The 72,089-nt window shown below is 36.4% G+C and overlaps 1 protein-coding gene across 1 annotated transcript; it reads left to right on the top strand.

Annotated features, from left to right (window-relative positions):
* Positions 1–39,977: 39,977 nt before the first annotated feature.
* Positions 39,978–40,610, top strand: LOC131876666 (uncharacterized). Its single transcript, XM_059222109.1, has 2 exons — positions 39,978–40,226; positions 40,383–40,610. Exons 1-2 carry the CDS (start codon positions 39,978–39,980, stop codon positions 40,608–40,610), a joined length of 477 nt encoding a protein of 158 aa, XP_059078092.1.
* The last annotated feature ends 31,479 nt before the right edge of the window (positions 40,611–72,089 follow it).

Here is a 72,089-nt window from a genome sequence, read left to right as displayed (position 1 = left end):
TCTGTGGGCCATACTTAGGACAGACAGTCCAACTTTGTACTCCGATATTGTTTGGATATATGATATGATATGCAGCTATATGGTGGGATGCAATGTGTTATGGCTTATGTTTACTTTCCATGTATGGATGGCTTATGCACTGTTTATGTACCCTTGTGGGACATGTATGAATGTATTTTTATGTGTTTTTGATGCATTTATAAGATGAAATGGATAAAATGCTTGATATAATGCAAATGTACTAATCAATGAATGCAGGATGCAACTTATGTTTTTGGAGATCAGAGAACTAGGCCTAATTGACTGCCCAAACTGATGAAAGAAATGTTAGTAAGAATTTAGATAGAGGACAGTTAGAGATGAAGAAAAACTTGCTTTCACCAATGCACAGAAGTAGGTGAGAACCTTTATTTGATATGGCAAAATGGATGCGGCGCAACATGGCAATGAAGGCCAGAGTGATAATGCAATCCCTTTGCGTAAGACAAACACATCACACACAAGGAATGAGTGAATCATCCTAGGGTGCATACATCAAGGGTCGAGGTATGTGCGGCGTTCACAGAGTGAATGTACTTATCACAGACACCCAATGATATAGTTGCCCCAGTTTGTGACAAACATTCCACAAACAGCAAACACAACAAAAAACAAAAGGGACCATGAACCATCCCAGTCACTCTAAATCACTCAGTGACATCATCAAGCAACATAGGAACATGATCGAAGATAAATCAATAAATGATAAGACTCGCTAATTCCAACAAGTCAAACAAACATCTTGATCTTCATTGTCAAAAGTTGAAAGTGTTGATAGGACGATCATGCTGTCTGGTTTCAGGGAATGCGGTACCCCGTCTAAGATAGGACACAGTCTGGTGTCGAGCATACCACACCCTATATAAGACCCATGATAGTAGTGACAAGGACAAATGATATTGATGTTGATTGATTGATATGACAATTGTGATCAGTTTGAATGTCTGGTGTGATTGAAAAGTTCATCTGTTAACGCATGATTTCAGTTAAAGCACAATGTTGTAACATGTTATCTGTTTGTTGTCTACACAAATGTTTGATCGATTTGTAGTTGGATGTATGCTCAGCGATCTGTCTATGCACAGAGGGGATATTTTTGTTTTGTTTTTTTTGATTTTTTTTTTTCGAGTTTTTACAATTTTTTTGTTCGTTTTTTCAGGACTTTATTTGACTTTTTAGGGATTTATTTCAAGACATTTTTTTTTATTTATTTATTTATTTTATTTTTTTTGGAGATTTTTTCAGGACATTATTCAATTTTTATGATTTTTTAAGAACATTATTCAATTTTTATGATTTTTTCAGGACATGATTCAATTTTTTATGATTTTTTCAAGACATTATTTCAATTTTTATGATTTTTTTTTTTAGGACATTTTTCAATTTTTATGATTTTTTCAGGACATTATCAATTCGAAAGCTCCAATAATTGATCATGACAAGGGGCATGCACCCAATGAACATTTGAAAGACATATACAATGACCGAGACCGAAACATATGCACAAGGACTGGAAACCTGAGTATGCAAGACAATAATGTTGACCAATCATAGGCCTGGAACTGAACATTGGGTCAGGACAAGGATAAGCGTGATAAACCTGCAGAGAGAAAGTATAGCTAGGGGTCATGATAGATGACAGAGCAATAATCTTTTACACATGGTTCCTGTTTGCCAGATTTTCACCATGGTACTTGCCCAAAGTGCTTGTTTGCTAGGTTTTCACTAGAGGGCAAATTTTTCTTTACTTTTGTTTGTCTTTTCAATTTTTTTCACTTTTTTTGTATTTTTTTTAGCTTTTTGATTTTTTTGTATTTTTTCAGGATCATATTTGAAGAACTGTTGATAGAAAACTATGCCCAGTACTTGCGAAGGTGCATACTATTGACTGGATCTGACAAAGGTTCACCTTCTGGGGTGGCAAGCTGATATGCCCCCAAGCCATAGGTTGCAATAACTATGAAAGGCCCAACCCAATTAGGTTCAAACTTTCCTTTGATGATGTCAATAGATTGTGCATTCTTGGGGTTTGCCTTTAAAACCAGATCTCCCACTTCGAAGTGTTGCCCTTTGACCTTCTTATTATAAGAGTGACGGAGACGGTTTTGATATGCTTGCAAATGTGTCAGGGTTGTTTGACATTTCTCATCTAACATCTCAAGCTGATGCAACCGAGAGACTCTGTGCATTTCATCATCAATCAGATGTTGCAAGGAAACACGCAAAGAAGGAATCTCCACTTCCAAGGGTAAAATGGCTTCCGCACCATACACCAAGGAATAAGGTGTTGCGCCAGTAGGTGTGTAGATAGAAGTGCGATAAGCCCATAGTGTTGGATTCAACTGCACATGCCAATCTCGACCAGCATCATTGACAACCTTTTTCAAGATCTTGATAATGGTTTTATTTGATGCTTCGGCTTGACCATTACCCTGTGGATAGTATGGACTGGAGAAATGGTGTTGGATGTGAAACTTTTCACAGAGTTCCTTGACATCTTTGTTCTTGAACGAACGGCCATTATCTGTGACTATTGCAAGGGGAACCCCATATCTGCATATGATAAAATTCAGTAGGAATTTTGAAATTTGCACACCGGTGATGTAGGTCATAGGAATAGCCTCGATCCATTTTGTAAAGTACTCTGTGGCTGTAATGATAAACTTGTGTCCATTTGCAAATGTCGAGTGAATCTTGCCAATAAGATCCAATCCTCATTGAGAAAAGGGCCACAGAGATATGACAGAATGAAGCTCTTGGGCTGGCGCATGAATGTAATTTCCATGGATTTGGCATTTGCAGCACTTCTTGACAAAATCATGAACATCCTTTTCCATAGTGGGCCAATAGTACCCAACACGAACCAACTTTTTAGCTAGACTCAGACCATTGAAATGGCCCCCACATATACCATCATGAACCTCGTGTAAAGCCGTTTGTGCTTCGTCAGAATCCAAACACTTGAGGAGGGTGTGGTCAAAGGAACGATGGTAAAGGGTGTCAACAATGATGACATATTTGGCTGTTTGTCGGATGAAGGCTCGGCGTTGGTTAGAGGAAAGATTAGGTGGTAAGGTTTGGGATTTCAAATATTGATAGATGTCATTGTACCACGGGGAATTAGGACCAACAAGAACACACATCACATATGCTGTCAGAATTTCAAAGGAAGGGACAAGCAACTGTTCGACCAAAAATTCACATCTATCCATATTGTGGGGCATATTTAACATGGAAGCAATCATTGCCATAGCATCTGCCGATTTGTTTTGAATTCTCGGAACTTGACTGAAATGGATAGCCGTAAATTTTGTCTTGAAGAAATCTACCATATGCTTGTAGGGAATAAGCTTTTCATTTTTTGTTTCGTAGTCATCATTCACTTGACGGATGACTAACTAAGAATCTCCATAGACTTGTAAATGTGTGATGTTCCAGTGGACCGCTACTCGGAGTCCTGTGACCAGAGCTTCATATTCTGCAATGTTATTGGTACAATGGAAAGTTATTCTATAGGATTTGGGAATAGCATCACCTTGAGGGGTGGCAAACAATATACCTGCTTTGGACCTGAACTTGGTATGGGATCCATCAAAATATAACTTCCATTCATTAGAAGACATGAGAGAAAATACTGATTCATCTGGAAAATCCATCAACATGGGATGATCCTCATAAATAGGAGCCTCAGCAAGCTGATCTGCAATGATTTGTCCTTTTGTTTCCTCTCGCTCAATGTACTCAATATCAAACTCACTGAGGATCATAACCCACTTTGCTAGGTGACCTGTCAAAGCTGCCCTACTAAGCAAGTATTTCAAGGGATCAATTTTTGCAACTAGCAATGTCTGATGATTTAACATATAGTGTCGAAGCTTCTGCGTTGCAAAGACCACTACTAAACATGCCCGTTCAATAGTTGAATAATTCAGCTCATAGCCCACTAGTGTCCGACTGATATAATAAATAGCCCGCTCTTTGCCTTTCTCATCTTGTTGGGCCAAGAGAACTCCTAGTGCCATTTCAATTGCAGAAATATACAATATGAATGGCTTCCCTTCTATAGGAGGCATTAAAATAGGTGGTGACAACAAATAATCCTTAAGAGTTTGAAATGTTGATTAACATTGCTCAGTCCATTTAAAAGAAACTCCTTTATGCAATAAATGCTGGAAGGGATGACATTTGTCTGCCAATTGAGCTATAAACCGACGGATTGACTGTAGCTTTCCTTGCAGACTTCTTAGTTGACGGAGATTGGAAGGAGGAGGCATATCCATTATTGCTTTAACCTTGGCAGGGTCAACTTCGATGCCTCTGTGAGAAACAATGTACCCTAATAATTTGCCGGCTGTGACACCAAAGACACACTTCTTTGGGTTGAGTCTGAGCTTTTAGTTTTCCATTCGGTCAATGATTGGGCCCAGGATGGCTAGATGACTATCTCTTGTGATGGATTTGCATAATAAGTCATCAACATAGTCTTCCATCAAAGTATGCATAAAATCATGGGAAATTATCATCATAGCTCTTTGATATGTTGCTCCAGCATTTTTAAGACCAAAGGGCATCACATTCCAGCAGTAGGTACCCTAAGTACATGTGAATGCAGTCTTATGTTGATCTTTAGGAGCAATGCGAATTTGATTATATCTAGAAAAACCATCCATCAATGATAGCATCTCATATCTGCCAGTCATGTCAACTATGATGTCAATATTTGGCAGTGGAAAGTCATCTTTAGGGCATGCTTTATTGAGATCCCTAAAGTCCATACAGATTCTGATGCCCCCAGTTACCTTACTAACTAGTACCAAATTTGAAATCCAGTCTGCATAATCAATGGGTCTGATAAAGCCCATGTCTAGTAATTTTTTTAGTTTACCTTGACCAAGAGAGCCACCTGGGGATGCATCTTTCTGAGTTTTTGTTTGATGGGCTTGGTATCTGATTTTAATGGCAAGTGATGAAGGACTAATTCTGGATCAAGGCCGGGCATATCTGCATAGGACCATGTAAAACTGATCTTCTTCTCAAGAAAGAAATTTATAAAATCTATCTTTTCCTATTTTGATAGAGAAGCAGCGAAATGGATGACCTTAGGGTTGTTAGGTGTACCCAAATTTATCTCTTCGGTCATTTCCACAAGCAATGTTGATTTATCCTGACTTGATGAGGGTACATCCAATCTTCTACCTTTGGGCACCTCAGAGAGGTTTTCACCCACAGGTACGTCTTTTATTTTTACTTTTTCATGATCAGAGAGTGCCTTATGGTTTTCACTCAAAGACCTATTCTTTTGATTTTTTACTTTTTCTTTTTCATTCTTATGACTAGAAGATGGAGTTGACTCCCCAAAATATGTTGTGGAATCTAGATCAATAGTAAATCATGCTTTATGATCACCTTGTGGTATGCCTTCTCGTAGTCCCAGAAATTCAGCAATTGCTTCGTCATTTTGAAAACGATCTAATGTGAGTGGTTCTTATTGGTCATGTTGGATAAGCTGTGGATAGACAAGAGGCATGTCATCATCGGTTGTAAGGAGAGAGAGGGCCGAGATGGTAAAAATGTAAATGTCCGTGGTATCACTGTCTGAACTGCTAGTATCTGATTTGGAGCTTGGGTCCTAGAATGACTCTATCCAAGCATTAGGACAAGTTTTGGGAGGGGGAGTTATTTCATGTTTGTCTTTCACGGGTAAATCATCAGGGTCAAGGAAAATATTGTCAAGGGCATAGGAGTTAGAAGAAAAGGAACTCCACTCCCATTCATTGGAATCAGTTTCAGGTCGGGTATCCTCAGGTGTTATTTCATCATCAGAGTCACGCCCCTTTCCACACGTAGTCACTTTGGTAGACGATGGTCCAATTTGCAATGGTACAAAACCTAACCCTAAAGTTGGAGGTCACATCTTGGGTATAATAGGTTCTAGCCTTCTTTTCTTGTTAGGGCCCAAGCCACTGCAGCCGTCATATCCCTTTTTCTGTAGCATAGTAAACCCTTTGTCGTACCGCTCCACTAGCAACCTAACATGTGGTGTCTCAGTTGGATCCTTATAAAGCCAATCTATGACATCATCATCCAAAGTTTCTTTGTCAAGTTCACCCCATCTTGTAAATATAGTGGGGGGCTGATATTGAATGACTATCTTAGGTTCCTTTTGCAACAAATGTGGTTTGCCATGTGATTTTGGAGATATTGGTATATTCCTAATGAGGAATGTTTGAGCCATTGAATACTCTCCACATCCTTGGTCCTGTATCTTCAATTTTCCTTTGACAGCATCTAACAATTCATTAGGATCCACATAACTATGTGAGTGGGCCTCTCTATTGACTGGGACTTGTTGCTTTGGGGAATCTTTTAGATTAGCACAAAATTGAAATGGATTAGGATCTCCTGGAATTGTTATCTCAGTCCCATTGTAAGGATTTTTTAAACACCGATGCTAAGTAGATGGAACTGCTTTCATTGTGTGAATCCACGGATGGCCAAGAATCATATTGTAAGGGAGATCAAGGTCTAAGACCTGCAGGAAAGTGTTTTCTATCACTGGACCGACTCTGATAGGCAAATAAATTACCCCTTTAGATGGGCGCTTAGCATCATCATATGCTTTGATTGTTATCCTTCTGGAAGAATCAATGTCATTTTCTATATAACCAAGACCAATGACCACTCTCAAGGTACAGATGTTAGGACCCACTCTGCCATCTATCAAGACTCGTCAAATTTTGCAATTATGGACAAAGACTTTGAGATGTAATGGATCATTATGAGGGAGCTTATCAGGAGAGATATCGTTATCAGAAAAGGCGACGTGTTGGGAAATAGCTAGATGTCCAATTCAGGCTTGAAACTGATCAACAACAATGTTTATTGGGACAGTAGACTAAATTAAAGCTTTATCTAGGACAGCACGATGCATAGGGGACATTTTCAACAACTCAAGAATTGATATTTGTGCAGGTGTCTTTCCCAGATGATCTAGGAGATTATACTGTCTCACAGGAGTTGATTTGGGAGGAACTGCAGGAGCTCCTTTTAGGACTATTTTGGATCGACGAGTGGTGACTGCGCAAGAAGGATCTTGTCCCTTTATTCTTAGGGTGGAAACATATTCATTTGAGGCTCGAAAACAATTGATGATATTGTTATAACCAGTATTTGCATAATTTTCTATTTGGGTAGAGTTTGAAGAAGATGATTTACCCTTGTCATGATCAAGCAAAGGAGTTTAGAAAATTGTATGATCAGTATTAGAGGTCACGTTGGGTGGGTCTACCTCAATTACTCCTTGATCTAGCAAGTCTTGAATCATATGTTTCAATTGAAAACACAATGCAATTTTATGTCCTTTTGACCGACGGTATTCACAATATGCATTGTCATTCCACCAATGCGGCTTTACCAATGGTTCTGCCTTGATATCTGGTAACTTGATAAACTTTGCTTGTATTAATTGTTTCATTATTGACTCAATAGGCTCTCCCAATGGTGTAAATTGTCGAGGAGGTCCATCCCTTGATTGGAAAGGTTTTCGTTGCTGATTTTGTTGCTGACCTTGTTGTTGATTATATTGTTGAGTGTATTGTTGAGTATGTTGTTGGTATTGTGGCTGTTGAGTAACATTGCTTGCTAGTGTTTGATTTTGTTCCATAGTTGACATATTAGGAGCACTCAATTCTTGATTGTGAAGGGGGGTTGATTTGCATTCACCGCTCTTGCGTCAACAACTCCATCATTAGTGACATTCTTGTTTTTGTACCAAAATCTATTTCTGTCCCCTGAATTGTTTGTATTGTCACTGTCTTTGTTGAGCTTAATGATTCCCTTAGCTACAAGAGTAGTTTCAATGTTCATCCCTTTCTTAATGAGTTTCTCAATGGTATTGGGACTTTTCAATTTGAGTTCATACATCATTTCTGGGACCAAATTTTGAATAAATAAGTTTACTTCTTGTTCTTTAGGTATATCTAGGGAAGAACAACTATACAAGCTTCACCATCATTGCAAAAATGTCACTAATGGTTCACCTTGCTTTTGCTTGGTTTGCATAAATCTGACATGGTCACTTCATTGTCAATGTTGAATGCGAAGTGAGATATAAACTTTTGAGCCAATTCCGACCAAGTCTTTATATTCCCTGGCAAATGCAAATACCAATCCATGGCTTGTCCTGTGAGACTTCGTGCAAATAAGCGCATTAAATATGTTTCCTCATAACTCACTTCAGTACATGCTGTGAAAAATGCTTGAATGTGGTCTTTTGGATTGCCATTCCCTTTATATTTCTCAAAATTAGGTGCCTCAAAATGCTTAGGGAAGGGAGGCATGTACAAGCTCTTGTCAAATGGATTAGGACATAAATCTTGATCTGTGTACAATTTGTTTGTTCCTTTGGTTTCCAATGCATCAACTTGTCATTGTAACTTCTCAAGCTATTGTGCAAATGCGTTAGGTAGTGAAGATTTTGGAAGTTCATTATTTACTCTTGGGTGTACGCTTTGTCGATACATCGTGTTTCCCATCAGTTGTTGATGCTCGGAAATTACTGTCTTTGGTGTCTCTAGCATATAATGTTCTTGGTACAGCTCTTGTTGCGATGGTTGTGTCATGCCTTGATATTGACCTTGTTGCTATGCTTCTTGTGGTGGAATCATCATTTGTAGCCTAGGTTGATATTGCAATTGAGGGTGCTGTTGATATTGCACAGACATCAATTGTGGTTGTGAAGTATGAAAACTTGTTTGTCTTGGCACATATTGAGGCATATGTTGTTGTTGATGCTGACGAATTAGAATTTTCTGACTTTGTGCCAATTGTTGTTGTCTTGATGTAAATCCCATCATTTGCAAAAAACTTTGTTTGGGAGGTTTTTGTTGTTTCTCCTTAAGATGGGGTATGGCACTTGCATTGACTTGTTGTGTTGTTTGTCCAATCCATTGTGGTGGTTGCAAGTTTGCATTAACTTGTAATGGTGCAGAAGGCGTTGCAACTTGTTGTTGAATGCGATATTGTTGTTGTTGTGCATTGCTTTTTTGCACATTGGATTGTGCCTTTTGTGTATTCCCCAATTGTTGCAACATTTGTTGTTGGTGCAAACCACTATCTGTAACTCTTTGTGTTGCCATTATCGAAGGATCTGTCACAATAGTTTGCATAATAGGTACTTGAGCATTTGGCAAATATATTGAACTTAATGGGACATAGGAACTTTGTTGCATTGTGGAATTGTTTTGGACATTGGTGAGATCAGGCATTCCAGTCGTAAAGCTTTCTTGCATCTTAGATTTTGATCCAATTTTATGCATGCGAGGAACCACTTCTTGTTGAGGGACAGCTGTCAATATTTGTGTGGCCCTCATTTGATCTTGTGTTACAGGTGTTGTATTAAATAACGGATTATTTATTGTTTCAAATGGTGACTTTTGAGGAATAGTCACTGTCAATGCTTTTGAAGCATGTTTTCTCATCAAGGTATGTTGAGTTTCTTGTTGCACATTTTCTTTGTTTGGATGTGGAGAGAAACTTAACAGCTCACCACCTTGTTGTTTTTGCACATTGATTTGCTCACTTGAGGAGGTCACATTACTCATCATGTCAAGATATTTTTGTGGGAACATCTTAAAGACCTTGTTCAAGAATTTATCCATCTTTTTTGTCAACTTTGGATCTTTAAGGAACATATCAACATCATCGGAAGCATCAGAATCTGATGAAGAATCTGGTAAAATACTTGGATTTGTTTCCTGTTGAATACCTTGATCTGAACCAAATCCTTGTAAAATAGTTTGTTCCTCATATAATGTTTGAGTTTGAATGTCATGTTGCAGGTTTGGTTGATTCCAATCAAAAGGTGCATTTCCTCTTGGTGTTGGTGGAACACTCCCATGTCCTGGTTTCATGGGTACAAACACTGGTTCATATAATGGAGGTGGTCCAAGTTGAACCATTCCATATGGTGGTAATGATGTGTTCGACGAACCTTCAACTTGTAATGTTTGAGTAGGTTGAAATTGTGAGTATGATATGTTGTCAATAGGTTGATACGTCGGTTCACCCATCTTCTTAGATTTTGACCTTGTCTCAACAGGCATGTCACTTATGCAAATGCAATATTTTTGGAATTTTTCAAGGATAATATATGATATGCAACTAAATGCAAACTAAATAGATGAAAATGCAATCTATGGAAAGAATGCAACTTATGTTTTTGTTGTTTTTTCAAGATTTTGACAAACTCATGAATGCAATTCTAAGAATGAGACCCTTAGGAAATTGAAATGATGTCTAGACCTCAAAGGACAAAAGGACCAAGTGACAAAAGGACAAAATGACAATGTCTCCCCTATATGATTGGATACTAAGCTAGGTTTGACCAAATGACATGGATGACAAAAAGACAAAAGTTTGATAATGTCTAGACTTCCTAACAATGACTTAGGGTTTATTCAAAGATTTGGATTACTCAAGTATGACAAACCAAAGTTTTGACACTATATGCAAAGGGACAATTACTATGCCAATGACCCTAATATGATATGATAATGACCTAAGCTTAATGAAGAGACCTAGGGTATGCAAATGTGACCTAATGTTATGAGGACAAGGATGCAAATGCAAATGTATGACAATGTCAACCTAAGGGAAAACCTAAGGTTGAATTATGAAATGGTATTACTCTAATGCAAGAGGACACATGCAAATGGATGACCCTTATTGATTTGCAAAGGAGTATGACCTAGGTGAAACCTAACCTTGGTAGTTGACAATGAATTTGCAAAATGCAAACCTAGGATGAACCTAAATCTAAGTGACATGAATGTTGAGACAAGATTTTGAAAAATGTTTGACAACCATGTTTGAAGGTGTTTTGAACTTTGTTGAATGAAATACTCTTGTGTTTAACCTTGTTTTGAATCAATTTGTCTTGTTTTTGAAATGAGACACAACTCAACTTTTGACAAGAAAAGAAGACAAGATATTTTAACTTAGACTCAAGACAATCATGCTCATTCACACATTTCTTATGGTAGGTAAGGATAGTAGGTACTTGAGAGGTAGACTCGTTATGAGATTCAAGGAGAATACATAGATGCTTGACCCCACGGGCTCCCCTCCATGACACTCACTTCTCAGGATAGCCAAGCATCAGTCCCCATGGAAATCTCCCCATGGCGAACTTAGTATCTCTTCCAAGTATCCAAACTCCTCCTTCTCAAGCAACTAGAAGGATTTTTGGCCTCTAAATACAAGGTGTTTAATAAGGATTTCTGTAAAGTGCTACTCCTTGGTGTCACACAAGCGTGATTGAGACATAGGCCCACCAAGATACCAAACAAATGTAGTCCCACAAGCATGATTTAGACTATGAGGCCCACTTGGATGCTGATATGAGAAAGAGTCCAAGGGTCATCACTTCCCAAGTAACTACTATTCCCATGTAACCCTTCCTTCAAAGCTTTTGCCCATCAAGTATTTATTTATAATGAGTTAGAATGCCAAGGTACTCTAGCTGTGCTCACTTTGGGTCATTCCCTTCTCATAATTGTCACTTGCTTGCAAAAGAAAGAAAATGGTCGGGAAGGCAGACCCTCTAAAGGTAACAAACAATCCAAAACATGAGAATGGTATCGAAGATCTAGATTTCTGATCACCCTAAGAAGCATGAGAGCATACTCTCCTACTCCAATGTCAAACTCGATAAGCAAAGTGAACACATGTTCATTCCATCCTACTTAGAAAACATACTAAGCGCCTAATTATGAATCACAAACACAAAGTTTGGTTGGAATATAAGGCAACCTGCAAAATCACTAAGTTAGAAGTTTGATTTGTTTGGTCTTTGACTAGCGAACATGCATAAGATTTGTAGTAGTTTCATTCTTAGTCTTCGTCACATGTAATGCCAAGGTGCTGCATAGAGAATCAGTACCAAAGAAAACCAGAATACAAGAACAGAATGCAAAACAAAGTAATTTGCAAGTAAAAACATTGATTTTCACCTCTGTTTCTGGCCTTACACAGGCACAGAATGTCTTGACACAGGCACAGAATGCCTTGACATAGGCGTAGAATGCCTTGAAATAGGTGCAGAATGCCTTGAAATAGGTGCAGATCCCTTTGACATAGGCGCAGAATGCCTTGACATAGACACAGATCCCTTGACACAGGAGTAGATCCCTCCTACACAGGAGCAGAAGTGCCCAGAAAGCCTTGAGTTGCCCTGTTTCTTGGGTTTTTCACCTGTAAATAGCTCAAAAGGCACTCAAAAAATGGTTAAATGGTTAGTTCACGTCGGGTTCACCAATTAATGTAGATAGGAATTTAGAAATCATCAAAGCAAGTAGCAAATTAGACTAGCTCAATCACAAAAACCAGATTGCAATGACAAATCCTAAAAACATTCAATAGAGATACTGAAAATAAGACATTTAAACCAAATGCAAACCATCGCAAACATGAATGTCTTCTCTAGAATTCTCCATTGTCCTTCTTTCTCCTTCAAATTTCTTTGTTTGTGGATCTCACCTACAAATGCAAAGGTATAGCATGAAAGCAAGATTGACAAGACGAGATGACAACATAAGGATACTAGAAGTGTGATTGATTGATCGAGGGCCATGATTGAAGAAATTCATCCAATTTATAGATAAATTGGAGAAAAGACAAGATTAGCATGAAGAGATTTGAAAGGAAATTTCAAATCAAGAATGACAAATATGACAAATTATGACAAAATTGACACTTTCTATGCAAAATTGATTGATTGACAAATTATGACAAAATTGACAAGGTTGCTATGCAAAATTGATTGATTGACAAATTATGACAAATTATGACAAGATTGCTATGTCATTCCCATGAAATTAGGGGAAATATTAGAAAAATAGGAGAAAATAGAAAATTAGATGAATTGGAAATTAGGAAATTAGAAATTGATGAAAATTAGAAAATTAGGAATTAGGAGAAATTAGTAAATTGGAAAATTAGGTAAATTAATTAATAATTTTTCATTCATTAATTCATTCACAAAAAGAGTGAGGAATTAATTAGCCAATTAAATAAATATTTAATTGTGACAAGAAGACTTAGGATAAATAAATAGATTATTTAACCTAGAGGGAAAATGACAAACAAGATTAAATGAATAAATCATAAAACCTTAGAAGATGAATTAGAAATGCAAGGACAACAATTAGGTCTTGACAAAAGATAATTGATGTCGATTCGATCATGATTTTGATTGACAAAGGACCAACGTTGACAAATGATTGAGATTGGTTGACAAATTAACCAAGATTGATAAAGAGACCAAATTGATAGGCGCCAATTGACGAGGAACAATGACTAATTGATCCAAATTGACACGATTTGAAAAGGACAAAGATCAATGACAAATCGATCGCAAAATGACAAGATTGACAAGAGGACAAGGATCGATGACAAATCGATCGCACAATGACAAGATTGAAAAGGACAATGATCAATGACAAATTGATCACAAAATTGATGAGATTGACAAGGATCGATGGTGAATCGATCGCAAGATGACAAGATTGACAAGAGGACAAAACCCTAATTCTCTCATCGATTAGAATTGACGATGTCCAAAATGAAATCGAATTGACGATGTCAAAATATGCCCAATGAGCATGCACATTGATGCGACAGGATAAGATCGACCAAAATCATGACTGAAGATTGTTATCGACAAGACCAAATTTGAAAGCGAGACAAATGAAGAATGCAGAAGAAGGACTCGATGCTCGCAAATGATAAAGACCAAGTGCGCAACATAGAAGAAATGTTAATGCGACGCAAAAACCCTAAAATAAGGCAATGCGCAAATGTTAAAGTATGACTCTACAAGCGTTGACCATTTTTAGACGTCTACACTAAGAACCCAACATTTTATGCCCAGACCAAACATATTGATGTTCAGTATCATTTTGTCAAAGATATGGTCAAAAATGGCAGGGTGAAGCTAGTTAAGGCAGAAAATTTGATGAATGTTTTAGATTCTTTAACCATGTCTATGAGTACAAATAATTTCATATGGTGTTCGGATTCTATGGCCCATGGGCCTCATGGCCCCTAGCAATTGATTTATTGTGTTGATACTCCCTTTAATCTTGCAAGGTGTTCAACAAGTGGGAGAAATTTGGAAAAAATGGTGTCTCAATCTTGCATTTACTTGAGGTTAACATTTATAGTCAGTTTTCAAAATAGTGTGAAATTGTCCTCAAAGCTTCTGGTTGGCTAGATAAACATTCTGATAAATTTACGTCACGAGATCACAGCTAGTTTTGAAGATATTAAAGTTTCTATTTTAGAGGGGTGTAATGAAAGGTTTAAATTTAATTTTGAGGACTTTAGAAGCCTCTAAACTCCCTAAAAACTAGGTGTAAGTGGCAAATCTACTTACGAGGAAATAGAGCACTTCAAAAGCTTTCCAATGCTTCAAACGATTGGTCAATAGGACACGCAGTTCTCAAGTTATGGCCTCCAAAAGTTTGTACTCCTGAAATAGGGAATATAAAATGTATTAGACACATAAATGAGCTGTAAAATGGAGAGAAACATGTTGATGTGTGTTTTAACACATCATACAACATCTAGAAGGGAGATAAGGTTGGCTCTACATTATTGGGTGGTTTTAGCCCATGGTTTTGTAATACTGTTTGATGGTTTCGTGTATTGTATCTCCTATATATGAGGTCCATCAGATAGTGTTGTGTGTAAGAGTCTTATGGCAATTGAGTTACCTCTGAGTCTTTGATTAGTTGTACTCTTGTGAAGAGATTTCTTTGCAAGTATATTATAATCTGTTATTGATTGTTGAAAAATATATTGAGCTGCTTTTGGAATATGGGGGTTTTCTCCTGAAAGGGTTTTCCCCACCTAAATCATTGTGTTATGGTATACATGTTATTAGTCTATTTATTCTAAAGTAATAGTAACTACTGTAATGATCTGTAAAATTTTTTCCATTATCCTCCTCTCAAGATTAGTGTAGGAAGTTGTTCCGCTACTTAACTTCCTTACACATTTTGTGTTTTTGTTAGTGCGGGATGACAGGGTAGTGTTTTGACGCTAACCCCCGCTAGCCCACAATGTTCTCTTTTGGCATCAAAAACCTCTATGGGGTAGGGCTTTGTAGCATCTCAAGCTACCTCCTACTATCTCATTGAGTTCCTTGCTATACATTGTGTGCCTTGGTTGTGGAAATCTGCTCCTTTGTGCGGGATGGCGAGGTAATAGTTTAATGCTACACCTCGCTAGCCCGCGAGACTTCTCTTCTTCTATTTTCTTTCTATGGGATAGTGGGGTGGTCATCATTTCTCTTTTGTATTGATCTCATTGTCTCAAAGTGCCTCAAAATCTTTGGTAGCGATCGTGCGGGGTGAAATTTATCTTTGTCAAAACAACTCTCACTATCTCGCATAGCCCACTTTGTTGATAGTAAGATCCTACAACGTAAGAACTCATAGTGATCAATGTGTATCAATATCCCACATGGCTAGAAACAAGACATTAATACCCTTGCAAGTCAATATTTGCAAGCATGACATGCCTAACCCCGTGTTGGTTCCCTAGAATGTACATGGTGGGATTTTACACTGCAACAAAGGCAAAAACCAAGTCGAGCCCTTAAATTTATGCATGGAGAAGCCAACTCCAAACTATTTAGAATACTTGGGGACTTGGGCCAATATATAACAAGGATTTTGTTAATCCTTCTACACTACGGGCTTTGCAAAACCTAGGAGGGTGATCCCTTAATGCACTCGCAATCTCTACACCACACTTGTAGACGATACTAAAACAAAGAAGAAGGTCTCATTCTTAAGATGGGCTCAACAAAGAGGGAGAATGCTACGGAGTGCCTAGCTCTTAGTGATCCTCGACCTGCTTTGGATTATGAGACATCTTTTGACAAGAAGAAACATATACAAAAATGAAAAGATATTCTGATATTAATAGTTCACAACAACTTGTCGATGAGTTATGAGTAAAGAAGTGTTACTAGAAACAACTACAAGCCATGGCCAATGTCTTATTCATAGGGCGACTGAAATTGCAAAATGTAAGATAAAAATATAACAGAACCTTTTATCTAATAGCTGAGGATCTAAAGATAACACTGCCTTGCAATGTATCTCATCTACCTGTCCCAACCCAAAATACTTATCACAATCGATGTATAAGCCCCATCAGTCTGCAAATTATATTTAAGCAATTTAACCAACCCCTTAGGTCAGTGCATAAGATAGAAAATACATACATCATAACAATGCAACGAATAAGAAAAACCCTTGATCTTACTCATTCAAAACATAACAGAGTCACACACTGGAGAAAATGAATTTGGACTATACTTTCATTCATTTAATAAGTTATTTTCTGTTACAAATCACCTTACATATAACTCCTTCAATAACCTACAATAAAATATGACACAAGGCTCATTTTATTTCCTGTATAAATTCCTGTTACAGTCTACTCTATTCACCTAGACTGACTGTTCATGACCAAGGATTTGGATCTAAACTTCTGGACCAAATTTCTTGACCCCCAAGACTTGTGACCAAATTTTTTGACCTGTCTATATTTATTTCATGTCAATAGGATTATTCTCTTCTATTCTTCCCACATGAAAGACAACAAAACAATCCAAATCACCCCCTTTGAAAAATAGTTTATTTTTACCATAGATTTGTCTAGCACAACATATCATTTGGTCAGTATCAGTCAGCATTGATTTCACCCTCCAACGTGGCAAATGGCCCCATAAAATCTGACAAAGCCTTGCCAAATCACCTCAGAATCTCAACTTTGTCAGTTGCCCCACTATTAGACCTTTTCAACCTACCTAGGACACATGGCATCATCCCGTGATGTCACGGTCTTTAACTTCCCTACATCTTCCTTTATGGGACTGTGAGGGTCGTCTGATTTGCTTGTTCATTACGTGTAGGTTACAATGTCCGCTCAATACTTGTTGCTATCCTTCGAGAATCTTCCCACTTGAGTTAAAACATCACTATCCATTTGATGCATGTGCAGACTTATGTAACCTTTAGTTGCTCGATAGTTAATCATGGAGATATAGGCCGAAACATTAAGGCCAGACTTAGGGAAAATAAATATCTTCTACGATATTAGAGGGGGGCCAACCATAGTGAAAAAACATAAGATTTAGGAAAATTTTAAAGGCTAGTAGAAGAAATAATGCCTAGGAAAAGAAACATGGTCTTCTTCAATAATGGAAAAGACCCACACATTTAAGTGGAAAAAGGTAATGAAGAAACATATAGGCTTTAGGTTTAAAACAAAAAGCTCACCCATGAACACAAAAACCCAAAACCCTAAACCTTGAGGGTAAAATAGAGAGCAACATTAATTCAAAATGACTAAAACTTTGCCAAGGACATCAAATTTTTTGCATAGTCATTTTCAGGGCTATCAGTGGCTCCGGTTGGGGATGATCATCACTCAGGGATGATATGAGCATCCAAAATCTCAGGTTGAGCACACCAGCTATAGAGAAGACAAAAAAGAGAACTACCTAGATAGGGCAGCCCAAAGTAGAAAAATAAATCTACTCTAATGTGTACAAAGCCTAATCCATTGCTCATGGAAAAGAAATACTTCAAAAGAAGTAGAATTCCAAGAACTATCCATGAACAAGCAGTTCAAGGACTTCATCTATCATTCCTTGGAGAAAGTATGAAATAAAATCTTCTCCTCACTTGTTTAGAGTCAGATATGGGTCTAACCAGATGATACCAAACTTTCCATGCCTTCATTTGTCTTCCTATCTAGCATTCCATATCAATATCACAACCTTTATCTGAAAACTCATTGCAGTTTCTCTCTGTACAAGTTTATGACCTGCATTTGTAATTTAGCATTTAAGTATTAGCTTCTCTTCGAGCTCCATTTCATCAAAGCTTCTAGTAATATACGAAAATGAAAAGATATTCTGATATTAGCAGTTCACAACAAGTTATCGATGAGTTATGAGTAAAGAACTATTACTGGAAATAACTATAAGTCATGGCTAGTATCTTATTCATAGGACGACTGAAATTGCAAAATGTAAGGTAAAAACATATCAGAACCTTTTATCTAATAACTGAGGATCTAAAGATAACACTACCTTGCAATGTATCTCATCTACCTTTCCCAACCCAAAATACTTATCACAATCTATGTATAAGCCCCATTAGTCTACAAATTCTATCTAAGAAATTTAACCAACCCCTTAGGTCAGAGCATAAGACAGAAAATACATACATTGTAACAACGCAACAAACAAGAAAAACCCTTGATCTTACTCATTCAAAACATAACAGAGTCACACACTAGATAAAATGAATTTGAACTATGCTTTCATTCTTTTACTAAGTTATTTTCTATTACAAACCACCTTACACATAACTCCTTCAAGAACCTACAATAAAATATGACACAAGACCCATTTTGTTTGTTGTATAAATTCCTATTACATTCTACTCTGTTCACCTAGACTCACTGTTCATAACCAAGGATTTGGTTCCAAACTTTTGGACCGAATTTCTTGACCCCCAAGACTTCTGACCAAATTTCATGACCTGTCTCTATTTATTCCATGTTGATAGGCTTATTCCCTTATATTTTTCCCATGTGAAAGACAAAGAAAAAATCCAAATCACCTCCTTTGAAAAATACTCTATTTTCACCATAGATTTGTCTAGCACAACATATTGTTTGGTTAGTTATAGTCAGCATTGATATTCACCCTCCAACGTGGCAAATAGGCCCATAAAATCTAACAAAGCGTTGCCAAATCACCTCTGAATCTCAACTCTATCAATCACCCCACTGTTGGACCTTTTCAGCCTGCCTCGGACATGTGGCATCATCTTGTGATGTCATTGTCTTTAACTTGTCTGCATCTTCCTTTATGGGACTACAAGGGCCATCTGATCTGCTCATTCATTACGTGTAGGTTACATTGCCTGCTCAATACTTGTCGCTATCCTTTGAGCATCTTCCCGCTTGAGTTAAAACATCATTGTCTAATTGATGCACGTGTAGAATTATGTAACCTTTAGTTTCTCAATAGTTAATCATGGAGATATAGGTTGAAACATTAAGGCCAGACTTAGGGAAAATAAATATCTGCTACAATATTAGAGGGGGCCCAACCATAGTGAAAACACAGAAAATTTAGTAAAATTTAAAAGGCCGGAAGAAGAAATAATGCCAAGGAAAAGGAAAATAGTCCCCTTCAACAATGGAAAATACCCTCACGTTTAAATGGAAAAAGGTAATGAAGAAACATAATAGGCTTTAGGTTTAAAACAAAAGGCTCACCCAGGAACACATAAACCCAAAACCCTAAACCTTGAGGGTAAAAACAAAGAGCAACATTAATTCAAAATGACTAAAACTTTGCCAGGGACATCATTTTTTTTGCATAGTCATTTTCAAGGCTATCAATGGCTCTGGTTGGAGATGATCATCACTTAGGGATGATACGAGGATCCATAATCTCAGGTTGAGAAGACTAGCTACAAAGAAGACGAAAAAGAGAACTACCTGGACAGGGCAGCCCAAATCAGAAAAATAAATCTACTCTAGTATGTATAAAGCCTAATCTACTGTTCATGGAAAAGAAATACTTCAAAAGAAGTAAAATTCCAAGAATTGTCCATGAACAGGTAGTTCAAGGACTTCATCTGTCATTCCTTGGAGAAAGTATGAAATAAAATCTTCTCGCCACTTGTTTTGAGTCAGATATGGGTCTAACCAGATGATATCAAACTTTCCATTCCTTCATTTGTCTTCCTATCTGGCATTCCATATCAAGATGAAAACCTTTATCTAAAAAGTCATTGTAGTTTCTCTCTGTACAAGTTTTGTGACCTGCATTTGTAATTTAACATTTTAGTATTAGCTTCTCTTCTAGCTCCATTCCATTTCATCAAAGCTTCAACCCTCAATTGTATTTCAGTTTTCATATTATCAGCACAAGTATGAACATACTTGTACATCTCCACTGAGTTGCAGAATCAACCTCCTTTCCCTACACCCTATGTTGTTGTTTGATAAAATCAAACTTTGATTGATGGCCCAAGGCCATCAAAACGTAAGCACCAATATTTACCCTTATCAAAGGTCTGATTCTCATCTACACATGTGATCAATGATTTGAAAATATTCCCATATACATATTGACCACTTACAAAAACATCTGCAAACTGTAAGCTAACCCTGCATTTGGCATTATCTAGGCCTACTCTGATTAGGTAAAGACTCAACTGGCATGCAATTAAGAATTATGACTTGTATTCTTGCACACCACTATTGGTAAATAAAAATAAAATTCCTTGATCACCTTGGACAACTCTATTACTATCATAACCAGTCATGGAAGAAAACTAATCTTTGTCACATTCCTGGATTCTCAATTATCTCCCCATACAAAGGATTGGAGATCAAATTAAAACCTCTTTCAAAAATATTAAGGAAAAGAACAGGTTGATCCATATCTATATCCCCATCAAACAGTGCATTAGAAACCTCCTTGAAACGACTTCCTATCTCAAGTTCACATTCATTCTCATTGGGCATAAGGTAATCATAATCTGAGCTAGAACAAATTTCAACATCACAACACAAATACTCAGTATTATAACCTTCATAGGTTTCAGCAAGATCATTATGACTGCTCTGGCCCCTTTGAGCTTCATCTTCTCTAGCCACATCTACTGGTTCACATATGTTTTCTTGATCAGAAAATTTAGGAACAATTTGATCCATTTCATGAAGAGTTATTTGTAATGAGGCAGGTAGTGTATTATTATTTATAATACTTTTTTCAAGCATATCTACCCGGACTAGCTCTTCACACTCATCACTCTGAATGATTTCATATGAAACAAGCAGATGCTAGAGCATATCTTCTTTATTGGAACATACCATGGAATTTTATGGCTTATCAGCATCATCAACCAAAATGGTATGGCAATATCCAAGTCCTCATCACTACATACAACTGATTCCTAAGAGAATGAATCTACATCATCAAAACCTTACACATTATCATTATCTTCATCAGATGTACAACCCTCCAATTTTCCTTCATACAAACTATTAGATCCACCTGAACCATAAGAGTGTGGATAGACCCTTTGTGTGCTCTTCTCGCTGAGACAACTGTTGTTGTTGCCACATGGTATGGTGACAAAAATTATCTCTATCTCTATATTAATTGTGTCACATAACTTCTCACTACCCTTATCTTCACTAACATGAGGAATAACAACTATCTAAGACAATTTCTCTTCACTCATATTATTGTTTTGATAATAACTCACAACATGATTATTGTGATTAACAGGGATGTAAATACTTTGACATTGACCTTCACCTCTTGGTTAACCCCTTTCTTCAACATCTAGTGTCTTAGGGTATAAAACTCTTACAACTAGATAACCCTTAGGAATTACATATGTCAACTTGTTCTCAATGTCCATCACTATCCTATAAGCTTGTTGCAAGGTTTTAGGGTCCTTGTCTCTTAGTAAATAACTCATCTCTTCATCAAATGAAACTAAGTCAACAACCAAACATACTGCATCATTTGGCCTATCACCATTAGGAATCTAATCCAAAGTTCTTGCAAATATGAGATTGAAAATAGGGACCAACTCATTTCTTCCTTTTGAATACCCATGAATCCTTTGATAGCTAAACTTGGATTAACTATTTCACCAAATTGTTCCATGAAAGCTGCACTAAGTTCATCTCATGAAGAGATAGAATATGCTAGCAAATATGAAAACCAATCTCTGGCATCTCTTTTCAGAGTCTGAGCAAAAATCTTCATGAAAACATCTTCCTAACTAATCTCAAAATCTCCCGTCAATTCAGAAAAATCCTGCAGGTGTTGTCGTGCTGATTCTGAACATTTCCCATTGAAACTTGGTAAATGTTCCCTAATCCTAAAAGGAATAGGGCTCAGTAAACCTTGTATACCATTAAAATTTAATGGTCTATATCTTTCAACAGAGAACATTCTGTTGTGATTCAAAAAAGTTTGCAAATTTTGCATGTTTACATTTGATATTTCATGGTGATGTATAGGCAAACAATACATCTTCTCATTCATTTCCTTACTTCTTTCCTTTATCACAATCTTAAGATATTACAATGCACATCTCAAAACATACTTCATTCAACTTAATACAAAATCTAAAAAATTATATCTCAGAAGTATGTAAAAACATCACTACCATCCCTTTCTTAGTGCTATAATCACTTTAATAGGGAAACATTTTCTACAACTGACTTTCATGGAAATACATTTTACTCATGAAAATTAAAATAGCTGGAGGTAGTGTAGTGGCTGGAAATCACCTTTCTGTATTGTTGTTGTTGGCAATATGGATGAATTGATTATGTGTTGCATTATTGTTTTGTCATTGATGTCAACACTAGTTGTTATAGTTGGTTACCAGCAGACAAGTTTTGGTTACCGGTAGAAGATCTAATGTTACTGGCAGAAGAGACTATCTGTTGGACACCTTCGACATGTTTGGATCAATGAAGTATGATTGATTTTAAGTGTTACATGCTTCTAGAGCATGTTTTGGTCAATTGATATTGATTTGGTAATCGGATTCTATCATACACTCTTGTAAACCCTTACCGACATGGGTTTAAGGTTTAACCAGCAGAGCTTTCACTGAGAAATCCTACCAGAATGGATAAGTAGTGTTGGTGTGGCTTCTAGATGGAATTCAGGATACTGAAGATGTTCTCTGATCATGCTTCAACTATTTGAAGACATTGCTTTGGCATGGTGAACCCAGATTAGGTCTGGTACCTAACTAGGTTATGGACTGGTATCATGTTAACGTGTTCTCTACACGTTACTATGATGATTTATGGATTGGTTATTGTTGTTTTGGTCTTAAGCCGACATGGCATATCATTGTAATATGGATGTATGTAATGATCTTATTGTAATATCTTTTAGGTGGCTGACCTAATTGGTTTAGGCCTTAGGGTTGGTATAAATTGATGAAATATTTTATTATAAATAATATATCATGGTCATGGAATGTATATCTGTAGACGTCTAAAAATGGTCAATGCTTGTGGAATCATACTTTAACATTTGCGCATTGCCTTATTTTAGGGTTTTTGTGTCGCATTAACATTTCTCCTATGATTCACACTTGGTTTTTCTCATTTGCGAGCATCGAGTCCTTCTTCTACATTCTTGATTTGTCTCGCTTTCGAATATGGTCTTGTCGATAACAATCTTTAGTCATGATTTTGGTCGATCTTATCCTGTCGCATCAATGTGCGTATTCATTTGTCATCATTTTGGACATCGTCAATCCTAATTAGGGTTTTGTCCTCTTATCAATCTTGTCATCTGACGATCGATTTGTCATCGATCGTTGTCATTTTCAATCTTGTCATCTTGCGATCGATTTGTCATCAATCGTGGTCATTTTCAATCTTGTCGTTTTGCAATCGATTTGTCATCGATCGTTGTTCTCTTTTCAATCTTGTCATTTTGCGATCGATTTGTCATTGATCATCATCTTTCTCAATCATGTCAATTTGGATCAATTTGTCATTGTTCCTCGTCAATTGGCACATTTATCAATCAAATCATTTATCAATTCCAAATCATGATCGAATCGACATCAAATCGATCTTACATCAAGACCTAATTGTCGTCCTTGCATTTCTAATTCATCTTCTAGGGTTTCATGATTTATTCATTTAACCTTGTTTGTCATCTCTCCCTCTAGGTTAAATAGTTTATTTATCCTAAGTCTTCTCATCGCAATTAAATGTTCATTTAATTGGCTAATTAATTCCTCCCTCTTTTGTGAATTAATTAATAAATGAAAAATTGTTAATTAATTCACTTAATTCCTAATTTCCTCATTTTCAATTTTCTAATTGCCTAATTTCTAATTCATCTAATTTTCTATTTTCTCCTATATTTCTCCTAATTTCATGGGAATGACATAGCAAATTTGTCATAATTTGTCATAATTGACAATCAATCAATTTTGACATAGTAATTTGTCATAATTGACAATCAATCAATCTTGCATGGAAAGTGTCAATTTGTCATAATTTGTCATATTTGTCATTCTTGATTTGAAATTTCCATTCGAATCAAATTCATGCTAATCTTGTCTTTTCTCCAATTTGTCTATAAATTGGCTGAATTTCTTCAATCAAGGTCCCTTGTCGAATCAATCACGCTTCTAGTACCCTTATGTTGTTATCTCGTCTTGTCTACTTGCTTTCACATCATGCTTATGCACTTGTAGGTGAGATCCACAAACAAAAGCTATTTGAAGGAGAAATAAGGACAATGGAGCCACATGAAGGAGACATCTACATTTGGTTTGCTTAAGTTTTCAATCTTGAATGTCTTGTTTTCACGTTTTCATTGAATGTAATTAGGATTGTTATCACTGCATTTTAGTTTTCGTGATTGAACTAGGCTAATGTTTATATTTGCTTTGATGATTTCCACATTTTCTAGCTACATTAATTGGTGAACCCGACGTGAAATAACCCCCTAACCATGCTTTTGAGTGCTTTTGACATGATTTACAGGTAAAAAACCCAAGAAACAGGGTAATGCAGGGCTTTCTAAGAACTTCTATGCCTATGTAGGAGCAATTTGTGCTTGTGTCAAGCAATCTGCGCCTATGTCAAGGACTTTTGTGCCTGTGTCAAAGGGATCTGCGCCTATGTTACCGCATTCTGTGCCTATGTTACTACATTCTGCACCTGTGTGAGACATTCTGTGCCTGTGTAAGGCCAGAAATAGAGGTAAAAAGCAGTGTTTTTACTTGCAAATTGTTTTGTTTTGCATTCTGTTTCTACTTTTTGGTTTCTTTGGTATTGATTCTCTATGCAGCACCTTGGCATTATGCATGACAAAGACAAAAAATGAAACTACTAACACATTTTATGCAGGATCGCTAGTCAAAGACTAAACAAACTAAACTTCTGACTTGGTGATTTTGCAGGTTGCCTTGTATTTCAACCGAACTTTTGTGTTTGTGATTCATAATTAGGCACCTAGTATTAGTGCTAAGTAGGATGGAATGAATGTGTGTTTTCTTTGATTGTCGAGTTTGACATTGGAGTAGGAGAGTATGCTCTCATCCTTCTTAGGGTGATCAGAAATCTAGATCTTCGATACCATTCTCATGGCTCGAATTGTTTGTTACCTTTAGAGGGCCTGCCTTCCCGACCATTTGCTTTCTTTTGCAAGCAAGTGACAATCATGAGAAGGGAATGACTCAAAGTGAGCACAGCTAGAGTACCTTGGCATTCTAACTCACTATAAATAAATACCTAATGGGCGAAAGCTTTGAAGGAAGGGTTACGTGGGAATTGTAGTTACTTGGGAAGTGATGACCCTTGGACTCTTTCTCATATCAACATCAAAGTAGGACCTCAAGGTCTAAATCATGCTTTTGTGACTAAATTTGTTTGGTATCTTGGTGGTCTTAATGTCTCAAGCACACTTGTGTGACACCAAGGAGTAACACTTAACAGAAATTCTTACTAAACACCTTGTATTTAGAGGCAAAAAATCCTTCTAGTTGCTTGAGAAGGACAAGTTCGGATACTTGGAAGAGATACTAAGTTTGCCATGGGGATATTTCCATGGGGACTGATGCTTGGCTGCCCTGAGAAGTGAGTGTCATGGAGGGGAGCCCGTGGGGTCAAGCATCTATGTATTCTCCTTGAATCTCATAATGAGTCTACCTCTCAAGTACCTACTATCCTTGCCTACCATAAGAAATGTGTGAATGAGAATGATTGTCTTGAGTCTAAGTTAAAATATCTTGTCTTCTTTACTTATCAAAAGTTGAGTTGTGTCTCATTTCAAAACCAAGACAAATTGATTCAAAACAAGGTTAAACACAAGAGTATTTCATTCAACAAAGTTCAAAAAACCTTCAAACATGGTTGTCAAACATTTTTCAAAATCTTGTCTCAACATTTATGTCACTTAGATTTAGGTTCATCCTAGGTTTTCATTTTGCAAATTCATTGTCAACTACCAAGGTTAGGTTTCATCTAGGTCATACTCCTTTGCATATCAATAAGGGTCATCCATTTACATGTGTCCTCTTGCATTAGAGTAATACCATTTCATAATTCAACCTTAGGTTTTGTCTTAGGTTGCCATTGTCATACATTTGCATTTGCATCTTTGTCCTCGTAACACTGGCTCACATTTGAATACCCTAAGTCTCTTCATCAAGCTTAGGTCATTATCATATCATATTAGGGTCATTTGCATAGTAATTGTTCCTTTGCATATAGTGTCAAAACTAGGTTTTGTCATACTTGAGTAATCCAAATCTTTGATAAACCCTAAGTCATTGTTAGGAAGTCTAGACCTTATCAAACCTTTTGTCTTTTTGGTCATCCATGTCATTTGGTCAAACCTATCTTAGTATCCAAGCATACAGGGGAGACATTGTCATTTTGTCCTTTTGTCACTTGGTCCTTTTGTCCTTTGAGGTCTAGACATCATTTCAATTTCCTAAGGGTCTCATTTTTAGAATTGCATTCATGAGTTTGTCAAAATCTTGAAAAAAGAACAAAAACATAGGTTGCATTATTGCCATAGATTGCATTTTCATTTATTTAGGTTGCATTTAGTTGCATATCATACATCATCCTTTCAAAATCAAAAATCCCCAAAACATTGCATAGTGACATGTCTATTGAAACAAGGTTCCAAGCACCAATGATGCAACAAAGTTTGATGTATCAACCAACAATGCAATTGAATTTTAATCCAAGGCAATCACAATTATATCGAACCCAACAACAAGGCAATATCGATCAAACTTTTTATGATGAAACAAGTCTCCAAATACAAAAACTAGAGGAGAAACTAGCTCAAGAAGAGGAGGTATTGGAACAAAGAGTGAAAAATATTGAGAAGAATAGATCACAAATGTCCAAAATGTTCCAAAATTTCCAGGTCGAAATCCAAAGATTGAGCCAATTGATGTAAGATCTCTTCTTGAACGATCAGACATACCAGCTCTCCTCTCCCAAATAGAGATGATGAAACAATTTCAAGAAAAGAGACAACATCAATTTCAACATTATGTGCCTCCACAACAAGAACAAGAAGGTGTTTACTATCAATCAGATTTTCAACTAGTACAACCAATTGTTCAACATATACAACCAATACAACCAATGGTCCAATTTCAACAATATGTCCAACCAACTATACAATGTCCACAAATGGTTCAACCAATGGTGGAATATCAATGTCAATAACCACAACCAAACATTCAAAAACAAAGGTTGCAGCACACACCAACCCAAGTTTCAAACATGTCAGAACAATTGAACCAAGTCCAATATCAAAACATGACATCAGATCAGAACCAACTCCTTGCCAAACAAGTTCAAATTCCAGATACAACCATGTCAAAACCTCGAAAGAAAGGTGGCTTTATTGCAATGATCTTAAGGAAATTACCAAGTGAGTTCTTTGAGGAAGATCGAGATAATACACTTATGTCTAGCAATGCCTCATCCCCCCGAAAGCAAATGGACTCTCCAGTGGTATCTATCCCTACACCTTTAGAAGTTTCACAAGAACCTTCCATATTGTCCTCATCAAACAATACACCCAAGGATGAAATTATCCAAGGGCTATCCATAATTAATTGCCAAAATAATCCAATTCATGATGCACTTCCTTGTCTTTTATCAAAAATACAAGACCCAATGCCACCATGCACTTTATTGCCATTACCTATTTTACAGGACCCCATTCAAAGTCTCTCTTCCTCATGTTCAAGCATTGATTCCTTGTCAAAATCCATCACAAATGTTCAAAGTCCATTTCCTTCATGCCAAAGCATTAATCCCTTGTCACAATCCCCCATGCATATCCAATGTCCAACCCCATGTCAAGAGGATAATTTAGAGCATGAAGAAATGAGTCCTAAAGAAAATCATGATCAAGATCCCGAAACCTTATCATCCCATCCAATTGTTGACCAGGATACCATTTCCCCAAACACTCACAATGATTCACTTATTCCTATCAATTCTATCCAATAACACAATATCCTTTCAAGTCTCATTGGCATTCCACTTCCTAAGAAAGATCAAGATATCCCTTCCATCCTTTCTGATGATCCCATTAAAAGTCAAGAGCAAAGCACCTTTAAAGAGGAATCCAATGATCTTCCTCCTTGTAAAGATCAAAGTATCCTTCCAAATTCATTTCCAACACAAGACCCTATCACTCTTTTAGATCCTCCACAAGATCCACTTGTTCCTCCATCTCCACGTCCTAATCCAGCATATACACTCCAAGATTGCATTTCTTTTGATGATCCCATTATTTCTCCCATTTGATCTCTTGAAGAGTCTGTCATTGAACCATGTCCACTACACAATCCTAGTCCCCCTCATGATCCTAATCCCCCTCATGATTCTAACATGTCAGTGCAAGATGTTCATGAACCCTCGACATGCATAATGGGTTCTTCCACTTTGGTGCAATCTGATCCACTTCAAGATCTCATTATTTCTCTCATATCATATCCACCTCATAATGGACTCGTGTCTTCTACCCAAAGAAAAGAATATCCTACAAGTCAAGATATTCATAAAGGCAAAGGAGTAGACCTTCATAAGAAAGAACTCCTCAATATGAAAGAAAATATTAAGGGTCATGTGTACACAACTCACTCCCAAGACGTTGGTATCCCTTCAAAATCAAAACATACACCTTCCCCATCACACCTTCCATCCATCTTAGGTCCTTATATCTCTTCATCCTCTATTCAAGGTCAGCAAAGGCACACATCCTTGAGTAAATTTCATCAATCCAAAAGAAGTCCACTTTATTCATATCCATCCATGCATTCCTTTCCCCCTCCAAGCAATTTGGATGCCAAGTATAAAAGTCATAAGTCTAAAAATCCACATGTATTCAAGGATCAACATGTCCAATATAATCAACATGTCAAAACAAAGAAAAATTTGATCTATAAAGAAAAGGAAAAATCCAAAAGGTCACAAAGGCCCATTGCTCAAAAACAAAAGTTAAAATCTATATGGGTTCCTAAATCCCTTGTGTTGGCAATGCACTCCAAGGAACCACAAAAGCATGAAAAATCAAAAACCATGTGGATCCCTAAGCGGCTCCTTGAAGCACAAAAGCCTAAAGAAACATCAAAATTGGCATCCAAAATTGATATTCCTCCATCCAAACCTTCCAAGTCTATTTGTCCACCACCTTCCTCCATCCATTTTGGGCCCTTATGTCCCAAAATCTATAGCCTTTCCTTCGTCAAAATCTCAATATCCAAAATACATTTTTCCTCCATCAGTCCATCACCTCTCAAGGTGTGTGCCAATGTCGATCTTGCCAACATTTCTATCCACTCAAGCACAGTTCTTCCAATACCCTATCCATTATCCAATGCATATTTTCCATCCTTCCATCCCTCTGGTCCAATCCTTTGCATAAATCCTTTCCTTAGTTTCATCTCATTTTCCATGTCCTTATCCTACCAACGTCTTTGAGCATACTTTTAAAGGTCATGGTCCATTTTTTTTCAAGGCTACTATCCAAACAAACAGACGCTTGAGTCCTTCTTCCATCCCCTATCATGTGTCCATCTTCTATTGAAAAAGTCAAAATAAAAAAAATAAAATAAAATAAAAAGTAAAGCAAAAATAATTTGTCCTCTAGTGAAAACCTGGCAAACAGGCGCTTTGGGAAAGTACCGTGATGAAAACCTGGCAAACAGGCATCATGCGTAATCTATGAACTTCTTGCACACCACACTTGGGGGCAGGTTTCCTCCTTCATATCCTATTGCCTTTCATTATCCTATCATACCATGTCATACTCCTCCATTATCCTATTGTCCCTCATGTCCATTTCCTCTTTCCACCTTTGATCTTGACAAGGCTGAGGATCTTCATGAGCATCATGCATCTTGTTTGTAGCTTTTAGTCTATCATAGCTTTTGGTCTTTATCCATTTGCTTATTATAACCTTTCATCCATATTCCCTGTCTTCTTTCTACCACTACCCCTTAGCCTATCCCGACCTTCAGTCCATGTCCCTTCCCCATTCTTGGTCTTGCTTATCCTATCCATATCTTATCACTATCCATACACTCTTTTTCATTCCTTGATCTTGATCTGACATAAGGACACAAAATTTAAACATGGTTTCAAAAACCTCTTGACATATCCCTCATGCCATGTCACTGCTTTACATTGTCATATCCAGTCTCTTGTCCCATCACACAATAGCCCTTGAAAATTGCATCTGTATTGTCTCCATGATAAAAGGCCTTTGTCTTCCCTCTATCCACCAACATTTCAGAAAGCCTATTTATTCATCTATCATATTCCTTGCCTTGCTAGACACTAGGGGCAAAATCATAAAAAATTGAAAAATGTCCTAAAAAAAAAAATCATAAAAATTGAAAAATGTCCTGAAATAATCCAAAAAAATTGAAAATTGTCCTGAAATAATCCAAAAAAATTGAAAACTATCCTAAAATAATCCAAAAAAATTGAAAAATGTCCTGAAATAATCCCTAAAAAATTGAAAACTGTCCTAAAAAAAATCATAAAAATCAAAAAATGTCCTGAAAAAATCTCTAAAAATCAAATAATGTCTTGAAAAAATCCCTAAACATCAAATAAAGTCCTGAAAAAAAATGAACACAAAAAAAAATTGTAAAAAACTCGAAAAGCAAACCAAAAAAAATCCCCTTTGTGCATAGATAGATCACTGAGCATCCCTCCAATGACACGCAATCACACATTGTGCTTTAATGGAATCATGCGTAAATAGATGAACTTTTTTTCAATCAAATCAGACATTTAAACTGATCAAAATTGTCATATCAATCAACCTCAAAATCATTCGTCCTTGGCACATTATCATGAGTCTTATATAGGGTGTGGTATACTCGAAACCAGATTGTGTCTTGTCTTAGATGGGGTACTGCATGCCCTAAAACCAGACAGCATGATCATCCTATCAACACTTCCAACTTTTGACAATGAAGATCAAGATGTTTGTTTGACTTGTTAGAATTAGCGAGTCTTATCATTTATTGATTTAGCTTTGATCATGTTCCTATGTTGCTTGATGATGTCACTGAGTGATTTAGAGTGACCGGGATGGTTCATGGTCCCTTTCTTTTTTGTTGTGATTGTTGTTTGTGGAATGTTTGTTACAAACCGGGGCAACTATATCATTGGGTGTCTATGATAAGTACATTCGCTTTGTGAACGCCACACATACCTCGACCCTTGATGTATGCACCCTAGGATGCTTCACTCATTCCTTGTGTGCGATGTGTCTATCTTTTGCAAAAAGGGTTGCATTTCAGCTCTGGCCTTCAATGCCATGATGCTATGCATCCATTTTGCTACATTAAATAAAGGTTCTCACCTACAAAGTGCATTAGTGAAAGCAAGTTTTTCTTCGCCTCTAGCTGTCCTCTGTCTCATTTCTTCTTACTAACATTTCTTCCATCAGTTTGGGCAGTCAGTTCAGTTTAGTTCTCTGATCTCCACACAAAAACACATATGTTCCATCCTGCATCCATTTGGTTAGTACATTTGCATTACATCATGCATTACATCAAGCATTTTATCCATTTCGCATTATAAATGCATCAAAAACACATAAAAAATATATCCATACATGTTCCACAATAAACAATGCACAAGATATCCATACATGGAAAACAACTATAAGTCATAACACATTGCATCCCATCATATCGATGCATATCATATCATATATCACAATAATATCGGAGTACAAAATTGGACTATTTGTCCTAAGTATGGCCTGCAGGCTGACTATATAATATCACACTACATAATGTCAATTGTCTGTCATAAGGAGTATGTGCTTCTATCACTGGGTGCTCCCTCTATCCTCCTCATCCCTGCTATGTCTCAGAGATGATGTCCCTCCTGGTCCTAGCTATGGTCGTCTCATAGGTCCACTCACCCCCATGCTGCTCACTGACCTCCGAGAGCATGCCCTGCTCTCTATCCTCGATCGTGCCCGATATGACAATGCTCTCTACTCTGGTGGAAGTGCACTCTCATATAGTTTCCTCCAATGGTGTATCTCCTCTTCGGTCTCTACCAACATCTGTGCCATCTCCCATGCACTGGCATCCCTAATCGACCCAATATACTCAGTGACTCTCTGTTCTTCTCACTATGCCTGAGCTATTGATGTATCTCGAGCCACTGTAAGTCTTGCTATCTCCGCTCTGAACTGATCCTGCTTTGTCCTCAAGATGGCATTCTGTCTCTCTAATGTCACAATATGATCATGCTGACTTTCTATGGTAGCCCTGAACATCTCCATCTCCTCTATGCTAACTGTCTTTGGCTCTATGGGTATATCCTGCAATGACTCCTGATCGACTGAGTCTAGCTCATAATCATCATCTTCATCCTCATCGTCCCCCTCATCCTCATCACCACCCTCATCCTCCTCATCCTCATCATCTCCCTCCTCCTCTCCAGCAAGTGGGAAATCCTCCTGTCTCCTAGGTACTGGAATATCAGGATCTGTCAATGGCACTGGCCGTTGTCGTGCAAACCATCGCTCATACTCCTCTATCATCCCGACGTGCACAACATCTGATCTCCAATCCCACTGTCTTTTCTATAGCTGTGTGAAGTCGGCATATGCTATGTGTGGTTGAATCATTCTCCCCCACTAACTCGTCTCTCTGTGAGATCGGGCAAAGTGTGCAGTCCCTCTCGGTACATCCTGTCTCTCTCCAAACTGTCATCTAACTCTCTCTGGTAGGTACATCTCAATCACCCTTTGGCAATTCACTGGTCGCCCAATTAGGTATCTCTCCTATCTACAATATGGTAGCTCATCACTGTCATCTGACCATCCAGGGCAATCAAGATATGGCCTCCATGTGAACTCTCTTAGTCTATCTAGCTCATGTCGCCAATAGAATATGTATCTGAAAGGACCCTGTCTCAGTGCTCCTCCATAGAAATACACATATGGTCGATGTGGTACTACCTGTCTCTTTGCCATCGGTCAACCTATGGCTATGTGCTCAAATGCCCATACCTGTAGTAGTGTGACTCCACAGCTCAAAGTCTGCACTCCCTGATATGCTATCTGATGCAACTGAAAATATAGCATAGCCAGTACACATGGATCCCATGCGTACACTGTCCCCAATATCACCATCCGCTCTAGCACTCTTCCCCATCTAATAGGGAATCCATGTCCTTGTCTATCTCTTGCTAGTAGGCATGCTATTACCACTGCTATCACCACATATCGCCGATCATACTCTGATGCCATGGTCTCCCAACCAATCTCCCTCTCTACGATATCTAGATCATCTATGTCGCACTCAAATAATCTGCACAAAGTGTCTCTGCCTATCACTAGGTCATACTCTATCATCTCCCCATGAATTGGAATGCGGAGGATACGCCATACATCCTCTAGTGTCACAGTCACCTCTCGAGTCACCAGATGGAAGGAGGAAGTCTCTGAATGCCATCGCTCTGCCAATACGGTCAGTAGTCCTATGTTTGCCCTAATCTCAGGCATGAATGTGATATAGTATATTCCAAGTCCTGCTAATGTATCTCTGTCCGTGCTCCTAAGTCTATGTCGTAACATGAAGCAGTTAGGTCGGTTCTCCCGCGTGATCAATGGATACTGTCGACTCTGCATCACAATTGGGGCACATTTTGTCAGTTTTAGGGTTTGATCCTATAGGCTGCATTTCCTTGTTTCATGTCCAAATCAGGGTGTTTCTAATCTATTTTGACCTATCCTACCCTTATACCCCCTTTTTCGGATCATTCACATGCTGTTTTTGACCAAAATTGAGTTCCTAGTGAACAACTGCACCTATGTGTTGTATCCTACACCTGTGTTGCATTGACTTGTGCTTGTGTACCCTACACAAGCACAGGATACCCTACACAAGCACAGGATGCGCTCACACAGGTGCAGAAGTCACTTTCTGCATTCTCTATGGGCCCCGCAATGTCCCGCAAGTGATCAAAATCCATAAAATTGACAATATAGGTTTTTGAGATACATACCGCTAATCCCGCATCGTCTGGTCATCTGTAGGTGCGTACACATTCTCCGAGGTGATCTGCCATTGGAATGTTCACCATCTCTCTACAAGTGTCCTTTTCCAGAGCAACAAATTCTCCTCTTTGGCTAGTGCAAATGAGCAATTTTCACTCTCTTTGTCTCATTTATAGATCTTTGTCAGTGCATAGATGGATGTGCTCTCTCTCTATCTTATGCTGGTCGCGGTCTTTTGCACCATCAATTGCTTTTCCTTTGTGTCTCCAATCTCCGATTGTCAGTCTGTTCGATCCTATCATTTTATATCACTTTTATCGATCAATTGGCCTCTTTTCTGGATGTTTCCGGCCAATTCCTCGAGGGGGCATGCATATGTCATTGTCAGCGTCTGGGGCATTTTCAGTATTGTTCTTTGAAACAATGCTTAGAATCGCATTGTCTCAAAGAGGGGCAAAATGTAGACGTCTAAAAATGGTCAATGCTTGCGGAATCATACTTTAACATTTGCACATTGCCTTATTTTAGGGTTTTTGCATCGCATTAACATTTCTTCTATGATTTGCACTTGGTTTTTATCATTTGCGAGCATTGAGTCCTTCTTCTACATTCTTCATTTGTCTCGCTTTCGAATATGGTCTTGTCGATAACAATCTGCAGTCATGATTTTGGTCGATCTTATCCTATCGCATCAATGTGCGTATTCATTTGTCATCATTTTGGACATCGTCAATCCTAATTAGGGTTTTGTCCTCTTATCAATCTTGTCATCTGACGATCGATTTGTCATCGATCGTTGTCATTTTCAATCTTGTCATCTTGCGATCGATTTGTCATCAATCGTGGTCATTTTCAATCTTGTCGTTTTGCGATCGATTTGTCATCGATCGTTGTTCTCTTTTCAATCTTGTCATTTTGCGATCGATTTGTCATCGATCATCGTCTTTCTCAATCATGTCAATTTGGATCAATTTGTCATTGTTCCTCGTCAATTGGCACATTTATCAATCAAATCATTTATCAATTCCAAATCATGATCGAATCGACATCAAATCGATCTTACATCAAGACCTAATTGTCGTCCTTGCATTTCTAATTCATCTTCTAGGGTTTCATGATTTATTCATTTAACCTTGTTTGTCATCTCTCCCTCTAGGTTAAATAGTTTATTTATCCTAAGTCTTCTCATCGCAATTAAATGTTCATTTAATTGGCTAATTAATTCCTCCCTCTTTTGTGAATTAATTAATAAATGAAAAATTGTTAATTAATTCACTTAATTCCTAATTTCCTCATTTTCAATTTTCTAATTGCCTAATTTCTAATTCATCTAATTTTCTATTTTCTCCTATATTTCTCCTAATTTCATGGGAATGACATAGCAAATTTGTCATAATTTGTCATAATTGACAATCAATCAATTTTGACATAGTAATTTGTCATAATTGACAATCAATCAATCTTGCATGGAAAGTGTCAATTTGTCATAATTTGTCATATTTGTCATTCTTGATTTGAAATTTCCATTCGAATCAAATTCATGCTAATCTTGTCTTTTCTCCAATTTGTCTATAAATTGGATGAATTTCATCAATCAAGGTCCCTTGTCGAATCAATCACGCTTCTAGTACCCTTATGCTATTATCTCGTCTTGTCTCCTTGCTTTCACATCATGCTTATTCACTTGTAGGTGAGATCCACAAACAAAAGCTATTTGGAGGAGAAAGAAGGACAATGGAGCCACATGAAGGAGACATCTGCATTTGGTTTGCTTAAGTTTTCAATCTTGAATGTCTTGTTTTCATGTTTTCATTGAATGTAATTAGGATTGTTATCACTGCATTTTAGTTTTTGTTATTGAACTAGGCTAATGTTTATATTTGCTTTGATGATTTCCACATTTCCTAGCTACAATATCATATGCAAAGGAGATTTGGTAGATCATAGGTGATCAAATTGGGATTAAGGAAGAGGTCAAAGGCCTCCGGTATTGAGCTTAACTGGGACTGTAATCAGGCATGTTAGATGTTATCTCTGGCAATTCATTACTCTGAATTGTTGTCCATTTATCTTGAGTTGGCTATAACCTCTCTGTAATGGTGTTCTCAATTTCAGCACGACCAAAATCATGAGGCAACCCTACGAAACTAGTCTATTTCGTACCTCACGACCTTCGAGAGAGATCGATCGACTCCCTCAGTTAGCTCATTTAGCTTTTCGATTTCATTTTTATTGTTTTTAAGCTCTTTTAGATTTGCAGTTTTGCCTGCAGGTCGGACTTTAAAGTCCAACTTGCAGGATCCTATCTTTTTTAAGGGATTTGCACATCAGACTTTAATGTTCGATGTAAAAAAATTTGGTTACTACAGATCAGACTTTAAAGTCCAACCTACAAGTAGTCCTTCTCTTGCAAGTCAGACTTTAAAGTTTGACCTAGATGGTCTTTGCATCTGCACATCAGACTTTAAAGTCCAATGTACAGGTTGATTCAGCAATTTCTTGCATGTTAGACTTTAAAGTCTGACTTGTAAGAGGTTTAAGCCTACATGTTGAACTTTAAAGTCCAACATGCATGACGCAATTAGAAATTAATGATCACATTTATTGCTAATTTTGGGGTTATTTATTAATTTTTGGGGATCATTTCTTCATTCCCGTTTTGTGAATTCTCCTATGTGCATGCCCTCCTCCTTCTTCCTCCATTTTCGCTCACCTACCTTATAGATTTGTTGGATTTCCATTAGATTTTCATCTATCATGGCAGATTGAGGTAGGCATTTTGTTTTATTTTAGGTTTTTTCCTCTTGCATCATATATTATTTTCTTTTTCTATCACCCCCTTTTCTTTAGAGTTTTTTGTTGTTGGATTGCATCGGATTTTAAAATCCGATTGCTCCTAAAATCTTCCTCTCAAGGCCGAGGGCACATCAGACTTTAATATTTGATGGCCCTCAGATCCTTTTGTTTTTCACCCCCCTCTTCCCTCGCTTGCACGTCAGGTTTTAAAACCTAACATGCAGGCTTATGAGTGGAGATAACTTTCCGCATATCGGACTTTAAAGTCCGATATGCGAGAGGAGATTGTCTGATTGACATGTCAGGTTTTAAAACCCAACATGTCAATTGGTTGCCTTTCCCTAGCACATTCGACTTTAAAGTCTAATGTGCGGGTCTTTTGAATGATTTTTCACTTACACATTGGACTTTAAAGTCCGATGTGCTAATGATTTTTTCTAACTTGCACATCAGACTTTAAAGTTCGATGTGTCGATGACTTTCCCCCACTTTGCACATCAGACTTTAAAGTTCGATATGCAAGTAAAAATGTTTTATCTTTGCATATTGGACTTTAAAGTTTGATGTGCAAATTTTGACTCCTAAGGTGCAGATCAAACTTTTTTCCATGACCTGCCAGTTTTGACAGTTTTGCTCCCAAGCCTATTCTGAGTCTGATTTTTCGATATAGTTGATCAAATTTGGTTTTATTGATGATGATAATTGTCAAAGAAGATAATCCTCAGTGTTGAATGCAGTAATTTGCAATTGTCAAGACTCTCTCATGATAAATCAGAGCCTTATTGGAGTAAGTTGGAATCTTCACCAAGTAAAACATCAGCAAAGAAGATGAAGTACAAGTATGATAAATACTTGAATTTTTACTCGGAGAGCTCAGTATTCAAACATCAAGGAGATCAAAGATACAGAAATTGGTCATGTTAGTATTAATTGAGTTGAGAAATCTCCTTCCCACCTAACAAACTTGATCAAATCTGAGTTGCATAAATATGCTTCCTTCCCAGTTGTAGCTCATGATCTAAATTTTGTACTTGGAGTGGCGGATCACTTTGATCCAAATACAAGACAGGTTAAGGATGTTGATCAAAATGTGGTCATGACTTTGGATAGTGTTTTCTTCAATAGTGTTTTCAAAGGTTCTTCAGTCGAGGAAGTGGCCGACATTTCTCAAGAAAGTGCTCAGGAGTACTATGAGAAAAAAGAGGTCAAATGCAAGAAAGTAATTAATATAGTGTACCTCTCTGCTGCTAGAAATTATACCACCTCACGATGGCCTAAATATTTTCACAAAAGTGACTTCAATGAGCAGTACAATGATATGGTCACCATGTTGGTACGAGTGAAGGGTTTAAAAGACTCTCATTATTTCCAAACCTGGATGTCCTATTACATGAATATAATTAGGAAAGGGGCTGCAAGGATTGATTGGGGTGAACAAATTAGTGATGCACTTTGTGCACAGTTGAAGGATTTCAAAGTGACATTGAAATTCTATATGACTTCTTACCTAGTATATGCAGCTACTTCTATGAAACAATATCCAGGTTTATCTACCAAAGGTGACAAGAGGTTAGTACCTGTCTGGGAATACTATGATCAACTCACAATCAAGAATCAAGGTAGCCATTTCAGAAGAATCAACGATGATTTCTTTGCTATGTGAAAGTGCATGTTTGATAAAAGCCTGCAGAAAAAAAGATTATCAGAGGCTGCATATAATAGGGTGTCTCATTTTGGATGCGTTTTTCTTTAGTTTCCAACATTCACTTACATCTGGATAGGATGTTTCTCAGGTGAACCCTTCATTTTACCAAGGTATCCTTCTGATAAGATCATCCTCATGGAGTTGTGTCGGCAATTGATCTATGTGCACGAAAAGAAATCGCAAGCACATAAGACCAGATTGAAGTTCCCAGAATCTATTGGTAGGTACTCAATTTTAATTAACCCCAAGGCCAAGAACATGGAGGAAGAGATGCAATGGAGCACTATGAGAAGGTTCAAAGCACTAACTAATTTTGATTTTTGTGGCATGAAGAATAAGCTCAAAAGAAACTACACCCATGTTTTTAGGTTCGAGGATGTGTGGGCAGATTGCCAAGATGAGGAAGACATAAGAACAATGGATTTTAGTCATCTTACCCTAGAGCATATTGAAAATTTGAATTTTGAAAAAATCCCAATGACCATGGAATACATTGATGACATAATAGACCCAGTCTATTATGAAAAAAAGATTGTCAACTCTCCACTTCCTCTAGTGCAATGGTCAAAAAAGGAGAGTAAGTCTATTAGTCAAAGAATCTCTCCCATTCTGGAAAATACCAATGCATGGCTATTGAAAAAGAATCTTAGAATGAAACAACTTCCTGCTAGGTCTGGAGATGATGATAATAGTGATGACCTAGTTGGTAAGACAGCTACGACTGAAACAAGAACCAAGAGCAAAGCAGATCCACAAGTATCATCCTCGGCTCCTATAACACAATCTAAGGGGAAAGGACACAAAATAAAGTTCATAATTAAAGGGTCCAAGAAAGGTGAATCATCTTTAGCAGCACCTGAGATAGTCACAAAGGAATCATAACAACAACCTGCTATAGAAACTAAGAAAGAAAATGAGCCGGAAGAAAATGAAATTCCTTGTCAAGAGGAAAAAGAGGATAAAGATCCAGCACATCATGGTGAAATCAATGTCCCTGCCACCTCATAGGAACCTACACATCCAAAGGTCATTATTTATTCCATTGAAACTGACTCAGATCAAGAGGATGATAGATTTGATGATGAAGAGTTAAATTTGGATATGTCACAGTCAAAAGCTGCTCAACAATTTTTTGCATTATCCAATTTTTCTAGTCTGGATGATATTCCTTGAGCCACCATTGAATCTTCAATGTTGGAGTTTCTTGAAGCTATGGAGCAAGCATTTGTGTAACATTAGATAATGACTTTACCTTCTATGGTGGTCATAACAGAAATTCCATCTCTGGTAAGCACTGAAATTATTTCCACTACGATGGTCATAACAAAAATTCCACCTCTGGTTAGTACTAAAATTGTTTCCACAGCACCTTCCACTCTCCCCTCTGGGCCTATAACTGAAGAAGGGTCAGCATCAGTAGTTGTTACTACATCAACAAACATATCACTAGATACTTCAGCACTAATACCAATAACAACATCTACAACCGATGTAAGTTCAAGCCAGTTTTCTCTTGAAATACCAAGTGATGTTCAACAAGCAACTACTACTCCACCCACCAATCCAAAATTACCACCTTGGATGGAGGTAGTAGCACCCAAGAGGGATAAATAGCTAATTTCACTTGATGAGTTTTATTTTGAATAGTTGGTTCCTCCAAAGCCCAAAGGAACAAAGAAGTCGAAGACTGTCTCTCGGGTGTTAGTAGATCCGGCTACTAAAAGGAAATATGTTGAGGTCATTGTACCATCATCAGATAAGAGTAAAGATAATATACAACCTGAAGACTATACCATGCAAACTGTAGATCTAGGAGTAGAGATGCATGAGAGTGTTAAGCTGGATTCTCAAACGGATTTTAACTCTTTGTTATAGAGGTTTGATCAAGAGAAGGATGAGATGAATGAACTAAAACAAAAGTGCGAGCAATTGACCAATGTTCTTCTTAAAGTTACACAATCTTCCCAGGAGATTGAGCCCATAGGTTCCTCAATGGATACTGAAGCTCTTAAGAATGTTGAACAGGTGGGAACCAAAGTTTGAGTGGTGGATGAATGGATTGCACGGTTGAAATTAGAAGCGTCTCATCTTCTAAGTTCAACAATTGGCTTACTGACTGATTTTAAAGTGCTGCAAAGTCACATGCAAAGTATCAAGACCTCATTATCTCAAGAAATTGAAAATATTGAGAAGAGTACAACCCTTTGGAACAAAATGGAGGACTTTAGAATAGAAGTCTTTGTTGAAAATAAAGTGATTCCTACAAGAGAAACATATATCCAAATCTTATCACTATTGTCTCATAAAAAAGAGACAATAAGATTGATGATTGTGGAGCTGGAATAGGAAAGGAAGGAAGGTGATGATGATATTGATCTCATTTCTACAAGAATTTCTTACCTTCCTTGTTATCTATATGATGACAATTGGAATCTCGTTACCAACGATGTCATCACGCAAGAGTTTCTCTCCTTAATGGATCACTACACAGGATAAGATTTATCACTAAGTGCATTCAACAAGTTACTGGAGATCCAAGTCAGTTTTGACGTCCTTGCATCCATGCTGAAAGATGGAAAAAAGAAATATGTGAAGGCTGAAGATGCAATTTCCCGTGTTTGTGTAATCACAGATTCTACCCCAATGTTGAACCAAGCAGAGATGGAGGTCATCCTGACTAAGTTCAAAGAATTCCACAAATCAAACGAGGAGGAGAAAGATGAATAAAGTGTCCTCTTTGACATTTTCTTTTCATGTAGTTGCATTGTTAGATACTACAAGTTTTCTCGTAGCTGTATAATTTCTTTCTGTTGTAGTTGTAGTCAAGTGGGACTGTGCAGTTGAATTATTCAAATGTGCCCACATTTTTCTCCACTCTTTTTTATATATAAGGAGGACCCTCATTTGTATATTTTATCTTGAATTATGCTAAGCAAAACTCTGCCGAATTTTTGCCTCAACTAAGACTTTGAGCTTTTGTTGTGAAGATTTGATCAAGCAAATAAAGAAAGCAATTTTATTTGATCCCAAACTTTGTGTTGTGTAAAAAATTGTTTATATGAGTTGATGTTGTTACATTCATGACTTATATATGTTCTTGAATTTCTTGATATAGGAGGTATTGTTAAGTGGGTAAAAGAGCTCTTGAATTATGAAAGTAGACTTTTTGCTCCTTGAATATTTAGGAAATTTTCTATTGTTCAGTGATTAGTAGTAGGTTTTTTATTGCTTCTATTGCTTGTGGTTTTAAGGATTAAGGAATTATACTTGAAGACTTTGAGTTGCAAGTTGAATTCCTTACCATTTTGATAATTAGTTAAGTTAGTGTTATATTCAAGAAAGACTTTGTGCTTCTTTCTTATTAAATCTTGGTATAGTTTGTTGGATTAATTCATTCATTTCCGTAAGTATCAAAGTGATAGGGAAATTGTAACAAAGTGGGGGGAGAATACTGGTGCAAGAGAACCTAGGACTTAGGCTTATAGTCTTTTCTCAATTTTGGCTTGTACTCACCTTAGCCAAGTTAGGTACTTAATAAGGACTCCAGGAGGGTCCAAGAGTGAGTGTGATGAGTCAAGTGTAGGCCTAGTTGAGTTAGTTTCTTCCTACATTTGCATTTTGTGCATAAATAGTGGTTTGAGTAGGAAATTGATCTTTTTGATGGTCAAAAGTGCTAAAATTGGTATGAGAATGAGTAAGGTTTAGAATAGTCTTAGGAAATCTTAAAAATTCATGAGTAAAGACTTAAAAAAGGTTTCATAGGTTGGAAAAGCAAAAAGTGCAAAATTGTAAAAGTTGTTATGACAACTTTTGAAAGTTGTCATGACAACTTTTGTCCTAAAATGCTTAGCAATGGAGTTAGGGATAGAAAAACACCCTATAATACCTCCACACATGGGGAAGACTATAAGAACCTCCTCTTGCATGGTTACCAAGGTTGGAATTTTGGTTTTGTATGATCAAAAAACTAAAACTACTCATTTTCGGATTGTTTGTCACTATTTTGGCTTATTTTGCTCATAATGTGAATACAAATGGATTGAATCCATTGATCTAGTAATGGATTAAGTTTATTTGGTGTGTCTCATAGTCATTTGTTTCATTTCAAGCTTTTTAGGTAGTGTGTTTTGGTGTTTTCATACTTATGTTTTCAAACAGCCAGTTTTGGCTTGTATATAGCAATTTTGTGTAAAATGGTTGCCCCATAAAATCCCTTTGTGCTACCATCACAGCCTATTGGTACATGGAAGGAAAACACTTGTAAAGTTTACATATGTAGGGAGAAGTTTTGGAGGTGATGTTTGATAAGGCTACCACCTTGTTCTAGGAAAGTCCAGGAGCAACCCAGCTAGAGAAGATAGGGTGAAAATTGAGTGCATAGTGCAGGGGTGAGCATAAAACCACAACCAAACCTTTTGGAGGGGTCCATGAAGTTCATAAAGAGTTTCCATAGCAAGGATAAGCCTTGAAAAGACCTCTTGATGCCCATTTCACAAACTTGACCAGTCATTGCCGGTTAAGAGGCCTAGAAACCCTTCAAAACCCTCATTTTTGGGTTAGGGCATTGTATGGTGGGTTGAGAAACCAAAACCACTAAAATAACTTGGGAATAGGTGTATGATTGAACAAAATAAAACCTTTTTGTAGGGTCTTTTGGACCATTTTCCTCTAAGCCCTAGAAAACCGAATTTTGGAGGCCTAATAGGGGCTCATTCCTTGTAGCCCTTTTCTAGGCAAAATGGTGAAATTGGTAAGAAAGATAATGGATGCAAACCAAAAATGGACCCAAATGGTGATCATTTCATGTTAAAATCCACCTCCACACCTCTACAACAACTCAAAAACAACATGAGGTAAAATTGACAACTTGAAGACAAGACAACAAGAATGAGCAAGTGGGAAACACCTTGAAATGGTAGGGTTCCTAGTTAAACACTTGATGCAAAAACCTTGAGATTGACAAGAATCAAGCCATAGAAAAGATTGAGAAGGACTTGGATGTCATAGAGCATAGCTAGACCTGGAGAGGTTGGTGGAATTGAGCAACACCAACTAGGTGAAGTGTGAGCAAGCTAGGTGAACCCCATCAAATTGGTATCAGAGACTATAAGATTTGGGCTAGGTGAGTAGATGTCCTTAGTGAAATATATAGGAGACAACAACATGGTGACCAATGTAGAGTTAGCAAAGAAAGTGGATGATCAAGAGGAAGAGAATAGACTCCTGAAGGAGAAGTTGCTTGAATTGGAAAGTAAGCTCGGTGAGATTGAAACCAAGGCAGATGAAATGTCGGTAAAGGTTGAAGGAGAAGAAGGAAAGGGTAAAGAAGTGTCAGAGATAGACAAAGTACCTAAACCTAATCCTATCTTAGAACAAGAACCTTTCCTAAAGGCATTGAAGGCCTTAAGTGGTAAATCACTCGAAGGATTGTCATTGTTTACTAGTAAGATGGAAGCAGAAGTGGTCTTAGAATGGATAGAAGGCACGAAGAACCATTTTGAATGTGAAGGAATAAATAAAGCCCAAAGAGTCAAAGTAGTCAAGTCTAGGATGAGATGAGCTGCTCTCACATGGTGGAAATTTATGCAAGATGAGAGAAAGAAAATGGGCAAAGCACCCATCTCTTCTTGGAAAGGGATGTTAGTCAAAATCAAAGAAGTCTATCTCCCTGATGACTATGAAGTGAAAATTCATAGGAAGAGACAAAAATTAAGACAAAAGGGCCTTGATGTCAATAGTTTTATGAAGGAGTTCCATAAACTTAGCCTTAGATCTCATGCTGCGGAAGAAGAGAGTCTCAAAGTTGCTAGGTACCTAAATGGTCTATGGTGGAATATCCAAGAAGAAATCAGTCTAATGAGCCCAAAGACAGTTCATCAAACCTATCAACTTGCCCTTAAGGTGGAAGAAAAACTCACAAGAAAGCATGATTCAAGTAGCAATAGGGGCAAAGGTAGAGGAAAAGACCATAGAGGCCATAAGGGAGGCTTTGGAGCAAGAAGTTCTAAACAAAGAACACAAGGTGAGTCTAAACTCACTGAGCAGCAAGAAAGTGGCACTAGTAAAGGAGGATTCAATAGAGGAAGGGGGTCAAATAGTGGTTTTAGAGGAATATCTAGTGGACAAGGTAGAGGTTCCACATATTTTTCAACAATGAAGTGTTACCATTGCAACCAACTTGGTCATCCATCATATAGGTGTCTAGAGAATGGATCATCATCACAAGCTAGTGAAAGGAGAGTGAACTATCTTCAAGAAGAGACTTCAAACATCAAGACTTTAGAGGTTTCCTTAGAATCAGAGGTAGCTAACAACTTGATGATAAGAAGGACTTTGATAAAAGAATCAGTCAGAGAAGAGCCTAGCTAAAGGAGGTCATTATTTAGGATCAAATGCAAGATAATGGACAAAGTTTGCAAAGTGATCACTGACTCAGGGTCAACAGACAACATTATGTTAGAAGAGGTAGTGAGTAAGCTTAAATTGCAAAGGATACCTCACAACAACCCTTATAGAGTCACTTGGTTGAACAAAGGCCAACATGTCCTAGTCAATGAGCAAGCATGGGTGGATTTTACCATTGGGAGGTATAAGGACAAAGTGTTATGTCACTAGTACATTCGGAGCTGATTTCCAATGGCCATTTGTCGGATTTGCAATGAATTTTCATTCGAGTGCTGACAAAATCAACCATTGAAAACTTAGTGTCAGATTGGTTGACGATGCCATGCCAGTCGGAAATACAACAATCCAATCAAAAGCTTGGTATTTGTCGTAATTGTGACAATGATAATTTTTATCAAAAAAAAATAATTATTATCGATGAGACCCAGCGATGTCTCATCGATATAAAAGAGCCATCGAAGGAAGGAAACACTGATGAATTCCAGAAAGGACTCACTGAAGATAATAACTTCATCGACAAAAGATATCAAAGAAAGCAAAGAGGGTCTTCATCGAAGGGAAAAGTTCTCAAGGAAATAATACTATCGGTATTAAATAAAAAGGACCCACCGAAAGGAGTGTTTTCATCGAAAGAATAATATTGATCTGAATTCAAAAGGTATCGATGAGACCCAGCGATGTCTCATCGATATAAAAGAGCCATCAAAGGAAGGAAAAGCTGATGAATTCCAGAAATGACTCACCGAAGATAATAACTTCATCGACAAAAGATATCAAGGAAAGCAGAGAGGGTCTTCATCGACGGGAAAAGTTCTCAAGGAAATAATACTATCGGTGCAACATAAAAAGGACCCACCAAAATGAGCATTTTCATCGAAAGAATAATATTGATCAGACAAAAGGAAGCTACATCATAAAAGATGTCGATGAGGATATAGGTTTTGAGGAGGTTAAAAGGCATGTTCTCAATATGTGTGGTTTTGCCGATGTAACTTTATCGGTGAAGAATGATAAGGGAAAATAAAGAAAAGCTTCAATGAGATAATAGACTCATTCATCGATGGGACATAGTGATATCGATGAAAGAAGTATTTTGATGGAAAAATAAAGGAGAACACCAAAGCCCAAGGTTTCTTCGACATAAGACCCGATGAATATCAGATATGTTTTGATGAGGAGACAACTATACTGACCAAATATAGTATTTCGATGAAGGGAAAAAATACTTGATCAAAGTAATATTCAAAACAAAAGTATTGTCGATAGAAACAAAGAGATCGATGGACTAAAGAAACAAATGATTGAAAGACATATCCTCATCGAAATGATTATTGATTGCCGCAAAAATCAGAAACAAATCCTAGGGAAGGTCACATCACTATTAAATTCAAACGTGTGCCCGAGTGACCGTTGTCCAAACCACCATTACTAACTGATTAAATACGCCATAAGTAGTGGATCAACATCAAAGGACACAACATTAAGGAATTCACAAGTGACAACCTAAAAGCAGGAATTGGGTGAATTCACAGATAAAGCTCAGTAATTCCAAGTAAGTTGTTTGCACACAGACCTCTTTTTTAAAATTCAAATGGAATCATCATCTAAAATTAATAAGACCAGAAAGGGAAAAGAACCTATCACTGTAGAAGAAAAACATAAAAGATAGAAAAGGGAAGGGCGTTCTTTGGCCCAGGACCTGATTGACTAGTGGCCATCATCCAGTTTGAGGTCCAAGAAGATTAGAGCTGATGAGGAAGGCCTGGAGGACCAGTTTGAGGATCTTGGAGACATATGGATAGAATTGAGAGGGTATGAATTATTCATATATGGGTACAACAGAAGAGTTGCCCCTCAGCCTATCAACAATTTATGGTGATTGAACTTAGTAAGGTTAGTTGTGGCTAATGTATTCATGAATGTGGAGCTCATGAAGGCATTGGTAATCAATTATGACCCTAAAACTAAGACCATATATAACTACATGGGTGAGCAATTCTTGCAATCACAAAGGAGGTTATTGACACCATGTTTGAGTTGGATTGGGGATTTGAAGAATTGATTGACCTCAAGAAGTTAACAAGTGAATATATTAACCCAGAGCACATTTACAAAACATGGAGACTCCTTATACATAAACCTAGGAATGCAGGGTCCCTAGTGTCACTAGGTCAGGATTACAAAGCTCCCTATGATGTCAACTCTTTCCATCCATATTTTAAGTATACCTATTAATGTGTTGCCCAAGTGCTAGGGATAAAAGCCCATCCTTTGATGGATATTGTAGTCATGGTCATTTGTGCCAATTTGCAGTCTAAGGACCCCCGCTTCTTTGATTTTTTAGCTTATTTGGTTGAGGTTTTGAATCATGGGTTAGAAAAGTTAAAGGGGGATGTCATCAATGTTCATTTCATGCATTATTTCTTACTTATGCATATTCTGTTGTATGTGGGCCAAGATGAAGGGTTATGGCCAGAAGAGTTATGTGTCAAGACAAATGACAATGTTGGGATGAGAAAACCACTGCAACTATGGATTTCTTCATGGGACCAGAGGTATGTGATAATCAATATTGGCATTTTGAGGAGTTCCTTGTCAAGCCATTATATAGACTGTTGGGATGCCCGTGTGATCATGCCCTTGCACCAGAGGTTCAAAGATTCCTAAGACCAAAAGATTTCATTGAAGAACCCTCAATTGAACACAATTGGGGAGATCACTATTGTTTTTCAGATTGCACACAAGTCAGGGTATATGGGTTCGAAGGGAGACCATACTTACTACCACTTATAGTCCCTAACAAAGTGGCTTGTCTGGAAATTGTGAGGTAACTATCAATAGTGAGTACAAAACATCTGACAAGTCATGGGAAACAATCAATTGTACCTGGGTTAGTATTTTTTAGATTTTATTGTGAAAAGTTCAAAGAGTTATGGCCTGCTGCAAACAAAATTGGATTATTATGGCATGGCTATGGGGGATCCAAGGCCCAATTTTGATCCTGAAGGATACATAAGGATAGCCCGGTCATCACAAAAGTTGAAGGCTGGAGAGCATAAATCTTACCTACCAAATGACCTCATTAAGAACATTGGCAGAGAAGAGGCTAGAGTGAAGCAAATAAAGTTTGAGAAAGTAATGCAGGCTTATAAATGGAAGCTTTTAAGAAGGAAAATGGATGAGAACATGCTACAAAAGATTGAAGACCCCTTGGAGTTGGCCAGCAAACTTATGGAGCATGAATTGGAAATACTTGAGGCAGTCCTACCTCATGTTTTTAGGGATGACATTGATACTATTAGGAATATAAAGCCTTTGGCTCATATGTCTCCTGCTTCCACATCTAGCATCATTCCATTCACTCCTCGAGAGGATTACCCCCTGGTTATGTAGAGGATACACTGATAGACTTGGCAATAGGACAACTGAATGTCCGAGAAGTGGCTGACATCAGATTCTTGGAGCATGAGGATTTAATTACTGATAGTGACTTCATTGCTTCCAAGGTGTTCACCATATTCCTCTATCAACATAAAGAATCTCAAATTAGGAATAACATGAGAAATAGTGAAGAAGAGCAACAACTTCAAAAGTTACAAGAGGAGATGGATCTTGTGATGAGAGAAAAGACACCTAAGAAGGGAAGACAGTTGCTTAAGGAAGCTGGTGTGCTATTATACTTTGGATGGGACATGAACTCTACCTTGTTTTTTAATGGATTCCTCAAGAAACAGGACCCAAGTAAGAAAATGATGCCAAAAGAGATTGATAAACTCTTTAGAGTATCAGGATATGATCCAGATCAGAAGGCTCTTCTACAATGGGCTATCTATCCCAAAGATAAAAGACCTATATTGGTTGATACAGAAGAAGCTTTTGGACATTTGATGGTGTAGAAGGTTGGAAAGACTAACCCTAGAACAACTGCCAAACTAAATTTGGATGTCGCTAAACTGAACCAAGATCAAATAGAGTTTCTGGTCTGAGAAAATTCTACATACAAAAGCCTATATGAGAAAACCAATGAAGAAAAAAAGAGGCTACAAGAAAGATTGCTTCAGATTGATATAGGTACCAGTCAAACAGGGATGACATACGGTGTTGACAGAGATGCCATGGATGCCTTGACAGACGCTATGTATTAGAGGAATAGGGCTGAAAAGACATCTCAGCAAGTAAAAAAGGAACAACAAAAGATGGATAAGTTAGTTCTCAAGGTCATTGAGCATAGATTCAAAAGTATGGTGTAGGTTGCAAAAATCTATTGGAAGACATACACTAGAACAGTCAAAGCTTTGAAAGAGCATGAACGGCTCAGGTCTCGATTGGAAGGCATGGTGAATGACAACAGTCTGATGAATCCAGGTGATAAAATTGAAGTTGAGGCTTACTTGAAGTCCCATGATGAATTGGAAAATCAATTACAGAAAGAGCTTTAGAGGCTGGACAATGGAAATACCCCTAGGGTGCCCTCTTTTTACAGTAATGGTGAGTTAGTATCATTGGAACAGTGGAAACAAGAGTTCAGTGATGAGAAGAATCGAGCAGTAGCAAAGTTGGATCGGGACAAAGAATTGTCACTTTGTGTTAACCATAATCTATCCAATCATTTCCTGATAGAAAGCGACATGGACACTAAACAATGACATTCTAATGTATAAAGATGATAAGTACATTGAATACATAGGAATGTTGAACTTGTTTGTCTTCTAGTTTGTTAACAAAAGTGCTAATTAATAGTTATGTGCTGAAAAGCCACGATGCTTGGTGACAATGTATACCCTCATATAAATGAGGAAACTTTTGTAACAATAAGGATCATTAGAGAAGAAGTAGAATATAGCCTCGGGCTTACTATTGTACCATTTTGCGAATATACATAATATAATCAGTCGTCTTTCCTTTGTGTATATGTTGTGGATTACTGCATCTTTCTATAGGCAGTTGTTTGTGATATTATCTAAAGGAGATAAGGTTACTTGTGTTCTTCTAGTAAAACTCGGTGTTTCATATTGTGGATTTGAATAAAAGATTTACTTGCGAATATAGTTTTGTATATAGTGAGCCTGCATATATATATAGTTTTGTTTATAGGTGGAAAGCTTGAGGTTCAATGTTGAACTTGGTTGCTCTAATACCATATGTAATATTCCATTAATTAAATACTTAAAGAAAATAAATTGGGATCTATATTAAGATAAAAAATTGAGCATTTCAAAATAAAACATAACTACTTCAGTTGAAGGAGAAAACTAACTAAATGTTCTTCAACATAATAAGAATCTAACTAATTTATCTAAAAGGAAGGTAATATTTTAATGATAAAAAATATGGAACAAATATTATTAAGCTAATTAATATGAGAAAGGAATTCAAATGGAAAGTTTCTTTTTTGAGGGAAGAGATAAAGGTTCAGAGGTTACAATTCATTTAACTTTCCAACTGAAACTTTTTGTATCAAGCCTCAACATAGTTTGGAATAGGGGGAGCATCATCAAGGGCTTCTCCATTCAATTATAGACTTGCCATTCTCCCATGCCCCTTCCAATTGGAAGAGACCCAACCCTTCATGAGGGTGCATTCTAAGGATTGGGTCTCTTTTACATCTGGCTATCTGATCTTGTTGTTCAAAATCTACACGCAACTAGTCAGTGACACACTATAGGTAACCCCTAACTACTATTACCATCTCACTAGTAGGTGTATCTAGTTCATGTGATCTAACAATCATTTAGATAAAGCATCACCATATTGTCCAAGGTTTTAACATTGCAAGCACCAATGTGTTGTTAGTGTTCACCTCAAGAGTCAAATTCAAAAGACAAAGACATCATATGGTCATTGAGCAGTGATCTGAAACACAAATTATAGCAAGGTATTGTGACTATAAGATAGAAACCATCCTAGGAGCTTCCAATATATCAAAATTTGAGAAAGTAGCAAGCTTACTGTACAAAGATAGTGATCACTATAAAGTTTCAGTCAAGTTCAAAGCATTGATTTGTGGGAACAAAGGATTTCATATGGGGATAGAGCAGTCTCATGAAATATCATGACAGTCATAATCATAATCTAAAGAGTAGTCAAATCTTCAAGATAGATTGGTGATAGTGTAGTCATTCATTAATTGTTTTGGACATTTCAAGCTATGTTTTCCTAATAGATGGTCAAGTATAAAACAACAACACTCAGAAAATGCAATCTAGAGAGATTGCAGTCTATAGTAAAGCTAGTAGGCAGTCATACCTAGTACCAAATAAAATGACAATAATCAAGTCTACTGAGTGAAAAAGAGAAGGGTATAAGTTTCTAATAGGTCTTTTCAAACCTTAACAACAAATAACACATTATTGTTGCAGCATTGTCAAAACTTGACAAGAACAACACCTTATAACCTTAAGAGGCATAGCAGTCATAGGGAAACTCATGTCAAATGTGCAACTCAGTACAATAAATAATCTTAGTTTGTAGCCATATAGCATCATAATGTTGTCCTTGACCAAGTATGCATACAAGAAACGTCTAGTTCTATTAAGGCACAAGCATCAAAGTCAGAGGTTATGACAACTAGTCAAAAACATCAAGTACAAAAAGGTTAGTCTCAGTCACTAGAACACAATTTGCAACATGCATTAGGAGTTGTCCTCCTTACAAATAGTGCAACATTAAAAAGGTATTATCAAAGCTACAACCACAATTCAAAGAGGAAGCTTACAAAGATAGGACAAAGCTAGGTACAGTCATAAGTCAAGGCAAATACATAGTTGAAACTCAGTCCAAAATAGTGAAGAAGTGCAACAAATGACATGAGAAGTCAAAAGAAGTATTATAGCAATCATGAGTCAAGGATTAATGGAGAGATTTTTTGCATCCATGATACAATCCTTAAAAGCATCCATGATACAATCTCAAACACGCTTTTTACCATTCTCTTGGTGATTGTGCCCAATTGTGTATGTCTTGCTTATGTATGAAAATGGCATTTTGTAGCTTTCCACCAATGATGTATTTGAGATGTCTTTGATTTAGATATGTCATGACCTTAGTCATAGAGTGAGACTAGGGAGTTGGACCATCTCAACCATGGTGCGCCTGCATATGTATATAGTTTTGTGTATTCATTAAAGATTTTCATTTAATTTTAATCAACTAAAGAGCAATATTCATGACTTAAAAGTAATAAAAAAACTTACAAGGATGAGGCATATTCATTACTTACAAGTAATAAAAAAACTTACAAGGATGAGGCATATTCATTACTTACAAGTAATAAAAAAACTTACAAGGATGAGGCATATTCATAACTTTTGCAGTCCTACCTTCGATATCAACACTAGAAGCAACTCATATTGTTCGTGTACAGACAAGCCAATATGGGAGTTCATTATACCCAACAACTTGTGGTGTTGTTGTTCGTGTTGGCTCTGTTGGATCCTGCAATTAAGATTCAATATACATTATTCAATAAGATTAATTGTGCAACATAATGAAATATTGAAAAGTGTGTTATCTTGTTGAGCTTCGCTTGATTTTGAGAATAGTTTAATATTCTCTACTTAACAAGGCCAACCATGTGAAGGTGGAAGCTCATTTGGCCCCTCCCCCCCCCCCCCAACATCACTCTAAATTCCTTGTTAACATCTTATAACATTCATTCTTTCTTTCTTTCTACCATTAATAACATATAGCATTCATTCATTAATGTCACATAACATTGATTAAAATTAATTAACATGCAACATTCATCAATATTAATTAACACATATCATCCATAACCATTAATTAGCACATAATTACATTCACTAACACATAAAAATCAGTCATTATCAAATAAGTTAGATTACAATCATTTCTTTTTTTGTTTTTCTTTGAAGCTATGAAAACACTAAGTGGAACATCAGTTTCTTCATCATTTCCCCCCTCTACAGATGTTCCGACAACTGCTCGTGATCTTGATGTATGCCTAGTCCTATACTGAGGACGAGGATGCTGAAGCAAAGGGGGGTCCTCTACAATAACAAAGAAATGGGTTAAAGTCAAAAAAAAAAAAATTATTGTTACAAGTATTTCATTAATTTAGAGAACATAATTTTTGTGTTCTTTATCTGATGGGGCCACATCATTTTGTGTAGCCTCAACCTCAACATGTTGAACACCCTCTAGATCATCTGGAGTTGAAATACTAAAGGTTTCATTAATGTTGAACACCAATTTCAATTATATTTGTTTAAAGCAATAACAATGGTCCTCTTTACCTGAGTGGGGAACATCATGTTCTTGTTGTTGTGTACCCAGATCATGCTCCACTTGCTCACCATTGACTACATGCTCTAAAATATTAACAAAAAAGGTTACATTAATTACTACTCTAATTACAAATTAAGATGTTTAATTGTATTAATAGCTAAATAAATAATTTTGAATAGAAAATGAATACCTCCACTACTGGGATGCACATCCGGACCTTCATGTGCAGGTGGTGTTTCACAATTAGAAGTCTGCATTCCAATGGCATGCACATTGTTATCATTGCTTGCTTATTTAAAACAAATATAGTCACTTTATGTTGGAACTCAACATCAACTAGATTATTGGTAAATTATTCAATTTGAAACAACTTCCATTTAGCATATTTACCTGTGTGACGGATGCACTCAAATGTTGTGTATGCCCACTCAATTCTTGTAGCCGATCAGCCACGGATGAATAGCCTTGTTGGTAGGCAATTCTCTTGTTATCTTTTGTGGGTGCTCTATTTAATTAAGAGCCCTACATTTTTGCTTGGTACCATGAATTTTTCTTGCATTGTTTGATAAAAAAAAATGTTTGCAATTTATTAATATTTTGATGCAATATTTCGTTTACATGAGATACTTACAATTCGTGCAGCAAGTTTCATGTAACCACCAGAGTCGAGTTTGTGTTGCTTGTGCTTTTCTTTCCTTGCCTTGGTTGCCTTTGATGTGTCACTCAATCTATAAAAAGTTTGAAATATGTTAGATTATATAAATATAAAGAGTAATTAATTTGTACATAATTACATTCTTAATAGTATCCCGTACCTTCTTGGTGTCTAGTGGTGTATTTCCATTTTTTCCTTTCAATTTTCTCCTTGGCATCCAAAATCAGGTCCTTCCACTCCCTCTCTCAAATCACGGGGGGGTGCTCATACTTTAGGTTCCTCTCCAAATGGGTCTTGTATTGGTCCCTCACATACTTTAGATATGTGCTAGCTTTTTCGAGGAGCTTGGTTTTGTCAAAGGTGTCATTTCCAAACCACTCAACCATTTTGGTTTGTCAATTCATATTTTAACCTTTTTTCTTGGTCATTCCACCTTTTAAAGCAAAAAAAAACTTGTTAGATTCAGAAATGAACTGAAGCTACATTTATTACACTTCAAGAAATAGATCAAAGGAAAACTATTCTAGCAATGATATGAAATCAAAAGTGGTTTAGGGTTAGTTCACATATGATGTACCACCTTTTATGTATGGTGGACCCAAATATCTGCAATGCAATGTCACTAAGATGTTTATATAAAATATCATTGCTTGCAAAAAATTCATGGAATCATTAGTCCAAAACGAGTGATCATAAAGCAAATTACAATTAGAGTATATATAATAATAATTTTAAAGTACCTAGAACCTTTTGTATCTTTAAGGGAATCATTTCTTCATCACTCACCACCAATGTGGCCTGCAACATTCCTGTACTAGAAATACGAGAAGATCCAGGAAATGATGGTATGTTATCAGCAATAGTCGCTTCTAGCACATCCTCATGTGCATCTCCTCCTGCAAAAAATGAATTCACTATGAAATGGCATTAGATTTCAAGAAAGAACGCTTGAAGGGAAATAAACACATGATAGAAGATAGAGAAAAAGAGGGATCTACTGTAATGCCCTACCCTAGTCGGACTTGTAAAATCCATTTGACCTTGATTGACTTCCTATGTGGCATTCTTGAATGGTAGGTTAACCATGATGCAATGTGTAGTTTAGATAATATAAATAATCGTGCATACCTATTATTGTGCTCTTGCATCGATTCTTGTGTAAATGTAATTGTTTCCTAACTCTTGTGATAAATCTCGAGCTAACGCCTTCATTGAATATGTATATGTATATGTATGCTTGCATGAATTCATGGGTGCAGGAGATTGCAAGTACAACACCGCCTAGGGCGAGGTTCATCTTCTTTGGGATTTGCAGGGTTGAGTATACCTCCTTCATCCTTCGAATTCAAATTTGGTGGTCATAAAACTCTCATCTTGCCTTAGCCATGGTTAGGAGAGCGTCGTGTGTGGTTCGTGGGACTTCCTTTTCATTGGGTTGCATGTCATGTGATTTAGTGGACTTCCTCAATTTGCGTGCCTTGTGCGGGGTAAGTGGAGTTTGTTATCCTAAGTATTTAATTCAATTAAATGAGTAGATGTACGCATTAGTAATTTAGAAATTTAAATAGGTAGCTTCTTTTATATGATTAATCGTTAATTTAAAAAGAGATCACTTTAATTATAATTGTAGCAAGCTTAAAGCATTTAAATTGAAATAATGTGTTCATTTATGCATTAAAAGTTGAGGAATTAAAATAAATAGATTTATTTCATAAGATTAGTCATTTATTAAAAAGGTCGCTTTATTATGTTATAGCGAGTCAATTTAATAGTTAAAATTGATAATAATGAATTTAATGAGTTATGCATTTTAGAAAGGAAAAATTTAAAGCCATTTGAGAAATAGAAATAGATTAATCATTTTCACATTTTGGAAAGAAAGGGTAAATTTTATTATTTAAAAGGAAATTATTCTTTTTACGTGTAAAGTTGATATAGTATAAAAGATTGATTTTTGGAAATTTAAATTAATCAAAATGCGTTATCCTTGTTAATAGTTCAAAATATAAATGTTGGCTAAAGTAATATGGAGAAGTTAAAATTAGAATTAAATAAGAAATAGAGGCATTTTAATTTTAATTAGAAAAGCGATAAGATGTATTGAATAGTGGAAAGGAATGATTTTTCCATTCTCATTCTCTTTTATTTTAAAAATAAAAATGCCTAAATTCGAAATTGAAAATTAGGGCAAAAATAGGGTTTCTCATTTAACCTAGTTTTGAAATGTTTTTTGGGGGTTCTTTCTGGAGAGCTTGTTTTTGGAAAAAAAATGGAGATGGGGGAAAATTTTGGAAAAAGGGAGATTGGCTTTGAGTTGCAGGTGGATCTCTTCATCAAAATTCTTGCCCGGAATGCGTTATAAGGTAGGATTCGAATCTACTCTTTTATTTATTTGTTGAATCAAAAAAAGGGGTATTTCCCATGAATGTTTTTGAGGTTTAGTTTTAGCTTTCTTTTAAGCTTGGTTGTTCTTGAATCAAACTTTTGTTTCTTAATAGATTTTGTGGTTTTAACTTTGATGAGGAAATATATTTTTCCCATAATGAAGTTTTTGGTAAAATCTGGAAAATGAATGGATCTGTGATAAATGGTTAATGGAGGATTTGTGATATTTTAGTTATTTCATTTTGTGATTTAAAAAAAAAAAATAACAAATGCTTGGGTCGAACTGGACTGTATCAAAAAAATATATATATAAAAAAAAAAGAACAAAAAAAAAAGGAAAATAAAAAGTTGGGGTTTCGGGGGGGGAGCCAAAGCTCAACCCGCCCCTCCCCGCGCGCCGTCGCAGTTTCCTTTCGGTGCCCACACACAGTGGGGGCCGAAGGGGACTGTGTCTCCCATGGAGGCCGCAGCTCCTTCTGGCGCCACTGTGTGGGGGAGCCGAAGGGACTGCGTCCCCCATGGCGGCCGCAGTAACCCCCGACTCCACTGTGTGTGGAGGCCGAGGGGCTACGCCCGTCATGGTGGCCGCAGTTCCCTTCGGCTAGGGTACGGCTAGGGTTTGACCGCCCTCAATGTTTTTTTTATTTTTTATTTTATTTATTATTACAGTTAAAACGTGATTTTGGGGTTTTCATTGTTTACAAAAAAAAAGGGGATCCTTATTTAAGCAAATTTATTTTAAGTGATATTATGTATTATAAAAATGAGTTGGGACTTTTATTTTAGTAAATAATGTTTTAAAAAAAAAAAAAGATAAATGTATATATTAAAATATATGCTATTATAGATAACATCTATTTAGCATATATTATCAATTATATATATAGATTTTTGGGCTTTAATATAGCAATGACTTTCAATGTATTTTTTTTAAAAAATGAATGATAATTGATTTTATGATAATGAGTAAATGGAATGGAGGTAATGGTCTTTAATATTTAAAAGTATGCAATAGAAGCTTGATTTAGCTTGGTAATGCTTTTCCATTTCTTCATTCGCTCTTAATGTAATTTGTTCTTATAGTAAAAGGGTAATTTTTGTGTCGTTAGAGAAGGGGCTAGACTAATGTTGTAAACCAACTTGTCAGTAGTGTTTTTCTAAGGATTAATTAATATGTTTAGATGCTTAAGTCAACATGAGAAAATGTTGTAATTACCCGTTAACGCTAGGGCATGGCCTATTATTTTTGGTAATCAATGCGTCTATTATAATAGCACGTCTTGATAGGTATGTTGGGTCCCTATCGTCTGATTGCTTTTGTCTGACCAACGTCGGTCAAGTCTCCATTTAGGGTACCGACAGTTAAGAAATTTCTTGTTTTGCTTAGATGTATTTGGTGGGATCCGCTTCAAAAGGGATCATTATGTAAATTCCGACCGAGGTGTCTATTGTATATTGGTTGTGTTCACCTAAGAGGCAAAGATGTAAAGGACTTATAAATCATGTATTCCTAATGATATAATACCAAAGGGGTCTTGTAGTTGAGCAGACCTGGAGATGTAGCCCTTCACGGGTGAACTCCGAGATCATATCTGTGTTATGCGATGTTTTAGCTTCCTTTGTTTCATGCTTTAAGTTATCATGTATGGTTGTTATCTTGTAAAGTGTACGGTGGAAATTAACGAATTTAAATCTAAGTGCATAAAATTATTCATCTTGGCAAATGTAGTAATCAGGTTCATGGAAGATTGTAATTAAGATTATGGGAAAAGTATTTTGATAATGTGAATTAAAAGTAGTAATAGTGGAAAGAATCTTGCTAGGTTATATCATTGGATTAACTTGTTATTAAGCATGTAAATTGAGCAAAAGAGTATGGGAAACAAAGTTAGAATTAATGTTATAATTTCTAAGTTGAAATCTAAAGGATGAACGTCATATAGCTATTTACTTTTATCTTCTTAAATGAGTAACGCCATGTTAATTATGTTACACTATATTGGATGAATTTGTTCAATTAATTCATGTTTTAAATCTCAACAAATCATCCTTACCATATTAATTTGATAATCGGGTGAACTCAACTAGATATCCATATTATAACCTTAATAAAAGGATCTCTTATGATTACTAAGAATGAAACTAAAAAGGGGAAAGTATTCGTATAGTTGTTGTATCTTAATCATAGCCAAATGTATCTCTTCATATTAACTTTATGTGATTAAAAAGAGTGACATGCAATAAGATAATTATATATTAATCCTAATGTAAGAACGTCACTATGAACTTATATTTTAATCCTGTAATGATGAATATCATCTTGCTAACTATATTTTAATTTAAAGGATGAATTCATGTGTCCTAATACATTTCCACTTTAATAAGTTTAGCTCCTTCTATTTGCATTATTAAAACTTCAATGAATGAACTCTATGGCTACTCGCATTCTATCCTCCATAAAGAAACTATGAATCTTTAGTTTGGTTATGCTCAAACCTTAATGAGGGAACCTCACTCTATTTATGGAAGTTTAATCCTTAATGAACGAATCTCATCTTATTAGCCGTACTTTTAATAATAAGGGATGATATCAATTGTGAATGGATACCTTAAACCCAATGAATGAACTTTGTTATATTTATCACATTGAACCTTAAGGAAGGCCTCTTAAATTAATTAGGTGTTAATGTGCATTGAGTAAATAACCTCACGATGGCCTCCTAACCACCCAAAGTAATTGATCGCTTCCTAAAATTCTAAGATGTCATATCATTGAACATATATATAATCATGTCTTATGCATTATCTCACAATTAAGATATCCAGATTAATGGATCAATTGACGCAAGTTGAGTTAGGTGTTAGGTTATGTAATCGCATTGGGAAACTCCTTAGGATCATTTAGCCATCCGCTGTGCTATCTAAGTTTTAGATAACTCCAAATTATCTTAATGTTGTAACAAATCAGTAATACTCCTAACTATTATTATTAATGCTCTTAAATATTTTTATAAAAAAAAAAATATTTACACTCTATTTGAGTGTTTTTAACTTAAACCCTTAGGGGTTTCCTGGCGGGGCATTACACTTGGTATCAGAGCCCATGTTGCAACACTGGGATCTCTGGTTTTGCTTGTGCCCTTAGTTGGTGTGTGTGTGACTACCTTATGTTGTGTGCTTGTCCACCTTGATGTGAGGGTGTGATTTAACAAACCCTACTCATGTGTAAACGTGTGCGTTCACACCTTGTTTTCACCTTATTGATGTTAGTGTTTTGGAAATAATTATGGGTGTGTTGTCTGCTTATTGAGGTCTTGGTCTACAATTTCTCTTACTTTAAAAGGGAGTCAAATGTACCTTCATTTTCGATTTATTTTACTCTTTTGATTAATCCATCTGGGTTGGATGTTAATATCTTGAATCTAGAAGTACCGTATGTGCTTGTTTATGGTTTTGATCTATTTTAATGATTGTCCACTTGAAAGACTAGTATGGTAAATGTTAATTCTTATTATGTGGTAAATTGAGTGACTATGACTCTTCCTCTTCTCGCTCTAGTAAATTAAAAGGAATTGATATGTGTAATAATCTCTTATTTAAGTTTTCTTATTGCAAGAAAAAGGATGATATTTCTTGAGCCCTTGTGTGAGCCTCATAACATTTTTGTGTTTTAGATTGTGAAGGGAATGGTTTGGGAGTTAATTTTTGGTTAATGATAGAGAATTGTATGTTTTCATTAAGGACGCTCCATGTGCTTGGTAGGAGTAAGATAATTAAAGTCCATCTTAAGTAAGGTGCATTAAAATGCGCATAGTGATTTGGTGAAAATTGCTTGATGTGAAAGGAATACCAAAAGAGGACATGTTGTAGTAGCTTCAAGAGTGAATTAATGTTCTCCTCAAAAGATTGTTTTATGTGCTCATTCAACTAGTGTGATTTAGGACCTATTAAGTGACGCACCATTTAACTTGCGTTGGATATGGGAAATTGTCTTAATATGTTTTGAAAAGAGGAAATGAAAGACATGTTAATTTATATGCATTAAATGTGTAATATCTAGTAGATAGCTCTTCATTTACCTCCTTGTCGTATTATGAATTTTCAATGTTAGATTTGATGTGTTATTGTATTGTATTGTATTACGAATAGTGATTGTTCTCTAGAAGACTTGTATTACAAAAGAAAATTTGGCTGTCTTGAATTCGTGTTCGGGAAGCTAGAACATTATAGTGCAACAATAATGATTAGAAATGTCATGTTAGGATGCTTTGGCAATTTCCTAAAAGGTAGCGAAATGAAAACCAGGCAACTAAAATGATAGACTTACGTCCGAGCATATGGTGTGATCTTGAAATTCTTATGTATTCGTAGGAAATAGTTGATTTTCCAACTCTATTCCTCCTCTTGCCTAAAATATAGGATTTGTTGTTTTGAAATACCATTTAGAATGCAGTGATTTAAAAAAAAAATTTGTTACAACGCATATGAAATTGTATGTTTGCTTTGGCTTCTAACTGAAAGAGGAAAGTTTTTCGCCTTGGAAAAAAAAAGGAAATTGCATAGTTAGTAACGTGAATGAAAATGCTTAGGGGAAATTGGGCAAGATATTAGAATGATGTTATTTCTTTGTGTAAATCTGAATTGTTGAGAATTTCAGTACCTGTATCTAGAGTAAAATTTATTTAGTGATTCATGTGTAAAGAATAATTAAAACTTCCCTTAATTATATGTTAGCATAATGTAAAGTACTCCCCATAAATGTGACTAAACCAGTAATGGTGCTATTCTGTGTGTGTTGTGAGAAAACCCATACTTGTTTTGTGTGCCCATGGGACAGTGAAGTAATCAACCATGGGGAATATGTTTGCTTATGAGTATGGGAAACCATACCTATCTATGTGATGTTGCTTATTTGTTTCCTTACTGAGTGCCAACCCACGGGTTGTTGATAAGTCAGTATGTGAAGGGGTAGTAGTAGAAGTCACCATTCCTTGAATAGTATGAACAGCGTACGAGTAATGTCAATGCGAAGCGACTTTAGCTTCCCTATTTTGAGGAAAAATATAGTTTTGTAATGAAACTGTAACATGGGTGTACTCAATACTTCCCCTTGTGATGAACCGATCTATGAGGTTCATGTGTGCCAGCCTAATTCCTATCCTTTATTTTGAGCATGTAGATGACAGTTCTTGAGCATATTGATGGTTTTATTGGAGCATCTATTGCCTTGTCTTCATGAGAGGTGTGTTATTTTTCTTACATGAGTTGCCAACGGACTAGTGTTGGTAGACTTGTGGGTAGACCTTAGCCATGTATACCTCCGGCTTACGGTGAGTATCCTGAGAGGAGCATCGCTATGCGGAGTGTGACCGGTGCGTGCCTTATCCATGGGGTACACTGCCATGCAGGATACGTCCATTGCATGCTTTGTCCACTTGGAGTATTGCCATGTCGTGTTGAGACATGATGCGGGATGTAGTAGACATTTCCATGCGACCTACCGATAGGTATAGGGTAGAGCCATGCCACGTGACGACGTGATGCGGGGTGATGTCGAGTTGCACACTGGCATGCCATGCAGATGTGTGACTTGGCCACACCACATGATGAGCTACTAGGATAGCTAGACGATTGTTCCTTCCTTCCTCGTTGGTGGCTAGCTACTAGTCACGTAGTGATGTAATGTGCAATTATGATTTTCTTTTAATTATTTATTTATTTCTTTGTGGGCCAACAATTTATTTTACTTTGACCTTGACAGTTTAGCCACGATCTTGAAATCTTGATTTTACTTGATTTGATGTTGCAAATCTGGAAATTATTTTCTTGTCTTATTGTTGGAATTGACAATTATTATCTTTATTCTTTTGTACTTTGGTGGCTAAACCGGTATATCCTTGTTGTTTTTCGTATGCTGGTCTTGTGTTGCAATGTGAATTCCTCTCCAAGAACGTAGGAGACGGTCTTGGATGAGTGTATACGAGGAAGTAGACGCAGGGAACCTTGAGGATGGAGGTATGTGAGGCTGTGAAACAGCTAGGATCCACTACCTACCTATGAGTGGTGACTATCTCTTGGAGGCTAAACACCTTACACAACAAGGGATATTCACAAGGGACTTGTATGGAAGGTAGCACCGCTATGGTGTACCCTAGCACCATCAAGCCCTCGAGTGAGATGTTGGACATTTGTTGATCATGTATTTATTCTGAGAGCAGGCATAGAGATGTAGATCATATATGTTACCTTTGACCGAGCATTAGACATACTCACATGTGACCTATTGTGTTGTGCAAACCAGTCTTGTGGATGGATATTATGTGTAATCATGGATTAAATGGAATTAACTTGTCGCTATGATATGGGGCACAGTCATTGGAAAGGTTCTTGTATATCTGAAAAGTGTAAACAATTGAGTTCTTACATTGCTCTTATTTGACGAAAGTTAACTTGGTGGTAGAAAGTGATAGTTGAAGCTAGTTCTATGCGATAAAGTTTTGTGAAAGAGATGAATTGGTGAAAGAAATGGACCTTGAGAGCATATTTTCTTGTCATGTTTGATAAATGAGTATGATAACTATGCTTATATATTTTAATTGCTTTAAATTTGGTGTAATAAAAACCTGTTAGATTCATAAATGAACTGAAGCTACATTTATTACACTTCAAGAAATAGATCAAAGGAAAACTATTCTAGCAATGATATGAAATCAAAAGTGGTTTAGGGTTAGTTCACATATGATGTACCACCTTTTACGTATGGTGGACCCAAATATCTGCAATGCAATGTCACTAAGATGTTTATATAAAATATCATTACTTGCAAAAAATTCATGGAATCATTAGTCCAAAACGAGTGATCATAAAGCAAATTACAATTAGAGTATATATAATAATAATTTTAAAGTACCTAGAACCTTTTGTATCTTTAAGGGAATCATTTCTTCATCACTCACCACCAATGTGGCCTGCAACATTCCCATACTAGCAATACGAGAAGATCCAGGAAATGATGGTATGTTATCAGCAATAGTCACTTCTAGCACATCCTCATGTGCATCTCCTCCTGCAAAAAATGAATCCACTATGAAATGGCATTAGATTTCAAGAAAGAACGCTTGAAGGGAAATAAACACATGATAGAAGATAGAGAAAAAGAGGGATCTACCAACAATGGGCAGGCCAATATGATGTGCATTAGAGGATGTCTGCATGCTACGTGTTGCTGATATTGCAGTCGGAAATATAGGTGAGGGTAACCTCTGATGAGGTGGCGGTGGCATTTGCACAGTAACATTAACAACACCTAAAGAATAATACATTAAATATATCAAACATTAAATATATGAAAAGTGCAAGAATTGTAAACAAGGACGAACCTTTATTTTGAAAATTGACAGTATCAAGTATGATGTGTTTTGGGTACTCAGAGTGATAAGCCAAGCAAGTGATAATACAAGAAAATCATCATCACCTGAAGATCTTGCAACACCCTAATCATGGGAATGACTTTGATGAGGGCAGATAAATTGCTATAAAAACAATACATACATATTTTAGTTAATGACATAAAAGAGAATAAAATATAAACCATTATTGAACTTTTGTTATAATTAAAGCTTTCATTACTAATTACTTGCAAGTTTTCTGCAGTCTGAATCAATAATGCCACCCTCTCTCATATCTCATGAGTGATAGGATGCATGGATGCCAAAGCAAGAATCTCTTTTCTAATTTTTATAAGAGGCATTTTAAAGAATTTCATAAGGTATGTGGGATCTTTAGGGTCATCATCACTTAACCCTAATGATTTCACATCCCTAGAAAGGTGCTCAAGTACTGCAACTCCCTTTCCCTTTCCCCGAACATCCGTCTGTGTTAAGAATATCATTAACAATTACAAAATTAGTATAAATCACTAAAAAAAAGAACATAATAATGTAACAGTTTGCTTCTATCTAATTTGTACAATTACAATGAGGTTTTCCTGCTCGGTAGAAGTGTTGCAAGCTACATCTCTATCTGCAATATGTGATGGATCCATGTCGGCCTGTGACAAAGAAAAATTATAAAAAACGTTAGCGAAATTAAACCAATAGACTTAGCAAAAAAACTTCATAATAAAATGGTATATTGGATTCATTAATTGGAGGTTGGTTAATTTAAATGGTATATAGTACATACCACCCCCATGATATTAACTTTGTTTCTATCTATATGATTCAAACTGTAATCGATTAGAAGCTCTTCACCTACACTTATTGATTTTATCGCACATACAAATACATGATTTCCCTTGCGCGCCTCAAATATGCAATTGGGTTGTTTATTAGTTGACCTAGGTCGCGTAATATTTATAAAACCTGCAATATTCCCTGTTGCTTTTGGCCGACCATCAATGTATACAGCTTCCACAGGTGAGGTGTCATTCTTCGTGGCTTTGATGTATTCTCTTCTTTCCCATTGAAAAGCTATTTTTCAGTATTTCAATACTTATGATTTTTGTGGAGAAAGTGCCTATACTCATCAAACACCTGCTTTCCTAAACTTTTTGAATGACGAGATTTCATCTTTGGACCACAAATAGGACATGCAAATTTTCCCTTGAAGACCTACAAGATAATGTATAATTGGATTAAATATGATAATTTTTTGAATTATAATGTTAATGCACAACTTAAACATATAACATACCACAAAAATGTGTTAGCCCCGAGGCATTGTGTATTGTCCATAGAAGCATCGCATGGAATTGAAATTGTCTTTGTCCTATTGGTCTAGAGATGTCATACATAGTGACACCATTCCATAGCTCCAGCAACTCATCGATAAGAGGCTCAATATATACATTCATATCTTTAACTTGGTACTTACCTAATCGAATGAACAAAAACATTACATAATTATTATGACCATTTTACTACAATATTATAATTAAATTTAGATGACTATATTTAAATGATAAAATACCTAGAATAATTATTGCCAACATTATGTGCTCCCTCTTTATTGAAATACATGGAGGAAATGTTATTGTTGATAACAAAAAAAGGCCACACTGAGTAAACAAATCTCATCTCTCCAAATGGATTGACACCGTCCGCTGCCAATGAAAGCCTGAGATTACGAGCTTCTTCTTTAAAGTGTGGCCACTTTTCCTCTATGTCCATAAATGCTAAACCATCCGCAATCATTCAAATAATGTCATCTCAACTTCTATTGCGTGCATGGTAATCCATAAATTGTGCCAAGCTAGTGCACTTGAATAATCATTGCATACATGGAATAATGGGAATATAGCGAAGAACCTTGCGAGGAACCATTTTTGTTATTTGATCTATTCGATATCTACTGATATGACATTCAGGGCATTTAGTTTGAAATTCATGTTGTTTGTGATATATAATATGATCATTGGGACAAGCATCTATTGCTTGATGCTCCATTCCAATATCTTTCATAACGACAGATAATTCTTGGTATGAGCGAGGTAGAATCTTTGATGGTGGTAACAAAAACTCACCTATCAATCTACAGCAAAAAAATATAATTTGTTATAATAAAGAATATTAATGGTACAACATGATTTATAGTTTATTATGACATATATGACATACCTTAACATACGTGACATTTGTATGTTGGATAAACCATTCATAACCTTCAAGTTCACCAACAACAATACAGTGAGAGAAGGGTTGCCTGCGAGCCTTCGTAAAGGGCCTCAGATGCCTTCTCAAGTAGAGGGACATCATGAACAACATCAAGGTCATCTTCATCATCATGATCAGTTGCATGAGTACTAAATGAGTCATGGATCAATGTATTTGTACCATCATCTTCAATTATGTTTTCTGGCTCATGATCGTCATCTTCCATGGGATCATTATCTTCAGCTTTGATATTCACACCTCCATGTTTGTCCACTTCAAAAACCATATTCTCAGGGTTGTGTTGATCCATACCATGTGCTCCAAGGTGCTCGACCTATATAAAATTGATAAACATAAATAAACCGTGATCATGATCTCATCATCATGTGATTTATTATGTATATAAATTGTCAAAATGATATAATGAAAAAATTACCAATGGATGATAATCATGTCCACCTTCAATGTGACCATGCAGCCTACAATGTTTCTTTGTTGTTTTGATTAGAAGTCTTCTATTCTTTAACCCCTTACAAATTTTGCACAGATAATAACATTTTCCATCACCTTTTCTTTTCAAGTTAGAGCACAATCTAGCAATTGTCTCCTTATTTTGTTGTTCGTTGATATTGTCTGACATGGTCTTTCTTCACAGGCAAGAAAATAGAAATTATCATCATTGAACAAAGCATCTTATTGAATTTAGATTTCTAGTTTTCTTATGGTACATCACACAACATGGAAAGCAAGAAATACTCAATAAATAACAGGATTAATTGATCTAGTATTATCACAATCTGCACTTGGCCTTCAATATTTTCTCCTCCTAACATTGTTTATCCATTACCTGTCAAGTACAGAACTCTAAAACCCGTGGCTATTAAAATACATGACAACATTGTAGTATCTTATAATCATCTATTATAAAACCAAAGCACTTGGGAGTGATTCTTTTGTTTGTCATAGTCCAAGAAAACAGTGTCTACTGGAGCCTTGAATAACTGACTAGAAAGATTTTTAATTCCTTTTCTTTTTCCTTCTGATTTTTTCACTGTCACTTCCTGTAGACACCTATAAATGGTCAACGCTTGCAGAGTCATACTTTAACATTTGCGCATTGCCTCATTTTAGGTTTTTGCGTCGCATTAACATTTCTCCTATGTCACGCACTTGGTCTTTATCATTTGCGAGCATCGAGTCATTCTTCTACATTTTTCAGTTGTCTCGCTCTCAAATTTGGTCTTGTCGACAACACTATCCAATCATGATTTTGATCGATTTTATCCTGTAGCATCAATGTGCGTGCTCATTTGTCATCATTTTGGACATCGTCAATCCTAATTAGGGTTTTGTCCTCCGTCAATCTTGCAATCGATTTGTCATCGATCGTTGTCCTCTTGTCAATCTTGTCATTTTGCGATCGATTTGTCATCAGTCGTTGTCATGTTCGATCTTGTCATTTTGCGATCGATTTGTCATCGATCGTGGTCATTTTCAATATTGTCATTTTGCAATCTATTTTGTCATCAATCCTTGTCATTTTGTCAATCTTGTCATTTCGCGATCGATTTGTCATCGATCGTCGTCCTTCTCAATTGTGTCAATTTGGATCAATTTGTCATTGTTCCTCATCAATTGGCACATTTTATCAATCAAATCATTTATCACATTGGTCCTTTGTCAATTCAAAATCATGATCGATATCAATTATCTTCAATCAAGACCTAATTGTCATTCCCGCATTGCTAATTCGTCTTCTAGGGTTTCATGATTTAATCATTTAACCTTGTGTGTCATTTCTTCCTTTAGGATTAATAAATTATTTATTTATCCTAAGTCTTCTCATTACAATTAAATGTTCATTTAATTGGCTAATTATTCCTCTTTGTGAATTAATTAATAAATGATAAATTATTAATTAATTTACCTAATTTCTAAATTCTTAATTCTCTAATTTCCTAATTTTCTAATTCCTAATTTCAATTTCCTCCTATTTCTCTCCTAAATTCATGGAAATGACATAGAAATTTGTCATAATTGACAATCAATCAATTTTTGACATAGAAATTTGTCATAAATTGTCATAAATCATCAATCAACAAATTTTGCATAGAAGGTGCATAATTTGTCATAAATTTGTCATAATTGACATAATTGATTTGCAATTTCCATTTGAATTGAATCATGCTAATCTTGTCTTTTCTCCAACTTATCTATAAATTGGATGAATTTCTTCAATCAATCCCCTTGATTCTTGATCCCTAATCAGACTATTGAATTTCTAATCACTTTGTCAAATCACGCTTCGAGTATTCTTGTGCCAATGTCAATCTTGCTTTCACATTAGGTTTATGCACTTGAAGGTGAGATCCACAACAAAACTATTTGGAGAAGAAAGAAGAACAATGGAGCCGCATGAAGGAAGCATTTAGATCTACATCTGGTTTGCATAATCTTTTTGAATGTTTCAATTTTCATGTCTCTATTGAGTGTGTTTAGGATAGATCATTACTTTTAAGCTTTCGTGATTGGGCTAGATTAATATTTATAATGCTTGTGATGATTTCCTATTTCCTAACCTACACTTCCATCCTCCGAGTCAAATGCCCTCGCCCTTTTCTTTCTTCTTGTTTTTTCATACTCATTGTCATGCTTTGAATTATTTTTCTTTCTTGGTGACTCCTTACTGCTCTCACTGTTAGTTTCACTCTCAGAATCTGAGTCTGATGTATCAGAATCTAATGAACCTGATGAACTAGAAGAATCATCATTAGAGGTAGATTCATCTGACTTGGGAATAGACTTTTTCTGCTGCATTATAAGCCTTGGCATATTCTTCAAACACTCACGTAAACTCTTAGTAATACCACCAAGACCAATCGAAGTAAATAAATTGATAGCAAACCATGAATTTTTGGGATTGTCCTTTGGAGAAATCGAATCAAAAGACTCTTGCATTGTTGGATTGTTCAACCTTTCATTAAGCAACAATATACCAAGTTGCTCTACCAGCTCCTGCAAGAGAATCTTTATAAAAATATGAAAAGAGGAAGTAGTATCTTCCTCTATCAGATGTAGATAAGAAAGACAATGCCATGGAAGAGCATCTGTGCCAAGTAAGTGGGCCAAAAACTTTGCAACATTACGCAGTTTATTTGTTTCCAGTATGTGTATCATAGAATATTGTTGTACAAAAAACTTATCCAAAAATTCCTCATAAATTTTATTGATCATACAGAATCTTTTCCCAAGAAGACCATAATAATGAAGGTATGTTCTCTCTTGACTAAGTTCAAGCTTGATCTTTAGTAGCTTATGACCAGCTTCCTCAAAATCAACACTTGACATGATTGTCAATTAAATTGAACATCTTAAATTGACCAAGTTTGTCTCTGTCCCATCTTGTATTCTTAGTGCTTCCTCACATTCCTCTTCATCATCATCATCATCATCATCATCATCATCATCATCATCATCATCACCTAAATCATTCTCCCCTTCTGCTTCATCTGAAGAAGCATCTCCAATGATATCTTTCTTTAGTTTTTCATAGGTTGCCTCATGCTCTAAGCAATCAGGATTTGGCTTGAAAACATCCAAACCAGCTTCTTGATCAAGTTCATCTTCTAGGAAAACTTCATGTGTTAACTGATCTGGATGCACAGCTGGATGACCCTCAAACTTAGCTTTACGAATTGCAAAAAGGCCTTCAATTAAAAAATGTACTCGTTTGTCAATTTCCACCTCATGGAGAATACCTCTAAATCTTTCAAAAATCCCATAGAGACCTTTGGGTGAAAGTTCTTGCAACAAAGAACCACATTCTTTCATGAACCCAACAGCAACCTCTACACTGTCATCTGTGGGGTTCTCTAGTAAAAGGGTGAGAAGTTCCAAGGCAATGATCTCATGTGCAACTTGTTGATTCACTAAATGAGCTATGAATTTGGCCGTTGCTATCAACATGTTCTTGTCATTTGTATGCCCTCTTAAGCTATAAAATAATTCTTCACAAAAGCAGATTGCCAACTTTAGGAAATTTTGTATTTACCACAACAACCAATGCAACAAAAACATCTGTAAATCCAAGAGATGCCATTTGGGATTTCATACAAGACCTACAAAATAGACCCCTCCCATAGATGAGATTCTCTACAAACAACTCTAGAATTATGTTCTTGATGTTAGATGCATTTACCTTGTTTACTAACCCATTGATACTCTTTCAAAGGGCATCCCATGTCATGCACTGGTATTCCACACTGCTCTTGTCTTCCACATATTTCATCATTTAAGACAACTTAAATGGGGGAATGTAAACACCCCCACTTCTTCCAACACCCTTCTCAGCTCCTCTTACAACACCTTCGCCATTCCCATTCTGAGATGGAGCAAACATAACACCAGAAGTTTTCACTTCCACTGGCTCTCTGTCCCTCTTGTTTCCAGAAGCCCCTTTATACCACTTAATTCATGCTTATTTCTGTACATAAACCCATCAAGAAGCATGAGTTTTTGCATATAAGCTCGCCCAAATATTTTACAATTTTTTTTCATCAAGATTCCCTTAGGACCTGGCAGATCCTTCTTCCATACTTTAATTTTGTTTTCTCAAAGGACAATCCTAAAAATCCATGCATTGAAAACAAATTTTTACACCTTTGTTGGTTGTGGTGATGTCACGGAGATTTTACATCAATAAATGAAGAACATGCCAATGCTTTTAATGCAGTAGTAGAAGTCTATCTCTTATTCAATATCTCTAGTGAAACCCCCATGATCTTTTGTTGGAGTAGAATTTTTTATATTCTAGAAAGGGTCTTGTCCTTTGTTGATGGGATACTTGTCTACCTCAAGAAATAACTATTCTTTTCTCCAACAAGAAGTGGAACTAAATGAAGATCTAGCACCATGAAATGAATCCTCAAAAGGATTACTATAGTTAGTTTTGGTAGATAATGATCTAGGCAAAATACTAATGTGGCTTTAGGAAACATTATGTACTAGCTTAGCATACTCTAACAACTTTGGTGCGACATGCTACATCCAATTAAGTCTCCATCGGTATCTCTGTTGTGTTTATGGATTGGGATTCAATGTACTCTTTTTATACACAGATTTTACTTTCAACTGAGGAGGTTTGTATGTACTTACTTGTCTTTCAATTGTATCCCTATTTCAAGAATTTCTTCTATCAACAAATCATTTGTTGTAAGTTGTACAAGTAGAAGCTTGAACATGCCTTCCATGCTAGCCTTGTTGATACGTTCAACACCATCTTGTGCAACAAATCTTTAAAACTCCACTATTTCATTGAAGAGTGAATAGTAGGGACAATCTAGGACACTTACAGAGGTTTTACAAGAGAGATAAATAGACCTAAATATTATGGCTTAATAATGATCAATAGGTAAATAGATAAGAAACTCTCAATATCAAAATGACTTTCTCAATTGTCTTTACTAGAAATGGATAGATCTACTAATAATGGCTTTATGACTGTATGTCAACTTTAGACTCAATCCAAGAAGAGCTAGAACTAATATGCGATATCCAGATTTATGATCTCTATAATATAACAATCCTATAATTATGTTTCCACGCATCTATACCACAACACAAACACCATGCTAGTGTTCAGCCATAGCAATTGATATCCTAATTATAGAATGTGAAATATGCACATAACTATGAATAAAGATTAAGAAAAACAAAGAAAGATGCTTATTGCAAACATAAATGACTAATGGACAAGAATTGAATTCATTGTAGATAGTTTTGAATATCAAATTCACTTATTTGTGTGCATTTAGTAACTCATGTACTTGTAGCCAACCATTTATCTCTTTCATAAATTAAACACATTAATAACATGAAATGGCTGAGTAATTATTGTTTAGTTGAAATTGAAAATAAAATATTTTATTTTAGGACAGCTCACACTATTCCCTATCATATTTTAGACTCTCGGTTTTGTTAGTAGCGGTTTGATGTCTTTGGAGCTGATCA

Source organism: Cryptomeria japonica, chromosome 6 (assembly GCF_030272615.1).
Source record: "Cryptomeria japonica chromosome 6, Sugi_1.0, whole genome shotgun sequence".
Classification (NCBI taxonomy): domain Eukaryota; kingdom Viridiplantae; phylum Streptophyta; class Pinopsida; order Cupressales; family Cupressaceae; genus Cryptomeria; species Cryptomeria japonica.
The sequence above is the reverse complement of the archived record's forward strand: the minus strand, read 5'-3'. Positions and strand labels throughout refer to the sequence as shown.

Coding starts and splice junctions, on each gene's coding strand:
- LOC131876666 (XM_059222109.1), top strand. CDS start 39,978: ATGACTTTACCTTCTATGGTGGTCATAACAGAAATTCCATCTCTGGTA. Junction 40,227..40,382: donor TAACAACATCTACAACCGAT/GTAAGTTCAAGC, acceptor TATTTTGAATAG/TTGGTTCCTCCAAAGCCCAA.